This window comes from Poromitra crassiceps (genome assembly GCF_964638095.1).
Source record: "Poromitra crassiceps genome assembly, chromosome: 3".
Taxonomy (NCBI): domain Eukaryota; kingdom Metazoa; phylum Chordata; class Actinopteri; order Beryciformes; family Melamphaidae; genus Poromitra; species Poromitra crassiceps.
Window position 1 is genome coordinate 27,730,176 of NC_139625.1, and position 60,948 is coordinate 27,791,123.

Here is a 60,948-nt window from a genome sequence, read left to right on the forward strand (position 1 = left end):
TCTAATAGACAGATAATAATTAAGTAATGATTCAGTATTCATAAACTACTGAGTATGATGCACCACTTTACAATAGGGCACACAAAAAGAGTAACTAATGGACAGGTAATAATTAAGTAATTAAGTAATGAATAACTAACAATTAACTATATACTCCCAAACTGACCATTGACTAACCATTAACTAATGAGTAATTACTCTACTAAGGAACTAACAACTAATCATGAACTAATGATTAACTACTATACTCACAATGTGACCATGACTAATGATTAACTAATGATTAACTAATACATTCACGCACTGACATTTTGGAATCATTAAGTAATGATTAACTACTCTATTCACGAGCTGACATTTAGTAATCATTAGGTAATGATTAACTACTCTACTCAGGAAATTAGATACTAATCATTAACTAATGACTACCTACTCATTAACTATGATTAACTAGTGATTGACTAATGCCAAATTTTTCATTAGCTACTCATTAACTGGCTATTAGTTAATGGTTAGTTTACTAGTAACTACTATAGTATTTGTGTACGTTATTGTAAAGTGTTACCGACATAACTTTTTTGCTGTTCTTTGACAGCCTACTGAGTGAGTTTTCATCTCTCAGAGATGAGATATACCTGTTTGGAAAGAGGAGACTCTTGGCTTTCGAAAGCCGTCTCATTTGATTTGGAGAGAAAATATTCACTCGCAAAAACAAATCACCACATAAACGCAGGCATGCACCGTTTTCTTGTTTTTGCTACATGGTGATATTGTTGCTTGGGGTTGGAATTATTTTTCGTTTGAATACAAATGCTTGTCAGAGTTTTGTAGCCACGTTAGTCTCGCTGCCTGCTTCCTAAGCTGCTGTAGAGTCATTTGTGAGAGATAACAAGGGCTCAGCCCGCCGGCGGGCCCGCTAGGGGGGAAGAGGACTGAATAATGACATCAACTGTTAATTTAAAATGAGTTATTCCTCTAAACCTGACTTCAAATGCCCCAAATTGTTCCGCACCAGCACCGTTCGGCCCCCAACCCTCAGCAAAATCTGGCCCTCTGGTGGCGAGGACATTTTTTTGTGGTCCTCTCTATCATCAAAGTTCCTGGGTTACGGCATGACAATATTTGTTCGTTATTATTTCAATTGTCAAACTCATCGATACATATTTGGTTTGTTTATTAATTGGGAACAGGACCACTGGAACAAACGCTGTGCACATGATCCGGCTACTTTTTCAATCTGACTGGCTACTCAAAAGTTTGGGGAACTCTCTGATTTAAAATTAGATATACCTCTAAATTGGGCTTCAAATGGCCACAATTTTCCGGCATCCGTGGGCCCGGTGTGATATCGTTTCATGGGGCCCGAAATCCCTGGCTACGGCCCTGCAGGCAATACAATCCCCATTAGCTGCAGCAAATGTTACAGCTATTCTTACTGGGGTGGGGGGTATATATGCACGTGAGAATGTGGCAATGCATCCACAGTTTGTGACAGTTCCATCCAGGAGCCTGATTCTCTGGGGCTCTTCCAGTAAATTGCACCTTACTCTCACATCATTCTATCTTCCCTGAGCCTGTTGAGCTGCCCATTTCTCCACAAACTCCCCCGCCGCTGCTGACAACAGTTACTGTTACAATAGCCCAGTTTTGGAAAATCCATTTCATTTTTCAGTCTTGTCTGGGACTTGCACTAATGGTCTACTCTCACTCCACCAGGTCTCATCACTAACACAAATTCAACCCAACACTCGACGGCCTCACATGACCTCAGACGGCGGATGCAATTATGACAGGCCTAATGCCCCACTGAGCGGGACTGCTGTCAGCCAGGAGCTCTGCACATGTGCAGTGAGGTCAACCATTCAGGATTTTACTGGATGACATCATTGTATATGAGAAGAATGGGATGCTTTAAAGTTGAATGGTTCTCAAATCAGATCAACAACCTCCCACATATGAAACAGGCAAACCTACATGGCACATCTGTCTACAGGCATACGTGATATTTCTACTACCATGACAAAAACTGAAAAGACTTTCCTCAGCCTTTCACAGGCTTCTGGGTTGAAAGACAGTTAAATGGAATCAAGTCAAGTCAAGTCAAGTTTATTTGTATAGCACATTTCATACACAGAGGCAATTCAAAGTGCTTCACATAAAATGGTTGACAGGAAAAGAAAAGAAAAGAAAAGAAGAGAGTAAGATGGACATTTAAAAGCATCACAACAAAACTTTAAAAAAAAAGAGTATAAAAAGTGCATTAGAATAAACGAAAAGAAGAAATAAAATGGACATTTAACAAAACTTAAAAAAAAGAGTATAAAAAGTGCAATAAGCAACAGGCGCAGCAGTTGCAGAAAGAGGACTCATTGGGTTTGCATAGTAGCTGTCAGCAGTTAAAAGCGACAGTAAACATAAAAGTCTTTAGTCTATTTTTAAAAGTAAGTAAGGTTGGGGCAGATCTGAGGTCTTCAGGCAATTTGTTCCAGCTAGCAGAAGCATAGTGGGTAAATGCAGCCTTCCCGTGATTTGATTTGATCCTAGGGACAGTTAATAAGCTGGACCCTGTTGACCTAAGAGTTCTAGACGGTTCGTATCGTGGGAGCAATTCAGCTATGTATTTTGGGCCTAGGCCATTAAGTGATTTATAGACTAATAACAGTATTTTAAAATCTATTCTCTGACACACTGGCAACCAGTGTAAGGACTTAAGAACTGGAGTGATATGATCAGCTTTCTTAGTCTTCGTTAGAACTCTAGCAGCAGCATTCTGAATGAGTTGAAGTTGCCTAAGTTATTCTGGAGAGACCAGAAAAAAGGCTATTGCAGTAGTCTAACCTACTATAAATGAAGGCGTGAATTAGTTTTTCTAGATCCTGTCTGGACATGTATCCCCTAATTCTTGCTATATTTTTAAGATGATAAAAAGCAGATTTTCTAATTGACTTAATGTGGGAGTTAAAGTTGAGATCGGAATCAATAATAACTCCAAGATTTTTGACTTGGTCCTTAGGCTTCAGGGATAGAGACTCAAGGCGTACAGTGATTTTAAGCCTTTGTTCTTTGGGGCCAAACACGATCACCTCAGTTTTGTCTTTGTTTAGCTGTAGGAAATTCTGGCACATCCAGTTATTTATTTGATCAATGCACTGGCACAATGATTCTATGGGGGCATAGTCAGCTGAGGAAAGAGTTACATACAACTGAGTGTCGTCTGCATAGTTATGATAGGCTACTTTGTTTTTTTGCATAATTAGGCCTAGAGGGAGCATATAAAGGTTGAAGAGAACGGGCCCCATAATGGATCCTTGAGGCACCCCACAAGTCATCCTAGTTAGGTCAGATGTGTAATTGCCAATGGAGACGAAGTACTTCCTGTCTTGAAGATAGGACTTGAACCACTGGAGGACCGTACCCGATAGCCCAACCCAGTTTTCCAGTTTGTCCAATAAAATTGAGTGGTCAACAGTGTCAAATGCAGCGCTAAGATCCAGTAGCACTAGAATCGAATTTTTGCCTGAGTCTGTGTTCATTCTGATGTTTATGACTTTAGTAAGCGCGGTTTCAGTGCTGTGATGGGGGCGAAAGCCTGATTGGAGTTTATCTAGGAGATCATTTGAGGTTAGGAATCTATTGAGTTGTAGGTAAACAACCTTTTCAATTATTTTGGCTATAAAGGGGAGATTAGATATTGGTCTGTAGTTACTGATTACCGATGCATCAAGGCTACGCTTTTTTAGTAGGGGTTTAATAACTGCAGTTTTCAGGGACTCAGGAAAAGTGCCGGTCACAAGGGATCTATTAACTACCGGTATTTGCAATAGGTCCGACGACAGACAGTTATAAACGCTTTTAAAAAAGCTTGTTGGAAGGGTATCGAGACAGCACGAAGATGATTTAAGGCCTTGCACAGTTTCCTCTAAGATGTCGTGGTCGATAACGCTGAACTGGGACAAATTTATCGAACTGGGGATCTGCGGGTAGGATGATGTCACAGCTTTTCTTGGTGTGGAGCCACTAATAGCCTGCCTGATATTAATAATTTTATCCGTAAAAAAGGCAGCAAACTCATTACATTTGACAGTAGAGAGGAATTCAGGTGCTACACAGAGAGGCGGATTAGTCAGTCTATCAACTGTGGCAAATAGAGTGCGTGCATTGTTCACATTTTTGTTAATTATCTTGGAAAAGAACGATTGTCTCGATCAGTGGAGGTTCATAACAGAGCTTTATGTCTACCAGAGTGATTCAGGATTATACACTCCCTAAATCTTTCAGACCAGGACCTAGAGTGGTCTGACAGTAAGCCGTGTTCTTGTAGACAGAGGACTTACATTACAGCTGAATGGTTTCTCCACTGAGGGTTAGGTGGGGGGTGTGCTGGGGTTAGGTGTAGGGTGTGCTGGGGTTTTTGCTCTTGGTGGGTCCTTGCTCTGACAAGAAAGTAATCAGGCAAGAGGTGTGCTAAACCCCCATATGTTGGCCAGTGAGTTGGAAGTGACTTGAAAGATGAATGTTTGGCATTTGTGATCCCCGCGCCGCCTTAGAGACACTGTTTCCCTGTGATGTTCCAGCTTCTCTCGACAAAGAATAAATCAAGTGAGAGGCGCTGAATCTCGTGCGCGGGGTCTAACCATCCTGAGCAATCTGGTGTGAAAAGGTAGCGCGGTGCTAAGATCCTACAGCGGATCAATGTCTTTAGGAAGCTATTGAAGGTTTTTCCACCTGGGACTGTGTTGTGAGTCTTGATATAAAACCCATAAGCCTAGCTCACCTCAGCCCTGTACACACGGTTGGCACTGCGAGCATCAACATTTGAAGAAGTCTTTCTAAAATGTCATTTGAACCACTGATACTTCAGGTTGGAACAAAGGCACACTCTTGCTCCAAAGAAGTAGATCTTCCTACAACTTTTGCTTCACTGCGATTAATGGACGATTTAGAAAGTTGAAAAACAACTAGAAAAGCAGATACAAAGAGAACACTTCTCCTCCAATCATAAAGATACTGAAGGAAATGTTTACTTTGTCAAAATGGCTTTCTGTACAGTAAACAATAGTATAAGGCTAATTCTACACTGGTCTTTTGTTGGTTTGTCTATTTGCTTCACGGGTTTAATTTTTCCCCTCATGATAAGGCAGTGGAGCAAGGAAATTAGAACAGAAAACGGCATGTGGTTGTGATACATCCTCCAGTAATAAAACCAATATTGCAAGATAATTATCATGGATTTTTACAATATGCCCAGTGCATTTCTCCTGGAGGGGAAACTGTCAAGCGTTTGCAGATGAATTTAGTTTTTATTAGCTCACAGTAAAACAGTGCCTTACTATGTGAGATGTAAAGCAATAGCCCAGCGTTATAGTCATTTGGCATCTGCAATAAAAAATAAATGCTTGAGTGGTCGCATACTAATGTAATGTGCAACATTGTGCACAAGATATGTACAGTAGTCATGGTGTTTGATACTAGATTTTTGTTTCATATCAAATACATCAAATGAATGTAGAGAATGTCCCACAGTAGCCTATAGATTCTGACCTGATTTGTGTAGGTTATGAGCAATCAAAGACCTTCTTATTCTCTAGTCTTCCACCCAACTCTGAGTGTGACAAAGATGATGTTGCCCCTAGTGATGTGGTCATTATTGTCCTATTGATTGTGGTTCAGCATTGAAAGAGGCGGTGGCATTGCTCCATTGGCCTCAGTAAATCTTATTTTGTGACATGAGACCAAAAGTTCTTGTTAGTTGCAGTATCCACATGGGAATGACCAGATGGGAGTTGTAAGAAATTAAAGCATAGATCAATAGATTCACGTGTTTTCCTAATTATGTAAAAGCCAGAGGTTTAAACAGCTTTTATTCCCTAAACAACAGAAAACCAGGGGACAATTAGTGAGATAGATGAAACCCTTATGGCGCAAGCATGCTATCCCTAAGTCTTATTATTATTCTCTTCAAAATATTTGACTAAAACTACTTTTACCTACTTTCAGCTAGAGACTCCATTCCAACTTTAAAATGTCCAGGTGCTTTACTTTATGAGATGTGCGAATCAGTGGTGTAGTCTGTGGTACGCAGGTATATGCCGTATACCCAGTAGGAAAGCTCCAGGATTTGAGTATACCCACTTCAAAATGTGCAAGGACATGTAACAATATAATTTTGTGACAGAACTTTCACTTCAGAGTTTGTTTCACAAATACCCGGTAGGTTATTTGTGAATAATCTCTCTATACTCCAGAGTTCCATGAGTCTTTGTATCGTAGGTAGAGAGATAACAGTGAAACTATGATCAACACAACCATTCTTCAACATTCTCTAATTGTGTTCACTTCCTGTAAATGGAATAATAACAAATAATATTCTGTAATTTTGTTAACCTCCTGTAAATGAAATAATAATGAATAATAACGAAATAATAATTCATCAATTTGATGGGGTAAACTAGACTACATCAAATAACGAAAAGGACAGCACTCCAAGTTTAAGGATTTATTGCCACACACAGTGGACGTTTTGAGCAAACGCCCTTCTTCGGTGCTGTCCTTTTTGTTATTTGAATTAGACTGTTTTTGGGGATCCAGCACCCAGTTTATATAGCCTGCTCAGGGGTGTAGTGCTGCACTTTTTCTCCAAGCGTTTGTTTTTACAATAGTAAAATAGGGGTGGGGTTGTTCCTCATATAGTTCTCCAGATAGTACTACACACCTGAGCCTGCTACAAAGTCAGGAGTTGAGCCTGTTATGTTTGATTTACGGTAAACTAGACTACGCCACTGGTGCAAATACATTCAACACTTGGCACTTTTTTTTATCTGATTTGTAAAGATTATTATTATTTATTTATTTTCAGTTTTGTTCTCTGTGATACTTGACAGAAGAGAGTGGCAGACAAGATGAGAGAGAGAGAGAGAGAGAGAGAGAGAGAGAGAGAGAGAGAGAGAGCTAGCATGACTGTGTCGATTGCCCAGGGCTGGATTGAGCCGAAGATGCCACAGTTACTGCTACACATCTTTTATTTATAATAATCATTCTCTTCCCCTAGAAATAAGAGTCAGTAGTGACATCTGGTTGTCAAAAGATTAACTCTGAATAAATGTAACTTAAATCTGCCAAGCTGGCACAAGTAAACATTTTTTCAGTTTAATTTTGTGCAAGGAATGTACTGTACTTTTCCCTCAGTGTTTAGTAGCAGAAGAACAGTTAGTGCTAACACTGCCATGAGAACAGTTAGTGCTAACACTGCCATGAGAACAGTTAGTGCTAACACTGCGATGAGGACAGTTAGTGCTAACACTGCCATGAGAACAGTTAGTGCTAACACTGCCATGAGCTCGCCTGCAGGTTAAGACGCACTCCCTCTGTGCAGCCTGTCAGAATGAGCCATGGTCGGGCAGGTGGGATTGTCCCCGCCACAGAGATGTATGTACCAGGAAGCTGTAAATCCACTGCGGCCTTCCATTTGTTTACGCCTCCTGTTTCCCGCCAAACAAACTACTAGATTTCCCAGGAGAGCCGCCGGCCCCCACACCGCGTCCTCAGTGGACATGCTTTACGGCCATCACGGCCAGATGAAAACAGTTAAAACGCCATTTTTAAAAAGGTGTGTGTTCATGCGACGGGGCATGGGGGGGGGCAGAAAGGGTCTGATTCAGACGCAGCTAAAATATTAGCGCTGAACGAGAGGGCATGGTATAAATCGGCATGCCGATCATGCCCTTCATTCTGGTGAATCAGCTGGGGGGATTTATTTCACGCACAAACAATTAGCCTCAAATTGTATTTTAATTCATCTCCTCATTCATTCATCAAAGCCCACATGATTGGGACAGGTGGAGTGGGAGTGTTGCACCCAGCATCACAACGCCCATACAAAATAGATCCATCATTTTTATGAATATACTGTAGTGCCGCTGAGTCTAAGAACATCAATAGAAACATAGCATGCGGATCAGGTGGATTGCTCATTAGTGCTATGCCTCAGGAAATGTCATGGATCAAATGTGTATTTGTATTCAAAGTATCAGACTACTCTCTGTCTCTTCTGCTTTAAAGTTTAAATTCGCTCTTCTGCTTTTGAATTTAAATAGCATTTCATCATTTTTGATGTGAGATGGTCTAATTGGAGTTAAATCTACACTAAACGTTGATGTGTCTGTGTGTGTGTGTGCGCGCGTGTGTGTGTGTGTGTGTATGCGCCTAATACTTGAGTTTTATGTCTCTATGCCAGAATGTTTTATTAACATGGTGCCTTACAGACAAGTTGACATATTCCTCCAGTGAAGGACGTGACCCTGGTCGTTTATTTGCCATGATGAAATTGTCTGGAGGTTGACGACTCCTTAAATAAACTGTTCATGGAGCAGTAGCTCTTGGTTTCCGCTGACCATTGTAATTACTATTATGTGTAATCATAGCTGGGCAGATGTAGCTCTTCAGGTATTAGGACACTGAACAGCTCTTCTACAGTAGCAATTCATAAAAATAAAGAAGTATGAGAGATTCTAAGATTGTGCTTGCTCTATCAGCAAGCACAATAACAAGGTTTTCTTTACTGGGATGTCCTACAGTATGTGCACTGAGTGTACTTTCTCACTGGGGGACCCGGGAGCGGAGCCGAGCATGCTTGTCCCCAAATTGAGCCCAGGTGCAGTTTGTTTCATGAGTGTGACCGTTGCGTTCCGTGCCCGGGCGTAGAACAGTGTACCGTGACAGGGTCTACTTGAAAAGGTGGTCTGGGGAACACTTTGGCGTGCCCGGGGACGGAACACTTGCGAATGTGAACACCAACCGTACCGAACCACGTAAATAACACATGGGCGAGGATACACTCCAGGCGTAGTTGATGACGCAAGTGTACTATGCAAGTGTTCCGTTCCGTTCCCAAGCGCGGAAGAAATGTTGTAATGTGAACACTGACCAGCGGGGGAGAGTGGAGGAGTCGAGTTCATACTCGGGAACGGAATGGAACGAAAGCAATCGTTCCCATTGAGAAAGCACCCTTAGACTCATTGACCTGAGAGACAGTGCTCTGTTCCACTGTCCTGGCCCTGGAGGGCGTTGAAGGCTTTTGCCCTTTGTTTGTGCTCCTGGTTCTGGTTCTGACTAATGTAACCCTGCCTCTGAAGCTACAGGATAGAGCAAATGGATTATTCTCTCGCACCAACAATCTCCCTAGCCAGGAACACATTATCAGGGCCTCGCAAACCCAATTAGGCCCAATCAGCAGACCTGGTCATACACAATTTGATCTAATTTACTGTGGATTAATGTGGCAGGAGCTGTCTGTTAGCAGCAGAACAGCTGAAAACCGGGTAAGAGCAGAAACAGGAAATCTGGCAACCGCTACAGTTGCTTTCATTTGTGACTTTGTTCCTGTTCCTGCACAAATCTGGAAAATCAATTTCTTACAGTGACCTCATCATGCCGTTATTATTTGTCTGAAAATGTGTTCATTAGTAGCGTCGACTTTCTGGTTCAAGAAGAGTACAATAGCCAAAGGTTATTTACTTACTGGGTTCATGTTGTAAAATTACCAATATCCTATTGTACAGTAATCACATTGTGCCCAATTAATTACCCATCGCATTTTCTATGTAATTCACAATGAGATGTCGTTTTCCAGACCAGCCACCATGCCATGCTTTGTCAGCACAATTTACTGCCCCTATAGATTGGCTGTATGGACAATCTATAAAGTCTCCGCTCCACACGCCCCCACAGCTGTTAGAAACTGTGTTGCAGAGGGAGAAATTAAACAGGGATCTATAAACGTATTATGTGCTGTTGTTAATGGAAATGTCATCAGCAGAAACCTCACAGCTCTATTGAGCGATGAGCCAATTTCCCTCACTCTCTCTAAACCAGTCGCATGTAAAAACGGCAGGAGATTCCCAGGATGAAGTGCGTACAGTACAGTGGTACCGATCCCCACCAAAAAAAAAGGAACGCATTTTCCAACCAATTAAATTTAACTGTTTCCCATCCCAGCTCTGAATGGTCCGTAAGAAAGCGGAATTTGAGAATAGAAGAGGAGAAGCTTCTATTGCACATAAACATTGACTGTGTGTGGAGTCCCTGCTGCCCACTGGCCTTCTCTGGCCTTCCATAATGCGATCACTTATTGAGTTCTCCTAAAGCGCGGCCTAGCCTGCATCAGCCTGCATCAGCCTGCATCAGCCTGCATCAGCGGTTGATTGACCGTGACTCTGACTGTAGCTCGCCCCGAGGCAGCGGCGCCGTGCGGGGTCACGGTCATGCCTGTGGGTCATTGAACGTGGGAAGAGGCAACACTTAACCTTTAATATTATGGTGGGCCTCCTTTCAATCCTGTGAGATGTTTCTATCTGTTATTATGATATTAAATCACACAGAGGGGAGAAGCTTGGTTTTTATTTCTGATTTTCCCCCCATTTTCTCCCCAATTATACTTTGCCAATTTATCGCCATGGCTACCCCGGTCGCTGCTCCACCCTCTGCCGATCTGGGGAGAGCAGAGACTACAGTAGCATATCATGCTTCCTCCAATACATGGGCAGTTGCCAGCCGCTTCTTTTCACCTGACAGCGGGGAGCTTCACCAGCAGGACGTAGCACGTGGGACGATCACTCTATTCCCACCGGTCCCCTTCCACCCCGACTAACCAGAGGAGGCGCTAGTGCTGCGACCAGGACACATGGTATGGTATGGTGTTTATTCTTAATCCCCGAGGGGAAACATGGTTTGCCACCAGAGCGAGTACAGATACATACAAGAAACAGTAACATACAGCACAATAACAATAATACAGTAGAGAGAGAGAGCCTCACAATACAGAGCTAGCAGTGTTCATTAAAGAATTTTACAGAAGCAGGAACAAAAGATCTTCTAAATCGCTCAGTAGAGCACCGAGGCATCAAAAGCCTATTGCTAAACGAACTGCGCAGGGCATTAAATACATTAAACAAAGGATGGCCTTCAAAAGAAAGAATAGAGTTCAGTTTTCTCCTTGTTCTCTTGGCTATAATCATCTCCAAGGAATCAGGGGGAAGGCCAATCACTGAGCCAGCTTTTTTTATCATTTTGTTTATCCTATTTCTGTCCATGACTGTGAGGCTGCCCCCCCAGCACAGCACAGCATAGAAAAGGACACTAGCTAGGATACCTTGGTAGAACACATGAAGAAGTGACCTGCTGATGTCAAACGATCTAAGCTTCCTCAAGTGGAAAAGTCGAGACTGGGCCTTCTTGAACACAGAATCTGTGTTCTTCTTCCAGTCCAGCTTACTGTCCAGGTGGACACCGAGATACTTATAGGACTGGACTATTTCTACCTCCAACCCTTTAATTATGACAGGGGAGACTTCTGCCTTCTTCCTCCCAAAATCAATAACTAGCTCTTTGGTTTTTTCAACATTGAGCAGTAAAATATACCCCCAATCCGGCTTCCCACCCTCAGGCACAGCCAATCGTGCCTGTATGGACGCCCGACCAAGCCGGAGGTAACGCGTGGATACGAACCTGTGACCCTCGTGTAGGTAGGCAGGGAATCTACCGCTACACTACCCGGATGCCCAAGCTTGGTCAAAATTAAGGTTTTCTCAGTGTCACATCATATCAGTTTATCAGCATGCGAGTGCCCGGAGTGTTTTCAAACTGCTTTCCCTGATAGTTTTGGTTCACTACAGTCTTGATCTGATCAACAATATCACACAAATGAACATTTTACTATCATGTAATAAAGTGAAGAGTGAGCTCGAATTGATCTAATTAGAAGTCTCTCACAACAAAGTGGTTGCAAATAGGGAAAACAAATTAAAATGAATTGGCTCCAATGAGTTGAAACACACCAAGTGTTTTGGGGGTTTGTGCATCTTCTGGGTAAAGAGCAGTGTGGACTCAACTGATCAAACAAATGAATGATTCCACAAACAGGAATTTGACAGTCTGCATCTTCGATTAAAGATAAATTGAATAAGAAACATTTGCTGGAGAGCAATTGCTTCGAGGCTCAAATCCTATTTCAATCGACTTGCTCTAATATGCAAGTGAAATGTATAAATGTTTATTAAATCACGTTTCTTATGATTTGACAATTCCCATTGAAAATTCATTCACACTATATGCACTCAGGTGGGAAAATATGCACTTTTTGTGTGAGGATATGAACATGAGAGGCTATTCAATAACAATGTAGAGTTTAATCTAGTGTGCTGTGGCTGTTCTGTGAGCGTGGTGCGTTTCAGTCTGGCTGAATTTACACTGCTAGTGGAGAGAATTGAAATGCAGTAGAGAGGACTTTGCCTCTCACGACTGACTGTTAGGGCGTGTCTCTGGCTGTGCCGTGCACGTGTAGCCAGACTCAGGCTCAGACACCTGTCTGCCATCTATTTAGTTGTCATCAGCTCACATTGAAAAAAATCACAGGGCTTTAGTGTCGCTATGAAAGGCTCCCACATATCATCATTATTTTTCCACTCGGTCACCCTAACTGGGAGGAATCAGCCACATGCAACAGATGGATGGTCCACGCCTGCTCCATGACGCGGGAAGAGGCGGGGCATGAGAGGGACAAAATGATGGTATGATGAGCAGCAACAAGGCCGTTCAGGCTGCAGGTGTCTTGTTAACACTTGACTCTGATTGGCAGGTGGCGTGCCGTCCATTTTGAACTCCTCTCCGCGGTTAACCCATTGACCCGTCCCACACGCGGTATTAAGGGCCTTCAAACGGACACAGTCGCCATGGCAACCTCATGATTACACTCCCAACTTTATCCCTCTGGGTAGGCAAGACATTAACATCCTAATTTCGTAACCATGAACATACAGTAAGCTATAGACATCGCCCTGTGTAAAGAAACATAACTGCCTGCCTCTATAGGTGGTTCCATAGGTGATTTAATTCCAATTGTTTGTGCACTTGTCATCTTATACTATGGCACTAAAGTGAGATTTATTTATTCCTCATTTCCTTTTAAATACAGATTAGCTGGAATGCAGTAATTCTACCCTAATAGGATTATTTCCCCCCGGTTCTCGCATTATCTTCTCCCGTAGAGCTCTCTGTAATCAGGGCTCTGAATTAGTTTGGTACAGCAAGTCTTGTGGAAAAATAGCAAACAAAAAAGCCAGGTGCCTGCTGTTAATGATGCTGTGTAACGTGGAGGGAATGAGATGTATCTGGGAGGCCTGGCAGAATAAAATAGACCACTGAGCAGCACCTGTAGGTGTCACTGTCCACACCGCTCACTCTGATATCAAGGGGCTGCAGCAGTTCAAAGGGCAAAGACACTTAATGCAGGCATAAATGAAGGAGAAGGAAAGAGCATTGAGGGTAGAGGGTGAGGACAGAGAGGGGATTGAATGAAATACTCAAGCCTTCTCTATCTAGCCTGGGTAAACCCAGCCTTCAATGTGACGTCACAGGCTATGCCTGTAGCGTAAGTGACTGATAGCACATAGAGGTCACGTGGAGGCTGGGTTTACCCAGGCTATTTTCTATCTACATGTAACAAATACTGTCAGTGTCGGCACAATTTCCTCCACAGTGCACTAAATGTCAGTGAGCCTCAGTCAGCTTGCACAGACAGGAGCGTGACCCCCTTGACCTTGTATTGGTTTCTGGAGCTAGTATGGGGAACAGCTTAGATTGTGCTGAGAAAGGAATCTACCAATCAACATCATCATTGGTTTGGTAAGTAGCAAATAAGGTTAGGTTTAGGGAGAACTATCCCTTTAATATGTGTGAGGTTGTTGATCTGATTTGAGAACCATTAAAGCATCATATTCTCATATACAATGATGTCATCCAGTAAATTCCATCCTGAAGGGAGTGGACAGGGTTGACTCCACTGCACATGTGCAGAGCTCCTGGCTGACAGCAGTCCCGCTCAGTGGGGCATTAGGCCTGTCATAATTGCATCCGCCGTCTGAGGTCATGTGACGGTGTCGAGTGTTGGGTTGAATTTGTGTTAGTGATGAGACCTGGTGGGGTGAGAGTAGACCATTAGTGCAAGTCCCAGACAAGACTGAAAAATGAAATGGATTTTCAAAAACTGGGCTATTGTAACAGTAACTGTTGTCAGCAGCGGCGGCGCTGGGAGTTTGTGGAGAAATGGGCAGCTCAACAGGCTCAGGGAAGATAGAATGATGTGAGAGTAAGGTGCAATTTACTGGAAGAGCCCCAGAGAATCAGGCTCCTGGATGGAACTGTCACAAACTGTGGATGCATTGCCACATTCTCACGTGCACGCGCGTGTGCACACACACACACGCACACGCGCACACACACACACACACACACACACACACACACACACACACACACACACACACACACACACACACACACACACACACACACACACACACACACACACATGTATGCACACACACACACACACACACACACACACACACACACACACACACACACACACACACACACACACACACACAAGCCTGTTCCCTCTTTTGCACCTTAGTTCCTCTTTTTTAGTGAGGGAGTAATTGGCTCCTGCAGCAGCTTCGGTTGCTGCGTGGTGGGGAGGAAAGGGGCCCTCACTCTGTCTTTGCCTATAGATTTACAGCTTCAGATATTGCTTTTGAATTTCAATCTATGTTAATCGCTTATCAACCAATACTCAGCCAGATACAATGGTGTCAGACCAGATATATGAACCATTCACTGATGAAGGCGCTGACAAAATATAGCAACATTCATTCATACTTAATATAGGCGTGTTAGGCAGAAGCATTTTCTGTGAGTTGATTGCTGGATTTAAATATATATATAACTAAATAACTAAAAAAAAATGGTTATTAAGATTATTATGATTATTTGGAAGATGACCAAGGACACACAAATGGATTATTTCAATTTGGCAAATGTTAATGTATGTCATCCCTGAGTTATACACTAGGGGGTGCTAGAGTGGAACAAAAGATAGCTCACCCCAGTGGAGGTACAGTATGGGGCATCCTCATCAATGCCTAATGAATAGAAATACCTAAAATACCTTGACAGCGATAACAGCCATTATAAACACAGTAATTGTTCTGTATTCATTATGAACATTGAAAGAGAGCCCAAGCTGTGCAGTGCCAGTCATACTGAGTGTGTAGTAGACTGTATGTGAATCCTTCACAATGAAAAAGTAGACGATCAAAGTAATAATATCACCACATCTGTAATTGCACATAATCTATGATCATTCTTACTGTGAGAATTTGCAGCTCATGGCTCAAGGACAGTGTTCACAGTACTTCTGAAGCACTATTGGAATGAGAGATGGAATCTGTGAATAGTGTCGGATGATGTATCGATGTGTCAAAAACATGGCTGGAGGATTTGCGTTACTGTGTTTACCTGGACAGTGTTTGTCAGTAAAAGTCACTGGGTCAGATAATTGAGTAAAAAGAGACAGATGGTGGCAGCATTTACTGCTGATTACATGGAGGTCATAAAGTGGCTTTCAGTAGCGGGGGGTGTCCGATCCAAGCCCATTAAACTGACAGAGCCTGAATCTTAGAGGGATGCTTCAGCTACTCAGGCAGGACAGCGGAGGGGTGTAACAGTGGAGACTAGAGACCCAAACATGCACGCGGTACAGACGCACAATATATACGTCTTTTGATTTGATTTGATTTCACTTTATTAGCAGAATAAAATAAAATAGTCTTAACGAGGTCCGCAAAACTCCATGTGCTATATGCAAAGTTCTTGATCATCGTGGACAAGCTCACAAGATAGACTAACTGCAGGATCTCTAGGGTGCATTGTGGCCAAAAATGTGCTTGACGTTGTCTTCACATCAGTGGCGTTGGCATATTGTAGCGAGGGATGTAGCTGCTGTCACTCACAGACAGTAAAATATTCCATACCAGAAGCCTCTAGGCAAAAGAAAAATTGCATACAGCGGCTGTATGTGCACAATGCAGTAAATATAAATAGTATATGCTGATGTAGGGCCATGCGCAGTGTCGTGAAATGACGCGAAGACATGAGAGAAGCAATGTTCCTTAGCAAACCTGCTGGACAATGCAAAATGCATTATTGCAAAGAACGGTTGATTAAATCAGGTAAGATTTATGACCTTGTCGGAACTAAAGGAGGAGGAAGAAGCGATATCCACACAGACTATGATATCCACACAGACTCTGCAATACTGGGCTGTGAAGCCTGGTACTTCAGAATAAAACAAAGTGCCATTCAATTTTTATGCACTGACAAATTAGATTAGATTGCTATAGTTTGTAGTCGGCACTAGTTCATGTATTTACGTGCTGTAATCCAGTGATTCTCAACCTTTTTCATATCAAGGACCCCTAATTGAGTCCACATTAATGCCACAGACACCCCCCCCCCCCCATTTGATGAGATCTTGTCTTGGACCCAACACCCAAATATGAGAATATGTTTACTGTTAGATGTGATTTTGTCCAGAATTCCAAGAATATCTGTATAAATAATAATAAATTCAATTTATATAGCACACTTTTCAAATCCAAGGACTTCACAAGGTGCTTTACAGATGCATGATAAAAGCAAGCAAGCAATCAAACAACAAATAAAATATAAAGAAACAGCTACTAAAAGAATAAAAAGATAAAAGGATAAAAAAAAAAAAAAATACAGGTTAATATACTGTATTGTAGGTAGAGAGAATACAGTACATTCTCTAATTGTGTTCACTTCTTGTATATTATATATTGCTGAAGTTTACCAATTTATAAATTTGCTGGGGACCACTAGAGCCCCCTCAAGGACCCTTGGTGGTCCCTGGATTCCACGTTCAGAACCACTGCTGTGATATTTACACTGACTCACTATTTACTCATCGTGATTCAGTGTTGATATGATTTACACAACAAAAAGCATCACCAAGAACATATTGAATTTATTAAGGTTTCAATTTGTGAGACACTGTTTCTTCTACTCCACAGTCTGTTAGAGGACCTTGACTCTGTCTGCTTCCCATACATTTAGATGAGTCTGCTGTATGGGCTTGTCTGAAAAGGGGAGCTGTAGACAGTATTTATTGATCATACTGATGTATTTGTCGACCAACTCCACAAGACAGCCAATCAATATTGCAATTGCAGGTAGATTCCCACTCTAGCTATGTTGAATACAGAACATCAGTCAATATCTTTGTCTTAATGAATGCCACCATATGTACAAAGTACCAGTAAGTCAAGCCATTACACTATACATTTATATTAAAACATTGTAAAACTAGAAGGCACTTGGTGGAGCACAAACCATCAATGCTTAACAATTGCTTGTGTGAATGCAATGTTGTTTAGTAGCTGGCTTGGAAGTTGCTTTAACACAGCATAATAGGGGTGGCTTAAAAAAACCAAGAAGGGCTATCTGTCCACCAAATCTCAGCCAATCCATTTGTAACTTTTGGAGACTTGCTAACAAACAGAAAGACAGCGGTGAACTTTGTTGGAACTTGGCAGGGATAATAATGATTAAATTACCTTTGGCATGGACTGTAGACTGTGGATAGCTATGAGATTTCTTTTGACATACATGAGTGTATACTGCTAACATGACTCCGCCAGATGGGGCCGTATTGTGAAACAGAATGTGAAGCAAACCCATCCATCTGGCAGCATCAGGTTAATATACTGCTGTATCAATGCATAATAATGTATACTGTACTTATGCAGAAGACATAATAGCAAGGAGTTTGCAGCATCATTGGGGAAAAAAACATGGTATCTTATTTTATATCTTACTTCTCACTACTATATAATAAGGCAAACTGCACGACACACAATTGCTCAACTGCGCATGCTCAGAACGGCGCGCAGGGCTAGACATTACTGCACGTCTGCACAAAGTGCGCAATATTTCTAATATACCATAGAAGAAGCATCTGATATATTTCAAGAGAGCAGTACCTACAGTATCTTTTTTCTTTTTTCTTTACAGTACTTCAATCAATAGTGATGTCCAACATCTCATTACACCACCAGACTCACTGCAACTGAGGTTGCTCTTGTTGTTATTCCCATGAGACTTCAACCTTCCTCTTCTCCAAGGATGTGAAGTAGCACTCTGTTTTAACCTTCAAAGACGCCGATAGCGAGCAAAGAGGCTCTTTGTCACATTAGTTGCTCCCCAACATAACCGACATAATGATCCCTGAAATTATATATTGTCATCATTTCAGATCTATTGCGCCTCATCATGTCTGCGGGGTAAACAACTCACAGTTTGCTTGAATCCTTCGAAAGGGGAAATAATAGGTTGAGAAGCGGCCCCGCTGATTGAGTTTCCTGTTGCGTGGCTGCAGACATGTTAACATGGAGAGGAGAACATCTAGCGCCTCCTCATCAGCTGACGGGCGTGTGTTCAGCTTGGCTGGCCTGTAATGACTTCTAGACGGAGCCCACTCTTTTTCAATTAGGACTGCTGAGCAATGAGAGTGTGGCGGGCAGCAGCCCTCCATCTCCATCACATCACTTTCCCCCTGCGCTCTATTGACACACCACAGTAAAGTGAGCACAATCACCTCACTTCTCTGGGTGGAGCGTATAAAGTGGCCTGCATCAGCATAACCAAGTCCCATGGCTGCTCCTGATGCTATTAGTCCAAACTGAGCAGTGTTCTCAGCGTACGAGTCTGGCCTGCCTGTGCAAGTTTAATGCTCTCTGATCCCCAGTCCACTGGCATTGTCAACCATTAAAATCCCATCCTGCTCAGCTAGGTGGATCGGACACTAATGGAGACTGACTCTGCCCATTTGCTTTGTGTTACCCATTCATTTCCTCCAGCTACCATGGTGGTGTCTGAACGGCAGGCATGGAGGAGGACGGCCCCGCGCCGCCAGTCAAGACCCATTCATAATCATCAGGATCATCCGTGGATCTGGTGCTGCGGCCATATCTCTCCTCTCCTCTGCTCCCTCTCTCTCCCCAGGCACACATTGTCTCTCTCTCCCCAGGCACACATTGTCCTCACTTTAATGTTGATTAGCGGAGTGTGAAGCCAAGTGTGCAAACATCCAGCGGAGGCTCTCCTCATGAATAAATATTTGTTGTCCTGGTTTGGATAGTGAGGAGCGCGCTCTCTCTCTCTCTCTCTCTCTCTCTCTCTCTCTGTCTCTGTCTCTCTCTCTCTGTCTCTCTCTCTCTGCACATACAGTGCCTGCTCCTAATGACCCAGTGTTTGCTACCACTGTCTGTCTCGCTTTAGCAAATTTACGAGCTTCTCTATGGTGATGTTACTCGGGGAAGCACGCTTACACAGCGTTTATTCTAGGCTGCTTCTTACATACAGTACGTGTAGGGGTGGCTTCTTACATACAGTACGTGTAGGGGTGGCACATCATTCTCATGCATTCCTATTTCACATTCATAATAAGTAGGGCAGTAAGACTTACTGTACACTGATTCTCACACACTGTAGATATGCATCAATAATGCACTGCGCTGTGCATGTACAGCATGGGAAATTAGGTAAAAACAGGCACAAATTAGATCTTATTAAGGAAAGGTGATCATATATTTAGATGTACAGTAGAAAACATGACACTATATTTGCTGTTCATTACACTCATCAAAGCATAAAACATTGCAGTTTCTCTTACAAGGATCAGAGAGAGCGAGAGAGAGAGAGCCACTGTGCTGTGCACACGTTGGCGGAGCTACTGTACATGAGCAGAGCAGCGATTGGTCAGAGCCCTGCCACTCAAAGAACAGATTCCCTCTGACTTCCTCTCTCCTCCTTTCCTGGTGCACCCTGGGAGAGGGAGGGAGGGGAAGGGAGATTTTCAGTGTGAGTCGCTGGAGCTCCCTCAGCCTGCTCCTTGCCACCTGTCCTTGACTTACTGTGGACAGACGAGGCTGACAGGAACAAGCTTGCTCCTCTGGCACCTTGCCGTCTGTGTTTGTGTGGAGAGCAGCTGCCTTGTTTCTAATCTTCCCCTTCTGTCTGGCTCTCTCTCCCTGCCTGCGGTGCCTCAGTGGAGTGGCGAGGAGCGGAGCGCTCGTCCTCGGCCGGTGGAGCTCCGATGGGAGGCGGTGCTGCTGCCTCTGGTTGGGACTGGGGATGCTGAACGGGGGGAGGGAGGGCCTGTTTGAGCTGGGACAGCAGCTCCAGCAGCAGGGGGAGTACCAGGCCGCCCTCCACTGCTTCCTCAGCAGCCTGCTGGGACTGACCCATGTGCAGAGCTTCACCTCTCTGCCCAACTGTCTGCACCAGGTGAGCCAGGGACGAGAGCCTGGGGGCTGGCAGACACACATGCACAGTCTCTATCTCTCTCTCCCACTTCTCTCTCTTACACATGTGAGTGTACGTTATCATTACGTGCATGCTGCATAGCACTATCTATTATAAAAGGGAGCAAGTGGGCAATGTTCTCTGTTTCAATTTTTGTCCTGGAAGTGATGTCATCAGTGATGTCATAGGCATTGTGACATCATCAGTGATGTCATAAGAGGCATTGTGACATCATCAGTGATGTCATAAGAGGCATTGTGACATTATCAGTGATGTCAGGCATTGTGACATCATCAGTGATGTCATAAGAGGCATTGTGACATCATCAGTGATGTCATAAGATTTAGAGCAAGTGGGCAATGTTCTCGGTTTGTTTACATTTTTGTCCCACTGGTGACATCACTGTGTGATATAAAAGGGGCTTAGTTTGCTCGTTTAAATTTTTCTCCCACTGATGATGTCATAGGAGGCATTGTGACATCACTGATGATGTAATCAGTGATGTCATAAGAGCAAAATCATCTTATGACATCACTGATGATCTCATAGGCACTGATGTAAACTTAAGGGGCACACACCCACCCGCGCGAATGTAAACTTAAGAACATTTTGTGAGCAACACACACACCCGTGCGCGCGCGCCAATAGAGCAGGCAAGGCCATGCAGCAGCTGAGCTGTGGGCGAGGCCGTGCAGCGGCCGAACTGCGTATGCGAGCTGCAGGGTGGGCGAGCGCGGCCGAGCTAAAGAGCCCGCGCAGCGGGCGAGCCTAGGAATCGCCTAGTATCATATATTTGCCTAACCTTAGAGACACATTTGCATCAGTGTTTCATTGGAGCAACATAGATTAGCATGCTCTTACGGAGAGGAAGCCTAACAGTGTCACAGTTCATTATGAATATTAGGAGTTATTAAGTTACGCCTGGCCTATAGGCTCAATTCCTAACCAATATAGTGAGCACACCGTTAGCTTCCCCAGTGTAACATTACAATCTCTTTCCCTAGTGTTTTCACGTGAGTGTGTGGCTTACTCACTTATGTGTTGGTAAGTTAACTCTGTCTTCTGATTCTTGATCACCCGCTACCTGGATCGGCACAGCCTCTGACTTGTTCGCAGTAGGCTGGCGACCCCAAGCTCTGCAGTTTGGCATCTTCGGTTGGACCGGCCCAGATGTCACTTGTGGCTGGTTCACATTCAAAGGATGTTTTGGAAATCCAGAATCCCCAAACCAGATACTGTTGCTTGTGCCGGATCGTTGGTTCTAGAGCTGCATCAATGTCTTTCATGTCATGTGGCGTTGCTTGCCACTCCCGTAGCATCCGCTACATTAGTTACCAAGCAGTCTTAATCATCAGCTCCACAGGTCTGTGTGCGTATCCGTGTTTCCACACACGACCAGCTGTCCTCAAGAAACAGTAGCTTCCTGTGTGACCACCATAGCTCCAGGTGTCACCTCAGCTACCAGACTGCTTTTGTTCTATGTGTTCATGTCTATCAGCATCGTACCATGCAGGCTGCTTCATTGCATAATCCACATCAATCGTTTTCAGCTTGTAGCAATGAGCTAGCGGATAGCGCTGCTGTTGTTATTATTTCAAAGGCAGCGGCGCAGACATTTGAGCTCGGCAGATTCGACACGTACAGCAGCAGAGGCATACAGATTCGACACGGGGGCTTGGAAAGGAAATCCATTATGGTCGCAGCCGCAGTCAGAGCGGGTCGGAGCCAATGCAGAGCTTGCAGGGAGCGGAATGGGATTTCCATCCGGCACCGACTGAAATGGTCGGCACCAATGAGAGAGTTAAGACCACCATGCTGCTTCCACCCAGTCAGACTACTTACTATTCAAGCCATAGATCAGGTCACCTTTACCCCGGAAGTATGATGTCAGCACTCACCTACAGTGCTCTATGCCTCCACCGCGGTAAACCTGCAGTACTACATTAAAGGTCCCAATTCGTGCAGCTGTAACCTCTTAAAAACGTGTGTCTCTGGTCCATAAAACATGATTCTGGATTAATCTGTCGAAAATATAGCAACCCCATTTGTTGTGACGGAGTTCTCACTTCCTCATCTCGTCGCTTCCCAAGAATGGCCTGTTTCTATAATATATTCAGAACTAACAGTTCCCATTGGCCGCTGAGGGAGAGCCCGCCCCAGGCTCCCAGCGGCCAATCAGATTAGCGTCTGTGGACCAGCACGCTAGGTTGCGAGTTATCGTTAACTTAACGGTACTACGCTAAAGAGGACATCTCAAAATGCCTAGACTTACCGAATGCACCTCTGCAGTTGCTGGATCACGTACAGTTGGCGTCGCTCCAGCTAGAAGTGTTAATTTTGTGGCTATAGACTAAATGGTGCAGGTAGCTTGTGTGAGAGAGACCCGCGCAGTATGCAGGAGGAAGCTAGTGACGTCCCAATTCCCCCAGATTCCCCTCTGGGCAAACGAAGCGTTTGGGGGTGTGGCTTGGAGGAGACTGCAGGGGGACGCTGGATAGGGACAAATCCAACTGTGGCAGTTCTGAGCGTGTGACCACTCATTACAGGGAGGGCTGACAGCAGTATATATGCATTTACAAGTAAAAACAGCTTTTGCACGGAATGGGACCTTTAACATAAGCAAAATCCTAATAGATACTAAAATTAAATGGGAAAGACACTATAAAATGAAGGAAATTATCTCTGATGATAATATGATTCATAATGTCTTCATAAGGGCATAGTGTAACACATGCATAGAGCCCTGCCCTGGACCGGGACCCGGCCCTGCTAGGGCCGATTTTCACATCCCTGTTTTTTGTTTTGTTTTGCTTTTCAACAATTGAACTGACACATTGTTTTAATGCACTTTTTTTGTATAGTGCTGATTTGATAGGCTTAGGGCTATCCGAAATGGATCAAACACATAAGGTTCAGGGGGAGGAGCCGGGGTAGGGCCGGGGGCTGGGCTCGGGCCCGAAATTCTGACAAGCCGTAGGGCTCACATGGGGCTCGGGCCTAGATTTGAGGCCTGTGCAGGACTCAAATAGAGTTAACACTTAAAGCACAGCACACAGAGGACACATTCAACCTTGATATCGTTAATACCAATGTCAAATGTAACACGGCACACTTCCATCATGTCTCCCTGTGTTTACACTGGAAGACGTGGATATAACGTTTGTAATAGACATAATCACTAGGTTTCAGTCTCAGAAATGATACATTTCCTCCCGGATAGTGTGGTCTGTGCATACAGCTGGATGAGATTTGTAATGCAGCACTAACATAACAATGTTATTAGACACCTCACATTGACACGTTGAAAATAGTACCCACTTTATGGGGACTTATGTGTCTCCCATTATGTGCAGGCTATGTGTTCCTATTCCTGAGTCCATGAGCATGAATGTTTTGGTATTGTTCAGTTGGGCCAGTCTTAGCAGAGTACATACCAGCGTGCTTTACAAGGCCCGCCTACAAAGTCCTACAAACGTCCCAAATATCAAAACATAGCCTTTACTCCAGAACACTGCAATGTGTGACATGATGTTGCCCACAACCATAGTGAGAGGGAGAGTGAAATGACTCACTTTGACCACCGGTGACATCACACAGGTACACAAATGAGGGCAATTCTGGAAATTAATTCATTCAAACAGTTTCTCAAAAATTTAACCATGTCTCTTCTGTGTTTTCCTGTGCTTTACAGATTGCAGAACTCTTCATCACTGAAAAGAACTGTATCCTTTATTAAGGAAATGAGCAAAAAACACTCTTCAATGAGATGATTCTGATCCTTTCCTATACTTTGACGTTCATGTTCCCTTCAGGTTTGTGAGTGCGAGCGAGCGAGCGAGCAGACAGGAATTCTATTTCTGTAAGGCTGAGATTGAAAGGACTGTCAGTGGAGGCAGGCATAGTCAATTCCAGTGCAAAGGGAGGGGGGGGTGTCTGAGTGGATCCTCACAGAAAGCAGTGTAAAGCAAAAGGGAAGAGTGGATGTTGGGCCAGTTCATAATAACACATTTGTCCCAGAATGCCTTGGGGTTTTGTGTGTAGCTCAGGCTGTGTGTCTGTCTGTTAAGAGGCTTTGTAAGCTCTTATCTCTGTACAACAGTGGGAGCGCACTAATGAACCTGTATCTGCACTGACTAGCCTGCGTATGGCCACAGCTCTGCTTCTATACACTATAGCAGTATAGGGCATAGAGATAATAGGAGAGGTGTCACGTTTCAGGATATATTACCCCCATGGCTCTTCTCCCCGTTACTGAGACAGTCCAACACTTAACTTGCCAGCTCAGGTTATCTACCTCAGCAAGGCTCTACCCTTCACTATCCATTCCCCAAAATAGGTCTCGATTTGCTGGCCTTCACTTGATCAATAGACGTCCGTAGGATCCTCTCAGAATGAAAACGTGCCTACTTAAGTAACTAGCATCTATGAAATTACAGGGTCAAGTCTTTTGACATGCAATGCCACATAACATCATGAATAGTAATGATAAAATGGTGTCATGTCATGTTAACAGTGGCACTGTACATGTGTGGTAGTGTTACCATGTTAGGTTCTTACTTTTAGTGTAACATTACAGCCATAAAAGCCTAACTACACCCTACTTTACCTTTAGTACGTCAGCCAATCTAGAGAGCAAAAACCTATGACAAAATAATCAGAGAAAATCTCTCTCTAAGGTATTCATAATTCATATTCATAACAACCGTGTAGTTCACAAAGCTGTGGTAATCACATGACATAATTCATAATACAGTAAATATTGCATAATAAGTGAATGGAAAACACGACAGTGTAAGACTAACACTGTTTACTACTATATATTACAGTTTATTTTGTATTTTATTTTTAAGACATTGTTCATGATTATGATGTTTGCAAAGATTGAAGGTATCAATTTCCACAGCATGCTTGAGAGTGGCTTCAATGTTTGGTCACCAGCAGTTGTGATGAACAGCGTGAGAGCCAAGCCGGTGGTGTTGCGGTCTCTGTGGTGGTCCATAGGGAGAGAGGTCAAGGGTCAAACTGAGAGCTGGATGGGAACTGCAGAGTTTCACAGGGAGAGCAGCCAGAGACCATTTTGCCAGTATGAGGGGGGGAAGCAAAGTTGTGTGTATATCCTTATTTCATGCTGGTGCCCCTGGCTTCGCTCCAGGCAAATACATTAGTTGGAGTTGATAGTGGCAGTGCCATTACATCGTAAGGCTTGTGCTGTCATTATCAGAGCTGGCAGGATCTACAGTTGAAGTGACCTTTGTCCAAAGCCAAATGCTCTCTTAGCTGGTGAGCATTTATTGATTTGTGTTTCATGAGAAGTGAAATTGACCTGTCAGTTTGACTTTGATCTCAAATAAAATGTGGAGTACCTTCTGGGGATATCAGCCAACCAACATCTGTTTGTCCTTTCTTTTTGAGTGCATATAGAGTAGAGAAGGAGGCTGCATCGTGCATCGGGTATATTCATTAAAAAAGAAAAACACGTAGTGATGACCAGTGAGCTTTAGAAATCAAGCCAATCGTAGGCTTTATCCACTTTCTCTCAATATGCTATGGACTATATAATATGCTATGGAGGACTATATAATGCTATGGACTATATAATATGCTATGAACATTATAATATGCTCTGGACTATATAATGCTATGGACTATATAATATGCTCTGGACTATATAATATGCTTTATAAAACGGCTCTCTCAAATCAAGCAATCTGATTGGTTCACAGCCATTGTATAAATCCAATAACCCACTCCAATAACCCATGGCCATGGGTTATTGGTTGCCATGGCAACTCTCTTACTAAAAGCCTTTGGTTACCTCAAAAAAAACAAATGGCGGAGACAGCTGTCAGATCCTTGTGAATCGATCTTCGCTTATAATTTTACTAATACTTCGCAGAAAATTATGTTTTGTACAAGAATAGATGTAGATATAACCCCACATTTAACCCCGTAACGTTAGTTGGTGTCGGGCTTTGCAGAAAGCACTCAGCTTCTCAGCAAGCGCTGAGAATGCAGCGCTGCGCTCGAGCTGCCTGTCGGCTTTCCAGAAAGCTCTCAGCTTCTCAGCAAGCGCCAGGATTGGCCAATGTCAACTTCAGTCTCCAGAACGATCCAATCAAATCACCCGCACGTTCTTGCGGTCCCGCCTTACAGTAGTGTTTCAACTGACTCTATCAGAATACCATGACAGTCGGACTTATAGTATTATTATTATTATTATATTATTATACTTGGAAACCGTTTTATAAAAGCAATATAGCACTCGAGCTGCGTGGTGTTGTGGCATATATCCCGCTGATAAGCTGTTATCCCACTCGGCCTGCGGCCTCGTGGGATAACAGCTTATCAGCGGGATATATTCGCCACAACACACTTGCTCTCATGCTATATTGCTTAAATGAACTACCGGTATATAATATGCTTTGGACTATATAATGCTATGAACTATATAATATGCTCTGGACTATATAATATGCTATGAACTATATAATATGCTTTGGACTATATAATATGCTCTGGACTATATAATATGCTCTGGACTATATAATATGCTCTGGACTATATAATGCTATGAACTATATAATATGCTCTGGACTATATAATGCTACAGTATGGACTATATAATATGCTCTGGACTATATAATATTCTCTGGACTATATAATATTCTCTGGACTATATAATGCTATGAACTATATAATATGCTCTGGACTATATAATGCTACAGTATGGACTATATAATATGCTCTGGACTATATAATATGCTCTGGACTATATAATATGCTCTGGACTATATAATAGTAATTCCAGAAACCCCAGATTCTTCGGAGGTGGTTGTGCTTCTTAAGGTTATTTCTGCCAGAGTTGCGAGGCACGTGTAATCAGAGGTGCCTTTTGTGCCTTTGGAGGAGCCTTACTTAATGGAAGTAGTTGGAGCACGGTCCAATTACCAGTCCGGGGAGGAAGGGGGGGGGTGCGAGTGCCTATTCCCATGAGGAGATTGTATAGTTTCCTGCTGTGTTGTTGTTGTGGTCCTGCCAGGCTAAAAATATCCAGGCTGCCTAGCAGAAGTAGTGCTCTGACCTTTGATGATTGCTGTTCCACTAATCCTCCCTCCCAGATGGCCCTCCTCCCACTCACACTATTCCTCTGCCAGGTGACACGTAGAATGTATTTCTGATGATCCTGTGAGAACTCCCTCAACGTCTACTTACAACACATTTGTAGGATTGTGCGTAATTATCTTTTTGTCCCCGGGTGTTTTAACTATATCATCAAATGTGCTTGGTTTTTAAACCAGATTGGTATGGTTCCATTTTAGGTGTTTATATTCAGCAGCGTTTCTTAACATACACTGAACAAAAATATAAACGCAACACTTTTGTTTTGCTCCCATTTTTCATGAGTTTACATAAAAGATCTAAGACTTTTCCTATTCCCACAAATGGCTTATTCCTCTTAAGTTTTGTTCACACATTTTTTGTTCCAAATTTGTTTAAATCCATGTTAGTGAGCACTTCTCCGTTGCCAAAATAATCCATCCACCTGATAGGTGTGTAGCATATCAAGCTGCTGATTAACAGCATGATTACTGCACAGGTGTGCCTTCGGCAGGTTACAATATTGCTGCCTTCAAATACGGTCGTGTTTGCCATGTTCATGAGAAAAGTCCATATGAATGCCCCCCTCCTGTGGTATTCACAACTTTAGAGGTGGACATTTTAGGAAAGCTCTGAGTTCACGAAGAATGGGAGCACAAACGAAAGTCTTGCGTTTATATTCAGTATATGAATCATGATAGGTGTGTAGTAACATTCATCTCTCATCCTCTGTCTTTCATGGCAGTAGTCTCATCAGGAATGCACATTTGAAGAGGTTGTTTTATTTAACATCTTTTCTGCCTTGCTCAAGGCCAGCAGATCCTTAATGTTGATAGGTGGTTCATGTGTTTGCGGAACCAAATTGTCCTTTTGCCATTGAGCAATAATGGCATACCACGCGGATGTCTCATAGGCCCTTGCCTCGCTCTGTTTTATTCTTAGTTCCTGTATTAATTCACACTCTTCCTCCAGACTCTGTTCTCTAGTTTTTTCTCTAATCACATCTCTCTATCTTTCTGTCTGATGAGGAGCGCATAAGATTCTTACTGTGTTGATTCTTGTTTCTCATAGTAGACGCATAAGATTCTTACTGTGCTGTATCTATTTCTCATAGTAGACGCATAAGATTCTTACTGTGCTGTATCTGTTTCTCATAGTAGACGCATAAGATTCTTACTGTGCTGTATCTGTTTTCATAGTAGACGCATAAGATTCTTACTGTGCTGTATCTGTTTCTCATAGTAGACGCATAAGATTCTTACTGTGCTGTATCTGTTTCTCATAGTAGACGCATAAGATTCTTACTGTGCTGTATCTTATTTCTCATAGTAGATGTGAGGCTTGCCTGTCCCGTTCCCTCATTGGTGTTTAATTCTTAGTTTCTTCTCCTGGTGACAGGATGAAGGAAAGCAGCTGTTGTGGTTTTCAGCTCTATGTCACACTGTTCTCGGAAAGTGGAAACCCCGTCGTCCACCTTTTTAATTTCAGCACGAACCTTGATGTATTTATATATATTTTATATATATATTATTAGATATTTATGACATAAAGTGAGTTACGAGAATGGCAAGCAGTGTTGAATTGCCATGAAGATAGTATGTTTGACACATGAGAGATCTGCTGTTAAGTAGGCCATTTAGACCGGCAGCGCTGTGTTTATTTTAAGCATTCTCTGTGCCAGCGGTCTTTAAATTCACCTGTCAAGTTTCAATGGTGTCACTTTCCAGAGGGCTGTACTCTGCGAGTGTGCAGAATGCTCTTCACAAAGCCAACAAGCTCTATTTTTAGGGGCTTTTAATGGTTGAGTCTTTTCATGGAAACATAAAAAAAGCTTAATTGCTGGCATGTAGATCAATCAAAACTATGCTGTGCTAAAGATTAAAAAAAATGTCTCCACCTAAAACAAAATTCATGCCTAATAGCTAAAGCAGAAATAAATAAAAAATCAGTTTTTTCGTATGATAATTGACAGTTACATTTCAATATGTGTGAACATGAACAACTCTCTCCCAAAGCTAGAAACCAGAGAACTAAGTGTCCAATCAGTGGCCGACAAAATAACTCAGAGGATGTGCGCTCAGAAGAGCGCTCACATCAGCTCAGTGTGTCAGGTACAGGACAAAAAAACAATAAACTTGCAGTGTTTCCTCCAGGATTTCTTTCAGCAGCGGTGGCCGAGGGCCGGGGCCCGGGTGGGGGGTGGGACGGTGGTTAAGCGCGTGCCGTACGACGACGCCGGCTCGGAGAATTGCACTGATTTACTTTTTTTGCTTTGCACCATTTATTTCTCTGATGATAAATAATGTAATGTTTGTTTGTAGCATCTGTACCTTCATGCTGCTTTTCTTGGCCAGGTCCCCCAAAAAATGTGATCTTATTTTGAAGCACCGGTGGCCAGGATTTACTAGCGGTGCGCCACCGCTACTAAATGCATATAGGAAACCCTGACTTGGAAAGTAAAGTCATGTCCGCACACTGGATAATGCTCCCGGTCGGTAGTGAGAGTCTTCTTAGTAGAGTGCTGCGCCAACAAGCTCGAGGTTTACGATCAATAAAGAAGGCGGAAGAGGACGCACATCAGCTCACTACTGACCGGGAGCACTGTCCAGTGTGCCGACATTACTTTATTTTTCAACAGTCTTGGCAGCAACAGCAAATATTGCACCTTCTGTTTGTGACGTCATGTTCAGATGCATTGTAGTGGGGCCTGGCAACAAGACTGTTTTTAACTTCAACAACTGACTCATCCTGTTGTTGACAACTGAGATTGATCCTTCACCCATATAAACAGATGGGAAAGCTCTTCAGTTCATTCAGGCTGAAAAGATGTTCTACGAGGTGGCACTGATCGAGCTCACCGCCCTCCAGGGCAGCACAGGCAAGTACTCCTGCTCTTCATGATACTAAAAGCTTCTGGGAATATACAGGACATATTATGCCATGCAGGTCAGGATAGCTCACACACTTTGACTCAAAGCTGTGGAGGCACCTAAACCCCACATGATCCAGTTAAGCTGTTCAGCTGAGCGACAGTGGAGGGCTGTGGTTGGTTGTAGTGGGCAGCTCTGCAGTGTGCCCGACAGTGGAGGGCTGTGGTTGTAGCGGGCAGCTCTGCAGTGTGCCCGACAGTGGAGGGCTGTGGTTGTAGTGGGCAGCTCTGCAGTGTGCCCAACAGTGGAGGGCTGTGGTTGGTTGTACCGGGCAGCTCTGCAGTGTGCCCGACAGTGGAGGGCTGTGGTTGGTTGTAGTGGGCAGCTCTGCAGTGTGCCCGACAGTGGAGGGCTGTGGTTGTAGTGGGCAGCTCTGCAGTGTGCCCGACAGTGGAGGGCTGTGGTTGTAGTGGGCAGCTCTGCAGTGTGCCCGACAGTGGAGGGCTGTGGTTGTAGCGGGCAGCTCTGTAGTGTGCCCGACAGTGGTGGGCTGTGGTTAGTTGTAGCGGGCAGCTCTGTAGTGTGCCCGACAGTGGAGGGCTGTGGTTGTATCGGGCAGCTCTGCAGTGTGCCCGACAGTGGAGGGCTGTGGTTGTAGCGGGCAGCTCTGCAGTGTGCCCGACAGTGGAGGGCTGTGGTTGTAGCGGGCAGCTCTGCAGTGTACCCGACAGTGGAGGGCTGTGGTTGGTTGTAGCGGGCAGCTCTGCAGTGTGCCCGACAGTGGAGGGCTGTGGTTGGTTGTAGCGGGCAGCTCTGCAGTGTGCCCGACAGTGGAGGGCTGTGGTTGGTTGTAGCGGGCAGCTCTGCAGTGTGCCCGACAGTGGAGGGCTGTGGTTGGTTGTAGTGGGCAGCTCTGCAGTGTGCCCCACAGTGGAGGGCTGTGGTTGTAGCGGGCAGCTCTGCAGTGTACCCGACAGTGGAGGGCTGTGGTTGTAGCGGGCAGCTCTGCAGTGTGAAGTGTGTGCTTTTGTGTGTTTGCTCAGCAAACCTTCCCTGGGTAAACAAAGGTTAAAACGCAACTTCCGACATTATGCAACCTGCGTCAACAATCTACAGACTGCTTAATGTACGAGAAAATCTGTAGATGATTACACAATGTGTTTTCATAACACTCCAGAATTCTGTTCTTTAGCTCGCCAAGCCAATAGGAAATGACGATCCGTTTGACCTAAGTCCATCTTCTTTATTTACAATAAGCCCAGCGGAGCTCTGAGCAGGCGCTCGCAGCAGGGCCGGTCATCCATCACCTGCTCCAGACGTCTGCCACTTCCTCTCTGTCTGCTGCTGAGGCTGCAGCCCACAGCGTGGGCACAGTGCAGTTAGGGGACAGGCATAGTACAAGACAAATGGCCGCACTTGGCCTTATCTCATTAGTTGCTTGCTGTATGGCACCGTGGAATACTGAAGCGCCTGATTCAGCACTCACTGGGATTGAATACTGGTCTTCTCCTGGGGCAGAGCTGGCACCAGCTGCAGTCCACAAGCTTGCCTGCTCATCCCATTACCGTGGTCCATCCTCCCATTTCCCTGTGTCTGATGATGGTCCTCATTTTGTGCTTTCTGTAATGCAGAACACAGCCTTTATCTTTACCTTCTCCTACTAGCATTTATTTGTACAGTTTGCATCTTGCCTGGATTGAAAACGGGAAACATCCCGTGTGTGTGTGTGTGTGTGTGTGTGTGTGTGTGTGTGTGTGTGTGTGTGTCACACTGTGTTCCAGTGGGCGTGGTGAGTGTGTTGTTTGACTCCCATATCCTCTCTCTCCTGCCCTTATCTCCGCTGTCTTGTCTCTCTCCAGTCTCCAGTCGGCTCCACTCTACCGTTCAGGCTGCACTTGCTTCACCTCCACAGTCCCCAGTGCTGCCAGGCAGACAGATAGCCAGATCTCCAGGCTTTTGGGATTCATTTTTCAATCTCTACAGAGAGGGAAACGGTGCGATACAAGAGAGCAAGAACTAGTGATAGAGTGAGGGATAGAAAGGACAGACAGAGAGACTTGAGAGGTTTGTTGGCAGTGATTCCATGCCCTGTGTTTGTGTAACAGGGCCTCAGGAGGAGGCTATGTTGGGCTCCGCGGGATGGGCCACCCCAGAGGAGCTTTCGGAGCAGGCCTTCCAGGCACAGCACCTCGAACGGCTGGCCCAGCTCTGCATCATGAGCAAGAGGTAGGTGCCACCATTTTGCCCTGTATTTAATGGGGCGTTACATGCTCGGTGTGTTTAAGGGCACGGCAGGCTCATCAGAAGTGAGAATTTATAGTCAAACAAAACGTTCACGGGTCTAACTGTTTTGTATATGCTCTCTTAGATGGCATTCTTCTTCAGTTTTATTCATTTGTCATTTCACAGCTCGAATCTGAGCTGAGTGCAAATGCCTGTCTGTTGTAAAAGTAGCACTTTTATTTATATAGGTTAATTACCTCATCTTGGTTTTCAAGATTAGACTTAATTAGATTTTAGATAAATAATATACTGCATTATCATTGTTTTTGATTTATGCCCATCTTCTTGATGATTTTGCTTGCTGGGGTAAATTTTTCGTGACTGTCTTATTATTATTATTATTATTATTATTTTCTTTATAGAAAGTTCACAAACGTGTCGTACTCTATGAAAATGTTTGGAACAGAAGTCATTGCTGTTCTTACCTTTTACTTTTTTACATTGTGAGACCTGGATATTTTATTGAGGTCACACACACAAAATTTTAAAATAAAACATGATTCTTGTGCATGTATGAACACACATACGTGCACATAGAGGAGAAACAGACACAAACACACATGTAATCGCACACGCCTTTCTGGAATGGAATTTTTTCCGCACTAAATAAACTCCAGCATGAAGTATTTTTGGCAGCGTTGAATTTCCCTGTAGATGTGGAGAAAAGAGACACCGTCCCGTATACGTGCGTTTCGAGTGTTGCCAGAGGAACACCTTAACTAGATCTGGTGTCTCCTGTTGCAGGGGTACTTTGTTAGGCCATAGCATGCACACATTTTCTATGTCTCTGTTGTCATTGCTGGGATTAAGCCATTTAACCTGGTTGCCAGAGAGGTGACAGAGGGTGGAAGGCTTGCTGGGTGGAGGGTTGGTCATGGTCCTTCATTGAGCCGAAGAGATGAATGAGATGGTACTGATTGTGTATGACTGTACCCAGCAAAGGCTTGGGTTTCTGGGTAAATAAGGACAGGCAGAAATTTGATTCTGCTCTTTGATCTTTTGTATCAGACATCAGAAACTTGCAGAACGTATAAAAATGCTGGTAACAAATAGTGAACAAACGGTATAAAATGCCCTTGGTGTCTTCATTTCAGGCCTCAGTCTTCGCTGATGCCCAAAGCCTTCATTGTGTCAAACCATCGGCGTTGGCATCGTCGCTTTCTGTGGGAAGGAAGTTGTAATCCTTCCTGAATCTTTCAGCGGTGTAGGAAGTCCTTTGGGCCGGTGAAGCGCTTTTCTGTCTTCGGCGATCAGATGTCCCCCGAGGACCTTCGAAGACAGTGCAAACCGACACCCGGGCCATTACTAATTGAAGGGAAGTGTGGCTTTAGAACAGTGATGCTGACATCTGTCACACTAAACAGAGCTTGCTCTACATCCATAGGCACACGTGAGGGTGTGAGGATGATGAACGCCCTTGGCGGATATGAAGGGAACAGCTGGCGGATCCTAAATGTGCCACATTATGGTCACCTTGCTTAGCACTAAAGGGACACAGCCCAGTAAAGCAAGCTGTGGGCGCCATAGCTCCTGTAATTCACCCTGGAGACAAGACAGCCAGCGCTGGCAGAAAGAGGAGGTTTCAACTTCTTCCATAAGGCCACAGCCCTGTCGTCTCTAATCACAGCACACGCGCGTTTAGATTTATCATGCCGCTCCGCTCCAAACAGTGAAACGGATACCTTCACCTGACAATGCAGCACGCCCCACTAAGCTTGATTAAGGTCAGCCATTGTTATCCTCTCTGAAAAGACTAATTTATGTGTTGAAGCTGAATAAGAATGCCAGAGCACAGATAGATTTCATCTGCTAACCTAGATTGATCCCATTAAAAGAGACGGCTTTTCTTTTCAGCAGCTATCAGGTAGCACATTATTTACTTCACATTTCCACACTGAACAAAAGTTTGCTTACTGGTGCCATCTTCCTTTCCTTTCAGACCTCATCTTGCTTTAGAATACAGTGGTAAGGTATGTATGTTTCATTCTGTCTTAACCCTTCTATTCAGATAAGTGAACAAATAAAGATTTAAATGGCACTCATAACCCCCCCCCTGTCATTTTCAATGTGTCTTTCAAGGCCACTAAGATCCACCAGAGGGCCTTTGGTAACGACCACCCAGTTACAGCCAGGAGCCTGGAGCTTTTGGCCAACGTCTATGCTGAGATTGGCAAGACTGAATATTCAGGTAAACAATCACACAGTCACACAGAGTGGTAAACACAACTGCCATCTTGAAGTTAGGCTACTACAACAGGATTGTACAAGGACTTGTGCGCATTAATGGACAGTCAAAGATGGCCGTGCGATTCCGAAAACAACACCTAAGCAGCCAGTTGAGAACACCCTTCCCGACAGTGGATCATTTACCACTGTTAACACTGTCTGAGGTGGGAGAATGGAGACCTTGCTGTGCCAAGTTTACATGAGGCTGTCTCCTGGCACTTGCTTTATACGGAGCCCGGGACTGGTCATCGGGAGAAAAAATATTTATGTCATGGCCATGATTTCCTGTAACGATTCAAGATGCAGTTCAAGCTCTCGTTTTATTTTTTCATGCACACGAGATATAATTCATCCCCTCGATCTTGTTAAAATTAGAGCTCGTTTCGGTTTATTCGTGCCACGACGACACGAGATACAATTGACTCCCTGGCTTTCCTATTTACGTGCACACTGCCAAAACGTGCCCTTGTAATAGTGATATCATGCTCTGAATATATAATGTAATCTATTGGTGATTATATTTAAATGTGGCACTGTGTCCTGGGTGTGTTGCATCCACCTGATTGTGTTTACATGGCCTGAAGGTTAAGTGGCTAAATACTGTATGTTGCAATATTTGGGGGATAGGCCTATTCAGTGTAAACAATGGATATTAACATCAGTGTTGGGGGTAACGCATTACAAAACTTACATATTAGCAGTAACTCAGTAATATTACCAATAGTTTTTCAGTAATATTATACCAGTAAGTAACACAAGTTACAAATTTACTATCATTTTTTTAATCAAAGCACATATAAAGACAATAATTTCCTAATGAAATGTTATGTTTTTATGCAAATAACCACTATAGATGACAATAACAAAGGAAAAGGATAACATTTAGAATTTTGGACGGTTTACAATTACAAGACAGTTTAAATTATTTTTCAGGATGATTCCGGGGCAGCGATGTCATTCTGCTGCTGCTGTTATTTTAGTGAAAGTAATGCAAAAGTAGTGTAATAAGTAATGAGTTACTCTACACAGACAGTAATATAGTAAAGTAACTTATTACTGTCAAATGAAAGTAACTAGTAATATGTAGTATATTAGCTTTTGAAAGTAACTTGATCAACACTGATTAACATATCAAATCCTTATAGACATATCTGCAATATACCTAAAGTCCCAAACGCACTGATGCTCGTGTTTTGAAGTCCACCCATTGTTTTAAACGGCCGAACACGCACCAAGAGCGTTCTGACGCGCGTCTAACTGTCTTGACGCCCGTACTCCGAACCTGTTTCAATTTTGGAGCGTCAAATGAGGTTCCAGCAGCGACCAAAGCGCTCTGAACTCCCCCCTCCCTCTCTGCCCACTTCCATTCCCGTCTGTCTCGCTATACTCCTCAAACAAATCTCACTGCAGTTTAAATACAGCAAGCATGTAAATACGCTACACACTATAGCAAGAACAAAGTGAGAATAATGTTCTAAACGCATCGGCTAGCAAAATATAGCCTATCCCTGGATGTCATGATGAGATTAGATTGGTGAAAGTTTGGACAGAATGATTGCATCATTTTCTCCCGCAACGCTGCCCTTTTTTTCTCCCGCTCTGCACGGCAGACAGGTAGGATGATCCAACAGCCTCTGAATGACAGGGGCTCAAAACTACAGTATAACAACTTTTTTTTCATGCTTGCAGTGCGCTATAGGGCAGAACAAGTTTCGCTCCCTGTGTGTTTCGGGCTTAACAGATACCTTTTAAGTTGCACAAAATCGAGGGAACGAATTGTATCTCGTGCGCACGAATGGACTAAAACCTGCGCACGTTACAGTAAATTGTGAACTCAATATAACTTTTTTTGGCAACTCCCGGGCTCCGTACTTTAAAGCACTTCAGTTAACCTTTCTAAAAATGTCAACTCAAGGAAGCGTTAAATTAATAAACACACTAGCAGTACTGATGGACATGAGAGTGGTTTTATTTAGAGCCGAAAGGCAAATTGGCTTTGTGGCTTTGACAGTTTGAGGCCACTGTTTTGTTGTACCCATGCTCGGCTTGCATTAGGAGAAAGCTCAAGCTACATTCTTCTCCTGTTTTGAAACTTGGCATTTTTGTGAAGGCTGGTCTGCTGTAGATGATGTGAAGGCTGGTCTGCTGTAGATGATGTGAAGGCTGGTCTGCTGTAGATGATGAGAAGGCTGGTCTGCTGTAGATGATATGAAGGCTGGTCTGCTGTAGATGATGTGAAGGCTGGTCTGCTGTAGATGATGTGAAGGAAGGCTGGTCTGCTGTAGATGATATGAAGGCTGGTCTGCTGTAGATGATGTGAAGGAAGGCTGGTCTGCTGTAGATGATGAGAAGGCTGGTCTGCTGTAGATGATGAGAAGGCTGGTCTGCTGTAGATGATATGAAGGCTGGTCTGCTGTAGATGATGTGAAGGCTGGTCTGCTGTAGATGATGTGAAGGAAGGCTGGTCTGCTGTAGATGATATGAAGGCTGGTCTGCTGTAGATGATGTGAAGGAAGGCTGGTCTGCTGTAGATGATATGAAGGCTGGTCTGCTGTAGATGATGTGAAGGCTGGTCTGCTGTAGATGATATGAAGGCTGGTCTGCTGTAGATGATGTGAAGGCTGGTCTGCTGTAGATGATGTGAAGGAAGGCTGGTCTGCTGTAGATGATATGAAGGCTGGTCTGCTGTAGATGATGAGAAGGCTGGTCTGCTGTAGATGATATGAAGGCTGGTCTGCTGTAGATGATATGAAGGCTGGTCTGCTGTAGATGATGAGAAGGCTGGTCTGCTGTAGATGATATGAAGGCTGGTCTGCTGTAGATGATATGAAGGCTGGTCTGCTGTAGATGATATGAAGGCTGGTCTGCTGTAGATGATGAGAATGCTGGTCTGCTGTAGATGATATGAAGGCTGGTCTGCTGTAGATGATATGAAGGCTGGTCTGCTGTAGATGATATGAAGGCTGGTCTGCTGTAGATGATGAGAAGGCTGGTCTGCTGTAGATGATGTGAAGGCTGGTCTGCTGTAGATGATGAGAAGGAAGGCTGGTCTGCTGTAGATGATGAGAAGGCTGGTCTGCTGTAGATGATATGAAGGCTGGTCTGCTGTAGATGATATGAAGGCTGGTCTGCTGTAGATGATGTGAAGGCTGGTCTGCTGTAGATGATATGAAGGCTGGTCTGCTGTAGATGATATGAAGGCTGGTCTGCTGTAGATGATATGAAGGCTGGTCTGCTGTAGATGATATGAAGGCTGGTCTGCTGTAGATGATATGAAGGCTGGTCTGCTGTAGATGATGAGAAGGCTGGTCTGCTGTAGATGATGAGAAGGCTGGTCTGCTGTAGATGATATGAAGGCTGGTCTGCTGTAGATGATATGAAGGCTGGTCTGCTGTAGATGATGTGAAGGCTGGTCTGCTGTAGATGATATGAAGGCTGGTCTGCTGTAGATGATATGAAGGCTGGTCTGCTGTAGATGATATGAAGGCTGGTCTGCTGTAGATGATATGAAGGCTGGTCTGCTGTAGATGTCAGAAGGAGATATACAGTACAGTACCGAGTACCCTTGTTGGTGAGTCAGCTTTCAGAGGCAGTGAGCCGGGCCTGCTACGTAAGGGCAAAGCACTAAGATTTACAACATTCCTTGTTATTAGTTTGAGCTGACTTTCTTGAACGTGCCAGGGGACATAACAAAGTGAAAGGTCAGAGAACAGTGGATAATGTGCTGTTCCAATAGGTCACATGGTGCCGTGCTCTAGGTCACATGGTGCCGTGCTCTCCCGGCACATGTTCCTCTGTACGTTTTGTGTGTTTCTGCACTTTTTGTGGCCTTCAGTTTGTATTGTACACATAGGAATCCTCTTTGACCTGGGACGGCTGCAATAGGTTGTTAAAGTGTTTACAGCTCTCCTCTAGATCCCTTTATCCAGGCCCATAGCATACTATTGACTAGTATACTCTTGAAATTGTTTTTATACTATACATATTCATGTTTTGTTTATTTTAGTATTTCATAATTATACTATAACACCAGTACTACAGTTATACTGTACTGTGTCATGCAGCGCTACTGGTGGTGAATACTATGAAGCTATAATTGACCAAATTACAAACTGCTGTACATTGGAAGAAGTTCATTTTTCACTCAAATTATCACAGCGTTGTGAAAGCAGTTAAACACATGCAAACTACTCTGCAAATAATTGTAATATTTCAGCGCAGAATGTAATTTAGGTACAGTCATGGGGAAAAGTATGACTGTAATAACACATCACTCTGGAATTAGATATTATTAATCCCATGTTGTGGCAGCATCACTGGCCTGGAATCCAAACTCCGTCTGCTAAAGGATCAAATAAACATTCAAAGATTGATCTATCTATCTCTATCTATCTATCTATCTATCTATCTATCTATCTATCTATCTATCTATCTATCTATCTATCTATCTATCTATCTATCTACAGTATCTATCTGTCTGTCTGTCTGTCTGTCTGTCTATCTATTTATCTCAGTGGTTCTCAAAGTGACCCTCAGGGGTCCTGAAAGGGGTTTCAGGGGGTCCCCAGCAAAAAGAGGAATCGTTCATTTTCACTATAATACCACCCATAAGTAACACAATGAGAGAATGTATGACTATTTTGGTCATGGGTTTCATACACTTTCTGTAATAAAACATCTAAAAGCAAAAGTCTTATCAGATGGGGGTCCGTGCTCTAATTTGTGTCAGTCTAGGGGGTCCTTGACGTGAAAAGGTTTGAGAACCACTGTAATAGAGTGACTAATCAATCAATGTGGATAAATCACAAACAACTACAATATTAAGATAATTGAGATAACAGGTTAACTTTAGAACTTTTTCAAAATATATAAATGAAGGTAAATAAAGGAACAACATTTTGTCATCGAACCCTGAGGTAAAAGTTTTACTAAATCAAAACTTACATTATGTCAGATGTGTAGTCTTGAAATGTTTTGACACAGTTTCTTTGTTGTTCTTGTGGGAATGATGGCAGAACTGCTTTTGAAAACTGAAACAAGATAATTTAAAATTTGATTTGGTCAACATCACACACAAGTCAGTGCTATGAGGCAGTAGCAAGCACTAAACAAGTGTGTGGAGAGTCAAGGAAGGGATCAACTCCTAGTTACTAAGCTCTATGTGGCAGTGACAGAGTTAACCCAGAAAGGTCTGTCCTGATCTCTATGTGGCAGTGACAGAGTTAACCCCGAAAGGTCTGTCCTGCTTTGCATGTTTAACTTCACTTCATCGCCGGTCTCCTGAGCTGACCGCAGACTCCAGTGGTTTTCGGTGCGAGGTGCAGCGCTACCTTCATACTCATGCATGGCTATGGTTCTCTTGCTAGACTCCCTGGGTCAGTGTGTGTCTGCGCTGTCCAAGCGGTTTGCTGCTGCCGAGTCCGTCAGAGACACCGTCCGCTGTCTTGCTCACAAAAAGTTCCGCCACAGAAAGGACACCCACCACCACCACGAGGACACACAGAAAACCAAGGTAACACTTTAAATCCTCTCTGAATGTCTTGTAAGGGAGACAATAAAGAATAATCTAATCTAATCAAAATACCTGCAGGCATCAGCTGTGCTTCCAGGGGTATGAGCCACTTGTTTGACTACATGTAAAAGACCTGTGCCTTTCAACTGCTTGCTTTTAGTCTTTGTTCAAACTGTCTTTAGAACTTGTCTGCTGTATACTGAACCCAAACTGTTCCTAATGCTCTGTCAAGGTACTTTACCATTATAAAGTCCCCACCTCCATACTAAAGAGGCCAAGCCCCAACTGCTATGGGTCAGAAGCAGAACCCACCCACAGACGGAAAGGCGAGCGGAGGGTTCGATTCAGGGAGCCAGAGACCACTGTCCATGGTGAGCAAACACAGAAACCAAAACACAGTCAGCCGTGACCACAGGGCCGCAGGATCCTAGTTGTTTTGGCGGTTTGCCAGCCTGCTCAGCGAGGTTCACATGAGTTATGCTCAGTCGTGTTTGTTTGTACAAGCAGAGAGAAAGTGCTGCCCCCTGGTGCACCGACGCCTCATCCAAACTACTACAGTCCCTCTACACACACACATACAAGGTCATTCAACATGCGTTATATGGCGATGAAGCTCACAAATAAGTGAATGTATTCATACTGTAACTGCATGAATATAAATTGGATAATTTGTGGGATTCTACCTTTAAATCTGTGTTAGCCCAGCTTGCACCATATCCAACAAAGGTTTCTGCCTTGCACTTACAGTAGCACTAAAACCCAATGAACAAAACACATTCAAAACATCCTGAGATTGCATCGTAAACTATTGTCCTTTGGGGACAATAGTTGTAGTATTTAATGTAATGCTGCGAGAAGTCCAAACACGAGCAAGTGATTTACTCTTCATGGTTAATTATGCATGCAAATGAGGCAACGTGGAGCCTGTTCCAGAGAGATAATAGCGTTTGTAAAGGCACAGCAGAGCCAGTTGTAGCTGCTGTGATGTACAGCAGAGTTGAGTTTGGCTCTTCTTGACTGACGTCCTTCTTTTCTGTCTACTTCACAGACATTCCGTACTATGACTATTTAGGTGGTGAGTCTGACAACGTGTTCACAATCACTAAATATTATGCATGAGTGTCAACTACACTGCACTGTCTATTTGCAAAAATGTATATCATTCTGTGTGTGTAAAAAAACAAAAAAAGGCACAATAACCTACTATAGTACAATGTAATACTGTGTAGGTGGTTCTGACTTTCTGATGCATTTTACCTCTCACTCACACTCACTTTACAATGTTTGAAGCACTGAGAGCACAGTTTGTGTGACCTCTCTACTATAATTAGTAACACATCAACTCCTCCAGCCAGCACCAGCCTCCTGCCACGTGTCCTGGTTGGGTCAGGAGGAGGAAGGAGAGCACGGCGCATGTTACAATTCAAATTGGGACTAGCCAAGCCAAGACGCTCATTTACAAATCCAAATGTTTTGTGACAAACACATTGGTCTTGTTTCCTCTGGATGTGTGTAGCCTACGAGACGACGCCGGCCCGCCCCCACCTCGCCCTGTTCACCTGCCTGTTCCTGCTGATGTCATTCCTGGGCGTGGCCATGTACTGCACAGACCGCCGGCGCCCGCAGCGAGCGTGCCGGGAGCTGGAGGCCGCGCTGGCCGTCTACCTACTGCATATGAAACAGCTGCTCTGGGGCTGCTGGATATGGCTGACCATGCAATGACTGAAGACCAACCACAGGTGGAGACATGGAGCATCATTTAATGTTTCCAACACCCCTCCTTTACCTCTCTTTGAAGGTGCCCGGGCCCACACACACACCTCAGCCGTTTGGCAGGCTCTGTGCACTCTCTGTGTTGAGATGAACTGCTCTCACAGTGAAAAAGGGGAGAAAAGTGTAATCCCAGAAAGATGTAGCTTCCATGTCTGTATGTACAGTATATATGTACCGAGGCGGCAGGTGTTGCCGCTCTTCATATAAGTTGTAATGGCGTTTTGCACATCTGCAATGTTGACGCTCACGTGTAATGCTCACTTAATCACAGCAACCATTTGATTCTTTTCAGTTCGAGTCACAATCTATTGTGAGTGAATGTTTCCATGGAATGCAAATATTAATTTCACGACATCATTTTGTGTATATCAGATGTGACACAGAACTGAATGTGTATATATGGTTCCGTATACTAAGGACTATCACAATTGTCAGCCTTGTAATTGCACATAAATGAATGTAGAGACGTGTGGAAGTGGCTTTGGGTTGGCACGGTACACCTTTGAGATCAGGGGGGAGGAAGCACAAAATGTGGAAACTCTTTGATAACGATCATGAGAAAGAGACACAGGGCTGCAACACTTCACCAGTCAGATGAGGGAGTGGATGAAAAGACCTTTTCCTTCAGACTTTATACTGTGTAGTCTTCTGTGCACCTGACCGTCTTTAGTCAAATACATGGTTGATTCCTAGTTGAACAGAGGAGAAACTCTGCAGCACAATATAACAAGTTCTCTCTCCTTATGTATCGTCCAAGAGAATATACATGTAGTCAAACTGAATGAATGCTAATTCTTTTGGCAGTGTTCCTCTTTATAACTGCTTGAATGCCACAAAATGATACCCTTTATCATAAATGTTATTTATTCTTCTATACTGTATATCTGCATCTACAGTACGCAAATATCCAATTTTACATTATCTTTGACTTTTTTTCTGTAACCGGTTACATTTCTATTTTCGAAAAAGAAAAGAAAAATCAATATTCAGGTTTTAATCTTGATGTCAAATGCTCATCAAGCTTTAGACAAGTTTTTGGATGGGCGTGGGCTTATGAAATATGTACGATATGTACAGACAAATCTAGGATGTAGGCCTACAGTACTCCTCATTTAAGTTTGTTAGCATGAGGCCAAACACAGACATGTTGTGGAACCAGTGTTATCTCGTCACTCCGTTCCTTTGTAGTAGCAAAACTAAATTCACTAAGCCAAACCACCAACAAAACATGGGCTAGGATTCTAAGGGCATAGAGATGTACAACCAACCATCGACCTCTCAATATGAGCAATAACACACATCACATAGTTTCCAGTAAAACATTCTTCTTTATATAACAGGTTTCAGGGAACACATAGGAAGCGTTGGATTTTGGTGGTCTTACATTTGAATGTCAGAGCAATATAAGGCTAATAACGCCTTTATGGAAGAAATACTCGGTACTGTTGAACTGAATTGTCATTAGCAATAAAACAATATCCAGTGAACCCATATCCTGTATGCCCATTTTGCTTAGCAACTGCATTTCACGGCTGTCTAAACATTTATGGTCACTTTGAAAGAAGTGCCTTTTTGGAGGGTTTTCTTAGTTCCTACCTTTTTTATGATTTGAATTGTTTTGAATAAAACTGTCATTGCATATCAAAGTCAATGAAGCAGACTTGCTTTCTTGTTTCAACATTTGGTAAGGTGTGTGTGTGTGTGTGTGTGTGTGTGTGTGTGTGTGTGTGTGTGTGTGTGTGTGTGTGTGTGTGTGTGTGTGTGTGTGTGTGTGTGTGTGTGTATATCAGGGAGAGAGATGCATGCAGGTGTGCGTGTCTGTGTCTAATCACAATATAAAGTATATTGGTCTGTAGCCTGATATTGTAAAGGGAAAGCCTGAGGTACTATGGAACAAGATAGGATCTGTTTGTCTCACACATGTTACTGAAGTATTTCGGACTGGCTGCCCGATATATGTATATTTTATATTATATCATATTATGAACTATGATCTCATTTATAAAATACATTTTGTAAATGTAGATACAGCTGTAAATACACTGCAAAAGCACACACCGTTGTACTTTGCTGCAGCATGCAAAGAATCCACACTTCACCAAGACGTGCTCATCCTACCTATCAGAGACACATTTGTTCGCTTATTTAAAAAAACATCCTATTATAACATCTAAAAACCACCCTATTCCTTTGTCATGCATAAGGTCCATGCACAAGTGACACAAAGACAACATGATCCATTTGAAGTGTCCTTTCTGCCAACCAGTGAGCCATCAGCATTGGGTTGCTCACTAGGGAATCTTGCTCATGAGTCAGGAGTTGGGGCGGAAACTAACTTGGTGTGCATTAAAATAGCTTAAGATAGCTGTATGTGCCTCAAAAGGGAATGCATACACATACTGGATAAATAAACTCAAGATGCTGAAATATATAGCAGGATTGTGTAGAGAGATTAACAGCTGTTGTGGTTTTCAAAGGAAAATCAATTACCTTTGTAGAGCAAAGCTAAAACCTTACATTTGATTCTATTCATAGTAAAAGCCAATTGATTCTGATTGTCTAAATAGGCAAACACAGGTGTTTCTCATGGCAGACAAGATGACTGTATGTGTGTGTGTGTATGTGTGTGTGTGTCCTCAGGCTTCTAGATCAGGCCAGTCTTGAGTTCGCCGTCGGAGCTGCGGCGCGAGGTGTGACCCAGTAGCAGGTCCTTCTCGTGGATCAGGCTGTCCAGCAGGTCCTCTTGTCTGTAGTTGTGGTAGACCTTCAGGAAGGCCATCACAGCTATCGCCAGCCAGGTGAGCCAGGCAGCCCACAGGCCAAACTGCATAGAAGACAAATCATTGCAGTTATGAATGGAATGGAGATGTTTGTCACCATCTGGAGGATAATACTAACAGCCTTACCTGAGCTATAGCAAACTGGTCATAGAAAGCAGAGTTGTCCAGGCCCAGCTCTAGATCAGTGTCCTGCAGGTCCTCACAGCTAAAACATAATGGTACATGCAAACAGGCATTTTTACGGGGAAACACGATGTAATGCAAGTTATGTGTAAAAGGTGGAGGTAATGTGTTGCACCCTCACCTGCTGGGCATGGAGCCGCCCTCGGTGATGGCGTCACACCACAGGTTGAAGCCCACACTGACGATGGTGCTGGACAGGAATACTGTGAACACCACCAGAGAGCTGATCACCAGGTTCAGGAAGGCGTTGAAGATGGAGCTGCGTGCACATACAACAGAGACGTTACACTACTGTGGCTGAGGGGGTCTTAGTGCTCAACATAAGGTTTAGAGATCATTCAATTCCTTGTTTTCCTGGGACGTGACAGTATAGGCCTAGGCTATATAACTCATCAGACTAGCTACAGGTATGATGGAGCATGATTCAGCTGGTTATAAGTCTATTAAATGCCTTGAATTCGAAAAAGAAAGAAACACTGACAGGCTAGATTCACAGCAAAAAAATGAGAAAACATCAAAACTGATAGCTACACAATGAATCTGCTGACTGCTGTTCAGAGGCAGCAAATGACATTCCCTGTACCAGCTGATGTGGGCAATATTCATTATGGACGACGACATGGTTTTTATAGGCCTATTCTGTGGAATACCAGAATAATAAACGCAGTCTTGTGTCAGAACAGCACGCATCGAAGGGCGTGGGGGGGATGGACATGAAAATACATTTACCACCTTTCACTGTCCGTAAGCATCAATTAGCATATAGCCTTTCGAGCAATTAATTGTGCCGAACAAGGCAAGCGCAAGTGACGGTCACTCACTCATCGTGTCCTTTGCATAGAAAGAAGAGCAGTCTCCATGCCTGCACTGCGGACAGGATGAGAGATGCTATCCCGACAAAAGTGATGAAGCTGCAGGAGGACTCGGGTCCCCACTCCTCCACGATGAAACGCTGCTTGGACACCGTGATGTTCTCGTTCTGCCACATGCCCCGCGTGAACAGCAGGCACTTGCCGCGGAAATCCTCACTGTTTTCCGACAGCGGCACCACGGCGATGAAACCGAAGACGAAGGCTAAAAAATAAAGGATGCATTGGGCGAAAATTAAATTGTCGAGGGCCATTTTTCTCTAGCCTAGCTCCCTCTTCTGTGCGCTCTGCGTCCCGGAGAGTCTGCGGCTGCGCAGTGCGGGCGCACCGTGGAGCGGAGGCGCAGCATCCGACCGAATGATGCGCTCTGCTGCAAATGAAATCAGGCCTATTCAGGCTCTCCATCTCATCTAGATCCAGAGAATGAGACTTGTCTTCGTTGGTGTCCCGATTGGGTATTTTAGTTAGGCTATTACTTCTGGAAACCCATATATCGCCTATATGAAACCCAGCAATGTTGTTGAATTTTGATTCTTAAAATGTCATCTCTAGGCTTAGCAGATGAGATTAAGCTCGAAAGAGTTGCATATTGGGTGATTTTAGTAATTATTAGTAATGAGCTAATCAATTGCCAGAAATAGGAAATTACTTTAATATAATTTAGCATAAAAAGGTGATCTAAGTCTAAGGCCGGGTTTTGTGATGTCCAGAAATCCATCTATTACCATGCGGTACAGTCATGCATGATGCAACCTTTTCCCATGAGCAGGGATGCGGCCCCGCGGTCATTTGCTGCATTTGCATCTGTCAATAAAGCATAGGCTATGGCTGAAAATCTTTAAAATTAAGCATGCAAGATCAAAAAAACAGCATAAATTAAAAGAAAGATAAAGAATGTGATGAAAGTACCTCACTTTGTGAATTTAATGTAATGTAATTTCATAATTGTATTATATAATTATTTAGTGATGTTCTTATTACATAACTATGATTATCTGCACTGTTAACATTTCAATAAAACATTTTCTACTCCAATAAAACATTTTCTACCATTAAAACATTTCAGATACTTTCTGAACTGGTACTGAACCGTTAAAACAGTTCAGACTCCTAGCACATCACACACACCTCCTTACCCCATGAGATTGAAAAAAAAAGTGTGTGTGTGTGTGTGGGGGGGGGGGGGGGGTCTAACTGTATTTTAACAGTTCAGAACGATTTCAGGAAGTCTCTGAAAATTTTAACAGCTGAAATGTATTTATTTTTTACCCTGGGTTCCCTGTGGATGAGAAACATATGAGAGAAAACAGAGTTGGCACAATATCCCGCTGTAAAAAAATCAACCTTGACAGACAGGTTAAACTTTTCAACTTTATCACTCAGCCTATGTCTCACCCACAGGAAAGTTCACGCAAAAAAAAGAAAATGCTGTAAATCAACATAAATCTGATATGGGGGGAAGTCTAAACTGTTCACCAGTTTTTATTGAATTTTTAACATGCAAGATAATCTTAACAATTCTGTGGCGGGGAGTTATGTCACGATTTTGACAATGATAATGTCATCAGTGATGTCAGTTGTGATGTCATCAGTGATTCATCAGTGATGTCGTCATCAGCGATGTCACTTGAGCAATTGTTGTGATGTCATCAGTGATGTCACTCGCACAATTGCATGATGGCACCTAGGTGTGGGCGGTGTCTGTCTGTCAGTCACAATTTTGGGAGCCCGCGATTTCCATAACAATGATGTTACTCGCTATATAAGATGATTTTGGTCATAGACCAACATTTCAATCATGAGAGACCAGTGGGTAAAATTGAACGAGCAAGCTTTATTCACAAATGGCATGGCAACTAATTCTATGGCATGGCAGCATGGCAACTGATTCTTTGGCGTAATGACTCCGTGTTAAGATGCCTCTCTTCTTGTGGTGAGAGGGGAGGGCATCTGCTGAGACTAGGATAGAGAATCCCCCCCACTGATATCAGTATGTTTTTTATGGTAGATAGATGTAACTATATAGCTATGTCACATTCATTGGGTTTGTTGCAGGCATGTAGTACACAGACAATGCACATTCTACATTAGCCAGCAAGAGTCACATGCGCACACACACGGACGCGTGCACACACACACACGCAGAAAGTCATACACATACACAACCACTCACGAGTACACGCACAGGGCACGTGCGCTCACAGGAGAGTAATGGTTTGTTTATACACGGTGACAGCCTTTAAGGAAGGGCAGGTAGCTGTCAGAGCCATCGCACATGCTTCACTGAGCCCATCTGCTGTACACGAGCACAAGGTGTCTCTCCCCTTCCTTGGCCACCCAGCCTTTATGCCACTGACCGTGCCCTCCAGTGGGCATGGCCTTCTTTCACGGTCCACCCTCCCCCTGCTTTATGCTCCATATAAGATCATGGCTCTGATGCATACAGATGCAGAAAGCAGGGGACATTGTGGTGTCCTGTCCCTGTCGGCAGTGTCTCTCAAAAACAATGGCTTTGGGGACATTCAAAGAAGGGGCACGGATTGAGACATTTTGCAATAGCAAGTATTAATCGGCCTGCAGTTTTCTCCCATGCAACATGACAAGTATTTATATGAGTGGTTTGCAAACATCAGACGGCTATTTGTATCCATCATACATGCAGCAGTATTTTAGCCGCCTCTCCCCTGCACATGATTTATGTCTCATTTTGCTGCGCCGGAGCACTCTGATTTCCAGGATGTTATCAGTTCTCAGATTAGCTTGAGTTATTGTATGTGTGTGGTCACAAAATTGATTTCATTTCCAAGGCGGTGAGTCGGTTTGCTTCTTAGCATCATTAGGTATTGTGTTAGCTATGTTTTATGTCCTTGGGCATTTTTGCTGCGGAGGATCTTCATTCTAGGGTGTATGATCAATTGTCCAGATTACCATATAATAAATCCCTTCTTCTACTATGATACATTGTATAGTGAAAAAGTGGGAGTGTTCTTCTCCATGTGCAACTATAAGAAAAAAAAAGCATGTGAGGAATTAACTGTGCCAGCCTAGCCTGCTTAACTTTGCTGGTCTGATACCTCAAGCATCATGTGGTATCAGAGGTGTTGTCACACCTGCAAAGTAAGGTATTCCCCCATACACACATAGGAGATTATGCACACACACACACACACACACACACACACACACACACACACACACACACACACACACACACACACACACACACACACACACACACACACACACACACACACACACACACACACACACACACACACACACACACACACACACACACACACACACACACACACACACTCCAAACCCCACTTTTAAATAATACAGCATGTGTGGGCTCATGGACAGGGGGCCCAGGGGAGACCCAGAGCAGAAGTGTGTCAAGCTGAAATATGTGTTAAGTTATTCACCCCCAAAACGAGTCAGGGGAGGGGGGGGGGGGGGCATTCCCTGGGCTCTGTGCAAACATGGGGAGTGATGGGCAGCAGAAAGCACTGGGAGGTCATCTATGTTTCATGAGATGGGATGGCAGCAAAGCAAACAGCCCTTTTCAAAAGGAGGAAACCAGAGGAGAATCTTAGCTGTGAGCCGACTTTAATGGACACTGTCGCTGTATTCAGAATGCAGTCCATTGGTAATATTACTCACAATATGAATCAATCACACTATGTTGACCGGAGCGTGAGGAAAACACATAATGTAACCCTGAATGATCTATTCTTAGTTTGGTCTTAATTTGCTAAAAGTTCAATCATTTAGATCTTATAGATAATTGCTGAGAGATTCATTATTGAGTGAATGTTTCTGAGACGTGGCGTTACATTGAGAGCAAAAGGGCGTGGTGGGTGGGGAAAGGTTGCTGTCAGAGCAATCACACCAGTCTGTTAGAGAGGAAGAAGAGATAGACCGCTTCAAGGTCTCAAGTCTCTCTGGTGTCCATCATGACTGTGCTGTGATCAGTCTGTTAGAGAGGAAGAAGAGATAGACCGCATCAAGGTCTCAAGTCTCTCTGGTGTCCATCATGACTGTGCTGTGATCAGTCTGTTAGAGAGGAAGAAGAGATAGACTGCTTCAAGGTCACAAGTCTCTCTCATGACTGTGCTATGATCGGCTCATTTTCTGACAGCTTCATCCTTACTGTACTACTTGAACTCTTAATGGGAGCAACCTAAGTGTGTAGAAAATCCCTAGTCTATTTCAAAATGTATCTCTGAATCTTAGGAAAATTGTATTGTGTCAAATGCAGTGGGCTAGCTTGGACTTTGACAGAGGAAGCCGTGGAAGTGATACTGAAAGCTGTAGTTCCTTGAATGGCCACTTGAGGCTGGCTCCAAAAGGGAGTCATTCCTCGTTCACCCCCATGTTAAAATGCTCACGTTTACAATAGGATTAAGCATGTTTACAGCCTGGTTCAAAGCACAGTTTTGGCCTATATACTTTAGCTAATTTCACCTTTCATAACAACTGTGTGGGGGGCGTGAATTTTTATATAATTCGCCCATTTAGAGTAAAATAGATGATAGAAAAGACTCTGTTTTGAGGGTGATTGACAGGTCGCCTGCCCAGTCATCACGCAGCTTGCCGATATGACCAATAGCAGGCTGAGCTGCAGCTCTGGGAAACCCCTTGTCTGGTGCCATCTCGCGCGAGAAGGACCCCAAGATGGCGACGGCCACACTAGACTTCAAAACGTGAGTCCAACAACCAATGGGTGATGTCACGCTGACTCTGTCCATATTTTTAGACAGTCGATGGTCAAATGACTGATAGAAAAATGCATTGGGTTGCTGTCCAATGCTGTCCTGTCCTCTGTGTCAGGCTATCGTCACTCGTTTGCCTCTCATGGGTCGGGTTCCTCGGCGCTTGGCGGCGCTCTGCTCAGCCTTCCCAGAACTCCTGTGACCTGCTGGCTCCTCTTCGTCTGCCTGGGGGACAAAACAATAACAAAACAGACACAATTAGAGCCTCATATCCTGGGCAGTGATGTGAAGGGTGCTGATGAAATATCCTGTAGCCATTAATCTTTCCCCAGGGGGTGCAGGAGACTGGAGCACAGGGCCAGGCACTGATTAAATGCCCCTAATAGAGGCCATTCATCTCCCCTTGAGTCCCACACATGCTTGAACATGCAGCATCAGCCGAGACTCTATACCCTGCCCGCCTTTCTCCATACAAATATTGGGATTTTCATAAAGTCCCCAAAGTCGATCATATTTCATTTTGTGATATCTCTTCAGGGTGACTTGATGTCTTAGTTAGCTTCCATGGTATGACGATGAATATATTTTCACCACAGTGTGATTGTGTGAATATCTGATTCACCTATCATGAAAAGCAGTCACACATGAAGTCATATTGGACAAGGTCAACATTTTGTTCACATTATACTATATAGTCAGTTTAATATCCTGGTTTTTGTTCTCTTTACCTAGTCGTTAGCATTAATTGGATGATGATGTGATCAGGTATCAATAGATTGTCTTAAACTAATATTCACACATTAGTCATTAATATCTCTCAATCTGCCAATTAAGAAAATCCCACATATGCCCCCCCTCTCTCTTTCTCTCCCAGCTTGGATGAATAATTACATCTAGCTAAAATCGGAACTGCAATACCAACATTGAAAACATGCACTATACATCCAAAAGACATCTGCCATGAGAGGCATACAACGCTCATACAGTAGATCTACTCCTGCTCAGCCTGTAGGTATAATGATCATAATTAACATGGCCTAATTAAGTTTCACCTGCCAAGCTCCATATGGTTCCCAGTTTTGAACAAAACAATTAGGTGATTGCATCCCAATTAAACAATTATCTAATGAAACCTCAGTAAAACAATTACCTGGTCATATCTGGGGATTGATATTACAGTGCTTAGCAAAATGACCTGCTGTTCAGGTCAGTGAACAAGCAGTGATTTACAAGGAAGGTGTAAAAATGTGTTAGAAAAAAAGCCAATGGTAGACTAGATATTGTATTTTTGACAGATAAAAACAATTACATACTCTGTTACTTCATGCACATTTAACTCTGCTCTTTGAGATTCTAGTGATCAGCCTGGAACTGATTCATTACCACTGAAATACTGTGTCTGTATATTCAGTGAATGACATCATTGTAGGCATGGAATGATGTTTATGCTGGAGGACAGGAGAAAGAGGGATGAAGGGTAAAAGAGGGCACCTGCTGAGTGGGATGGACAAAATCCCCAGGGACCATGCATGAGATCATCGAAATCATTGTCAAGCTTGTAAACTGGAACAATAGTGACCCCCACTGGCCAAGAAAAAGCTTGAGCGTGTCTCACGAGAGCGGAGGACCATGTACCTGTTTGCCTCTTGTCTCCGGCTTGCTTAGCCACAGAGTCCATGAAGTGGAAATATGGCTGACTGAGCACAAGAGAACCCCTCCCCTCTATGGATAGAAACAAAGTTGTACGTATAAATATATATATAAATATATAAAATAATGAAAATGAATTGTCAAAGTAGGTTCATACGTGGAAAACTACAGCACGGATATCAGGGTAACCGGTTATCTGAGACTAATTGTATGCAAAATTGCCCCACTGTTTCTGTCTTTAACCCTGCTCCAGTGACAAGGTTGGGGCATCAGTGTGGGGCAATAGGCCGTGGCTCCCTCAGGCCCAGTGGTGATCAGCACAGCCCAGCAGATGGAAGGAGCTCTGCTTGGCAACACTGCTGGTACACACACACACACACACACACACTCCAGCACAGAAAGGAGGGAGGGGTGTTACGGATGACTGACTGTAGCAAGGTTAAGGGAGCCATGGTCTGACACTTTACTCCCTTCCCATTGCCCCACTCCTAGCAGCAAAGACCCCCTACAAGCACCTGTGTCCTACACCCTGCAGCGGAGAGCAACCTTGCCTGGCCAACACACACACACACACACACACACACACACACACACACACACACACACGCGCGCACACACACACACACACACACACACACACACACACACCATCCTTAGACCACTGCTGGCTGCGAGTGCCACAAATTGCTTCTTGCAATCGTGAAGCATATTGTAGTCGTAGCATATTGTTAATGACCGTTTCATTATCATCAACATGTTTTGGAGGCTGTAAATGTCAATATGGCAACTGCCTACCACATCTTTCATTATATATGATGACCAACCAATATGGTTGTATAGTTTTGCATAATGGTTGTATAAGACCTCTAAGACCTGATGTGATAGCTGATACCTGCTCAGTATGGGCAGAAGTCGTTTCCACCAGCTTGTAATGCCCCGGAAGCGGGCGGCGTCAGAATGAACAGAGCTGATCTGGGCGCTGTGGGTCCGGCTGGGCAACAGGGAGCCACCAGGAGAGACCACCACCGGATAGTGTGATGGAGCAGCGCGAGGGGCTGAGGAGGGAGCCGTCCTGGACCCCTGCTGTCCTGCTGTGAGCCACTGGGTGTAGGTTCCTCCAACAGAAGGTTGTGGTGAAGCTCAGCCAGCAGGTCCTGGGTGGTCTCAGAGACAGGTCACATGATGGCACGATCTCTGGCTGGTCCACTGGGAGTCTCGACGGAAGAAATCGACTGCTCCCTCCAGCTAGAGAGGATCTAATGCTCTCTGGGTACCAGTGTTGGGAAAGTTACTGAAAATTGGTAATTAGTTACAGTTACTAGTTACTTCTCTCAAAAGGTAATTTAATTACTTTAAAGTTACCAGTTACTTCAAAGTAATTAGTTACTAGGGAAAGTAACTTTTGCGTTACTTTTAAAAGTCTGCTTCGATTGTTATTAATGCACACATTATGTTAGTGTTGCTGTGCCACAGTGTGGCATTGAACCTTCGCTTATTGGGGAGGCTTATAGCCTATCAAGGTCATTAGCCTCTGGGGCTCTGGCTGCAGCTCTCTCCCCGGACTAGGTCTGAGGATCAGAAACTGGGTAATCCTCTGAAGTTGTCCGTTATTTTCATGTCCTAAAGTAACTAGTAACTAGCCCAGTTACTATTTTAGTAACTGTAACTGAGTTACTGAATTTGAAAAAGTAATTAGTTAGATTACTAGTTACTGAAAAAAGTAGTTAAGTTACAGTAACTAGTTACTTAGTAACTAGTTACTCCCAACACTGCTGGGTACACAGTGAAAAACACATCAGACATGCAGAACCTATATGCTGATTGCCCACCCGCAGAGGGTCCAGCTCCAGGAAACAGTGGGAGGTGGCTGCTCACTAGAGGTGAAGATCTGAGGAGAGACACACTCTCACCGTTTCTCAATGTCAAGGATCCTTCCTTGGCAGGACTTGTGCTTCCTAGTCACTTCCTACCTCCATAGGCAAAAGTCCTTCCTCACATTGGAAGAGCAAACATTTGGAACAGGCTAAGGAGTGTGCGATTGCATCATGGTCACAGGTGCTTTTAATAACATCATGGGATGGGCATTGCAAATTATCTTAGGCTACAAATGCTGTGATACATGACATCAGATGTTTCTTGGTAAATGTTATGTATGTTTATCTGTCCCTATCCAAATAAATGATAAAACAAAAAACAAAAAATAATAAATGAAAAAGACCCAACTGGCAGCAATCATTTCATTCGTGCGCATAGAATTGTGGGTAATTCACGTCCGAAGTTTCTTGCTTCTGAGGACGCAGTCCTTTGTAGGATTCTGACGTTGGAACAGTACTCCGGCAGGCTCCGATGACGTAACATCCTTGAAATCGAGCCAAATGAGGACCCTTCCTTGACTTTGAGAAACGATGCATGTCAAGTTTGGTCTTCTTGGTCAGTGCTCCACACATCAGTGACATCTGCAGGTGCATGAATGATTTCCTCAGACATTCATATACAGTGGTCCATTTTCTCTGCAGACCGGCCTCTCACGCAGAGCCTGGGTTGACAGATAGAGCTTCCTGCTTCTGCAGCTTCTCTCTCGGTGATCAGGCCACACCACCTCACTGGGATATAAGAACATGGGGAAATGATCTGCCAATGTATGTGGGATATACCTTTACATTAGGTGTTATCACATCATAGAGCTCTCTTCAGCCCTGCACATATTTCAACATAATTCAACCTGTGTTTATCCAGGCTAGTCCCGTTGACATCTACAACCTCTTTCCAAGGGAGACCTGCCAGCTTCGAACCAGGAACCTTCCGATTCCTAGGCAACAGCTCTACCTCTGGAGCTAACGCTTATAGTTCATAATAAAATTATAGCAGGAGAAAAGCAACACTGTCACTGTTTAGTTTCTAGGATATTTTAACTATAAGCAATATAATGTACAGAGGAATCTCAATGAGTAGTTCAGTAACTCGTTGTGATCGTAAGCCTATAACACTTTCTTTGCAATCATGATATCCATAATTAGATCAATGGATTATGTAAGAACAGATTAAAGCATGGTGGTGATAGCCATTAAGGTGAAGACCTTCCATAGACAAATCAAAAAGACCATGTTGGATCTCCAGGACTTACTTGGTGCAGTGATTCAGTGGTTGTCCAATAGCAGTTACATTTCTGTCTACATCTGATCTGCCCACTTATGAATGCTATTGTGTTCCTCACTGTCTGCCTACAGTAGAGTTCCCCTCTTACACAAGCTACTTTAGTGCATGGTAATCCACTAATCTCACTCTCAGTTAACATTTCATTGGCTGATTTGCAGCATGGCATTACTGAGAACAACAGAGACATTGACTGGGAAGAGGCAGGGAATGAGGTGGTGCAGTGGGTGAAAATGAACTGGGGGGTTTTAAAACTCAGTTTGACCTTCATGACCTAGCCTATTTGTCCAGACCTACTTTCATGTGGTCTTTAACAAAAGCACTAGAGGGCAGCACATGAATTGATAGTTCTTCCATTCTGTGTTTTTCCCTCTAAAAAAATTAAAATATAATAATATTATTATTATTATTATTATTATTATTATTATTATTATTATTATTATTATTATTATTATTATTATTATTATTATTATTATTATTATTAATAATAATAATAATCTAATAATTTTTTTTATTAAAATGTGCACTTGCATGGGGATGTAGGATATTCTGGATAAGATGGTAAACTTTTCAGAATGTCCAATTAAAGGTGTAGACTTTTTTTTTAATTGCTTTTATTTTTAACACAAGACTATATATTTCTGCACACATGTACACTTACAAACACAATGGCTGTCAGCCAGATTTGCGTATGTGGCAGAAGGTGGTTCCAAATCCTCTATGGGGCCCAGGGCTGATTAATGATTAAAGGGGATTAGAAAAGGGGTCGGCTACTATAGTCTGACTCTCATGCGGTCTCATACTGTCTGTGTCACTATGACCACTAGCCTCCCGATGACTCAACCTGAGGATGTCAGGAAAAACAAACGCTTGAAGAGAGAGGAGAATGACCTGACCCTGCCCATGTGAATGCTACCAAGGCTAAGGTAGGTGCAGTGAACTCTTCATCTTCTGTTGAAGAATTATATTTTCAGTGGGTCAGTTAATTACTTAGTTTTATCTCTGTGATCTCTGTCCAGAGAGAAATGCTAAGAGCACTGCATTCAAAAACACCTTTTGTACTTGTTTTGTAAACCAAATGCTGATGATTTCTTGCCAATGCAGGATTTGTCTCCACCGTTTATTGTTCTGTGTTAAATCAACTGAACTGACCATGTGTCATTGCATTTTGGGTTGACGTTGCTTTCCATTTAAGGAATTGTGCTGTTGTATCAAGTTGTGTGTTTTGATTTCATATTGTCACAACTGGTTTCACAGATCTGCCGACACCTACCATAATGCTGTGTCCGCAAGGTATTGATCATGAATACCACACTAAGCTGCTTATGAGAGGACCTTCAGAGAACTGCACAGCCTATCCCCCTCCCCTTTGCCCCCTATATCCCCTGGGGGATAACCTGTCCCCTGCTCTATACCTGTGTCCCACCCTTGATCCAACATGCAACCTGGACACTGAACGGAACTAAGAGAAGAGATTCTGATATGGCGGTCTTGAAAGTGAAGTTCACCAAGACCAGGAGGGACAAGCTGGCCCAGGTGCTGTGGATCTTGAACTGGATCTCGGTGGTGACAGGGATCATCCTGTTCAGCCTGGGGCTCTTCCTGAAGGTGGAGATCAACAAGCGATGGGAGCTGATGGGCGAGAGGGACATCCAGTATGTCCCCAACATGCTGATCGCAGTGGGCCTCATCGCCTGTGGCATCAACTTCCTGGGAGGGAAGATCTGCTATGACTGTGTGGACACCACCAAGTTCTTGCGCTGGAAGCTGATCATGCTACCTTACATCATATGTACCTTCTTCTTCACCTTCTGCGTGCTGGTGGGGGCACTGATGTGTTACGGCATGCGCAGCGAGCTAGAGGAGGCCCTGACCCAGGGGCTGACAGAGGCCATGAGGCTCTATAAGGACACGGACACACCGGGACGCTGCTTCGTGAAGCGCACTGTGGACATGCTGCAGATAGAGTTCCAGTGCTGTGGGAATGCCGGCTTCAAGGACTGGTTCCAAATCCAATGGATCAGCAGCCGCTACCTGGACACGTCCCGGAAGGAGGTGGTGGAGTAAGTACACACACTGCCTGCTGATACACAGAGTTAGGGGGACACAGAAAAACACACACACACACACACACACACACACACACACACACACACACACACACACACACACACACACACACACAGAAATACAGAAGTATATCATAATGGATGTCTGAATTGTCAAATGCTGGTGCATTCTCCACATGGCATTAAAAACAACGGCTAATGTCACATTGATGTCTAATCTAAATGTAATCTGTTGTGTAGTCCCCCACAGCTGGGGATTGAACTCAGAACCTCCGGCATGGGAGGAGGACACTCTAGCAAGGAGGCTAAAACCCACAGTCTTTAGCATCTGTCCGTAGAGCAGGGGTGTCAAACATAAGGCCCGGGGGCCAGAACTGGCCCGCCGGAGGGTCCAATCCGTCCAATCCGGCCCACAGGATGACTTTGCAAAGTGTGAAAACTGCACTGAGAAGTCCTTCAATCCAATTTGATGCACTTGTGAAGGTTAAGAGGTACCAGGCTTCATGAGCAAGTTAAATATTAAGTAGCATTTCTGTATTCATCACTAAACTATTTTCAGTACCCTTGAATATAGAATTGCACAGTTACAGACAGATTTGATCATTTCTTTGATGGTAGCTGGGATAACCCTATTATATGTGAAAGTGTGTTCTACTGTAAAATGTACCTGTAATTCTTTACACTAAAATAAACTGGAAAATTGTGATGTGTTGTTATTTATAGGTTATTATGCATTGATTTTCATTGTCTGGCCCACTTGAGACCAAATTGGGTTGCAAGTGGCCTCGTCTCTTGAGGTCTCGGGGAGTGAGGTTTACTCCCTGCACAGCACCACCTGCTGGCCACTGTTACACTAAGACACAGCAGAACTTCACAGTGATGCACAAAACTCATCAAGGCAGACTCTATGAACTAGTCCTGAATGTGTCTCTCTTTCATCTTCTTTTTCCTGGTCTGCAGCCGATTAAGGAGTAACGTGGAGGGCAAGTACCTAATGGATGGAGTCCCCTTCAGCTGCTGTAATGTCAACTCCCCCCGACCCTGCATCCACCACCAGATCACCAACAACTCTGCCCACTTCAACTATGAGTACCTGACAGAGGAACTGAATCTGTGGATGAAAGGCTGTCGCCACGCCCTGCTGGACTACTACACCCACATCGTGCAGTCCATTGGCCTCACAGTGCTCATCACCTGGCTCTTTGAGGTCAGCACACGGAGACACAAAGACAAGTTGTTGGCTATACAGTAAAGTCTTCAGTGGTGAAGTTATTGACGCCCACTCCAAAGAGATTTGTACCAAATCTGTGTTGGTGCTATGTCGTGGGAGCTGTTGCTGCTTCACCACACTGTAGAAATGTCCATTTTAACAAGACCTTTTAAATAAGACAGATCACTAAGGTAGATCACTCCACCAGTATCAAGAGAACACCATTTGATTTAAGAAAATTCCTATAACAAGTTGATCTGCATTGGAAACAAGTTAAATTATCTCACCCTATTGGCATTTTAAATGAGATTTTATGATTCATTACAAGACTAAAGGTTACTGTCACCTCACCTCATTAGCATGATCACTGTATTGCTTATTCACTTTGCACACCTTGACTAAACCTCTACGGTCATATTATCTCTGAGTTATCCATGCAGTGCTTGGAGCCGGCTCTATATTGGCCTAGTCCTAAAGACATACAGTATATCACAGAGCTACAGAAAGATACTTAACTGCAGATCATCATATCATGAAGAAACAACAAAATTCAACTTACTTTTGCATAGACTATTTGTGTGAATGTATTTGTGGGCTCCTCTCACTGGCTAGCTGACATGTGTCTGTGTCTGGTTTTAGCTGTCAGTGCTGACGGGGGTGCGCTACCTCCAGACCTCCCTGGAAAACATGCTGAGAAATGGGGACCCCAACTCTGAGTCAGACGGCTGGCTGCTGGAGAACAGCTTTGTGGAAACGGCCCGCACTGCCATGAACATCACCAAGAGCCTGGGGAAGTGCAACCAGATAGACACAGGCAACAATGGAGACCCCAACATTAATATCCCTTCCACTTCCATAGCCCACTATGGGCCAGACAATGTGCCACCAATGCAAATACCTGTAGCCAGTTGACCACTTTCAGACAGCAACGGTCCTCAAAGACCTCACTCTACGGCACCAGTAATGGCCAGTAAAGGTTTCATTGTTTCTGCGTTCATGTTTGCTCTACTTTCATGGAATTCTATCTTCATAAGTATAGCCAAGAAGAAAAATCAATATGGAGGTGTGATATACAGTGTGTCCATATTTCAATAAGAGAATTCCATCAGTTTCTGTCAAAGACTATGGCTCTAGGACAGGGTGATTCTCTTCTAAAATGCATAATGCCTTGTTGACTTTTGCACCAAAACCGTAAACCTTCTCCACACAATATAAATGTCTTGCAAGCAACATAATGGTACTTCTCTATACATCTGTACTGCAATTTTTGTTTACAAATGAAATCTTATTGCCTATAAATGTGTGTCACGCAATGTTGCAACAGGTGTCTAAGTATTAAGGACTCTGTCAGTCAAAATGCACCTGAAAAAAAAGTGATAGGCTTTTTACCTGTATGATGAAGAGGAGTGAGTGAAAAGTGGGTCTGAAGTTGGGCACCCACAATTTCTTGCCTGTTTTCACCTGACCATAATGGTAGAAAACCCAAAAGAACCTAGGCTTATCACAATCACAACAGATTTCTATGGTTTATAGATTGGCCATGTAATCTCAAGTTAAAAAGGCCTTATGGAACCTGGATGAACATGGAGATGAATTTCAAATTTAGTTGGAGTTATTGATCAATACTCAATCAATACTCAATGCTAAGAGTTTCAGACCCTTTCTGCTCATTTATGCCCGACATAAACTGTAAACAGGCAAAGTGAGCATGCATTCATCAGCTTTCAATTTATCAAGAAAAACTTGGAACAACTTTGAATATATGTGTAGGCACAAGATTTCTCAAGGCTGGAGCACATTGTAAAGTTCCAGACTTTCTATATTGAATATTTGAATTGGCAAAGCTTCGAAAAGCATTGGGCCTTAAATCTGTAATACCTACAATGCTGATCATTGGAAGCTGACATGTAAGTTTTTCAATGTGGTCCCGATGGTTTAGGTCCTAAGGTGGAGGTGACATGGTTTGAACATAACGGATAAAAGTAGTAACTAGGCAGAAATCCATACGTAGTTAATAACATGTTCCACAATTTTCTGTAATAACAAGCAATCACCTCCACAGTACTGTACATCTCATGTGCCTCAGCAATGCTACCATGGTCTAATGAAAACACCTTAGTCATTTTTGCTGGAGTGAGCAAACAACGGTCTTCTTGAAGATCAACCTTCTGAGCTGCTCATGGCTTGTTCATTATCTGTTAGTGTTTTTGGTAACCCTTCCTTTTACAGTCCGGTATCAGTCAGGTATTTACCCGGTAACTACCAGGTAATTAATTACCTGGTAGTTACCGGGTAAATACCTGATAATTACTAGATATTTTTCTAAAAAAACTA

At 43.6% G+C, this 60,948-nt stretch overlaps 3 protein-coding genes across 3 annotated transcripts; 2 read left to right on the forward strand and 1 right to left on the reverse strand.

Moving 5' to 3' along the window:
• Positions 1 to 32,293: 32,293 nt before the first annotated feature.
• Positions 32,294 to 42,880, forward strand: cUnh14orf180 (chromosome Un C14orf180 homolog). Its single transcript, XM_083634441.1, has 6 exons — positions 32,294 to 32,414; positions 34,411 to 34,441; positions 34,551 to 34,659; positions 40,064 to 40,209; positions 40,442 to 40,580; positions 41,726 to 42,880. Exons 1-6 carry the CDS (start codon positions 32,311 to 32,313, stop codon positions 41,929 to 41,931), a joined length of 735 nt encoding a protein of 244 aa, XP_083490567.1. The 5' UTR covers positions 32,294 to 32,310; the 3' UTR covers positions 41,932 to 42,880.
• A 1,746-nt stretch (positions 42,881 to 44,626) lies between these two features.
• On the reverse strand, positions 44,627 to 46,163 carry LOC310772616 (transmembrane protein 179-like; the record flags this gene model as incomplete). Its single annotated transcript, XM_083632462.1, has 4 exons — positions 45,767 to 46,163; positions 45,067 to 45,204; positions 44,889 to 44,967; positions 44,627 to 44,806 (listed from the first exon to the last, which is right to left on the reverse strand). Exons 1-4 carry the CDS (start codon positions 46,066 to 46,068, stop codon positions 44,627 to 44,629), a joined length of 699 nt encoding a protein of 232 aa, XP_083488588.1. The 5' UTR covers positions 46,069 to 46,163.
• A 10,654-nt stretch (positions 46,164 to 56,817) lies between these two features.
• On the forward strand, positions 56,818 to 59,526 carry prph2lb (peripherin 2-like b; the record flags this gene model as incomplete). The annotated part of the gene is made up of 3 exons (XM_083633792.1): positions 56,818 to 57,398; positions 58,365 to 58,611; positions 59,254 to 59,526. 3 exons carry the CDS (start codon positions 56,818 to 56,820, stop codon positions 59,524 to 59,526), a joined length of 1,101 nt encoding a protein of 366 aa, XP_083489918.1.
• Between the last annotated feature and the right edge of the window lie 1,422 nt (positions 59,527 to 60,948).

Bases quoted from the DNA above. Each gene is read 5' to 3' on its own strand.
- cUnh14orf180 (XM_083634441.1), top strand. From the start codon at position 32,311: ATGTTGGGCTCCGCGGGATGGGCCACCCCAGAGGAGCTTTCGGAGCAG. The intron at 34,660-40,063 runs GTAAACAATCAC...TTCTCTTGCTAG, and splicing joins TGGCAAGACTGAATATTCAG to ACTCCCTGGGTCAGTGTGTG. The intron at 40,581-41,725 runs GTGAGCAAACAC...GGATGTGTGTAG, and splicing joins GCCAGAGACCACTGTCCATG to CCTACGAGACGACGCCGGCC.